The 62,483-nt window shown below is 33.6% G+C and overlaps 5 protein-coding genes across 6 annotated transcripts; 1 reads left to right on the plus strand and 4 right to left on the minus strand.

Annotated features, from left to right (window-relative positions):
• Positions 1–1,115: 1,115 nt before the first annotated feature.
• Positions 1,116–3,073, minus strand: LOC133309956 (uncharacterized). Its single transcript, XM_061510821.1, has 3 exons — positions 2,260–3,073; positions 2,070–2,145; positions 1,116–1,176 (listed from the first exon to the last, which is right to left on the minus strand). The coding sequence occupies exons 1-3, from the start codon at positions 3,071–3,073 to the stop codon at positions 1,116–1,118; spliced, it is 951 nt and encodes a 316-aa protein (XP_061366805.1).
• Positions 3,074–6,247: 3,174 nt separating this feature from the next.
• LOC133309968 (uncharacterized) lies at positions 6,248–10,510 on the plus strand. Of its 2 annotated transcripts, none has more exons than XM_061510839.1 (5): positions 6,248–6,432; positions 7,480–7,584; positions 8,793–9,048; positions 9,265–9,342; positions 9,620–10,510. In XM_061510839.1, the coding sequence occupies exons 1-5, from the start codon at positions 6,394–6,396 to the stop codon at positions 9,742–9,744; spliced, it is 603 nt and encodes a 200-aa protein (XP_061366823.1). In that variant the 5' UTR covers positions 6,248–6,393; the 3' UTR covers positions 9,745–10,510. The 2 variants fall into 2 exon arrangements, with proteins under 2 accessions (XP_061366823.1, XP_061366824.1); XM_061510840.1 differs by lacking the exon at positions 6,248–6,432 and adding an exon at positions 6,769–7,348.
• A 1,144-nt stretch (positions 10,511–11,654) lies between these two features.
• On the minus strand, positions 11,655–18,484 carry LOC133309967 (M phase phosphoprotein 10). Its single transcript, XM_061510838.1, has 13 exons — positions 17,793–18,484; positions 17,499–17,566; positions 14,722–14,824; positions 14,514–14,624; positions 14,263–14,400; positions 13,962–14,030; positions 13,815–13,856; positions 13,621–13,689; positions 13,371–13,442; positions 13,222–13,275; positions 12,994–13,135; positions 12,724–12,786; positions 11,655–12,033 (listed from the first exon to the last, which is right to left on the minus strand). Exons 1-13 carry the CDS (start codon positions 18,456–18,458, stop codon positions 12,029–12,031), a joined length of 1,602 nt encoding a protein of 533 aa, XP_061366822.1. The 5' UTR covers positions 18,459–18,484; the 3' UTR covers positions 11,655–12,028.
• A 9,592-nt stretch (positions 18,485–28,076) lies between these two features.
• Positions 28,077–30,635, minus strand: LOC133309977 (uncharacterized). The gene is made up of 8 exons (XM_061510852.1): positions 30,265–30,635; positions 29,704–29,737; positions 29,351–29,578; positions 28,938–29,027; positions 28,729–28,794; positions 28,546–28,637; positions 28,410–28,457; positions 28,077–28,194 (listed from the first exon to the last, which is right to left on the minus strand). The coding sequence occupies exons 1-8, from the start codon at positions 30,633–30,635 to the stop codon at positions 28,077–28,079; spliced, it is 1,047 nt and encodes a 348-aa protein (XP_061366836.1).
• A 17,142-nt stretch (positions 30,636–47,777) lies between these two features.
• LOC133309962 (uncharacterized) lies at positions 47,778–51,950 on the minus strand. Its single transcript, XM_061510831.1, has 6 exons — positions 51,433–51,950; positions 51,234–51,347; positions 50,048–50,128; positions 49,274–49,446; positions 48,968–49,064; positions 47,778–48,139 (listed from the first exon to the last, which is right to left on the minus strand). Exons 1-6 carry the CDS (start codon positions 51,718–51,720, stop codon positions 48,026–48,028), a joined length of 867 nt encoding a protein of 288 aa, XP_061366815.1. The 5' UTR covers positions 51,721–51,950; the 3' UTR covers positions 47,778–48,025.
• Between the last annotated feature and the right edge of the window lie 10,533 nt (positions 51,951–62,483).

Below are 62,483 nucleotides of genomic sequence, written 5' to 3' on the forward strand. Positions count from 1 at the left end.
TTTTATTAAAATCCAATCTTATAAAATCTTGATCGTAAAAATAGTCTTTTAAAAAAATCTTTAAAGTTACTACAATTCTAGATATTCTTTTAAAATCTATAAAAAAAAAAAATTTGTATCTCAAATAGTCTTTTAAAATCCTAATCCAATACACCTCTTGAAATAGTCTCAAAATCAATTATATTCCGACCATTTTATTTGTAGAGGAAAACAATGTTTACAGATTGCAAATTTGCAATGTGCAGAATTATTGGGTTAGTGTTATTTTTCGTGTTTGTTGCACGTAACTATTTATTCCTGTTTAAGTAAATGAAGTTTTTTAAGCTTTTGCATCATGGGAAAAATGAATGAAAGAGAAGTCATCAGTGGCTCGATGCGATTTGACTTTTATATTCTAATGCGATTTGGTAGAGAAAATAGTAATTTCGTTTAGAAGGGTGGTACAGATTGCATAAGCGTTGACTTTTGTATTCTAATGCGATTTGAATCTTTAATAATATGTTGACTTTTGTTGGCTTTCAGACTGTATATTATATTGGAGTTTAGGTGGCAAACTATTTGTTGAAACTTCTTAGCCTTAGGCCATGCCCCAGCAGCAGAATTTTATAGAAGAATTTAAGAAACTGATAAATTTGGTAAAGTATTAGGCAGATAAATCTACTCACTTCATGGGTCCTGATCCTAATTCCTAAGCCATAATGAATTATATTAATAATACTTCCTTGAGAGTCCTCGTGGAACCGCGCGTACATGTGATCAGACAAACACGAAACATACTCTAAAATTCTATTTCAAAATAAACTTGTCTTAAATTGAATACCCTTTTGTTTTCTACTTGGTGATCACCTCGTAGAAATCGATGAATATGAAAACGAATATAACCAATGGAAATAAACGATATGGCTAGATAACTCATAATTGTCATACACACGCTCTGTTGAATAATATTCGAACAAGACTTTCAAGGTGTTTTCATAGGAAATTAGGGAATACAAATGAAAACTCTCACTCACTCATTGACTCTCTCACTCTCATTGTATGTGCACGTTCTTCAGCAAAAAATGGCATTTACAATATGGAATACATGACCCAGTTTATGATAATATTCTCGCATACTATACCATACTTTTCAAATCTGGTAGGTTGTCATCCAAACTAGCATATACGTCAATAATCCTGCCCAAAGAGAAAAGTTACAAATAACAAGATTACACCTCAATTGTCAAATGATTTGCTAAAATGGAAAAGGAAAAAAGGAATCCAATTATCCTGATGCACAGCTAATTTGATTCATGACCAAGGGGAAGAGAATCGGAGACTCTTTTTTTTTTTGGAAATATTTTTTTTTTGAAATATTTCAATCGGTTCATTGCTTCACAACTAATCCGATTATGGGCAAGTCCAGGATTAAGGTTTTAAACCCCTCCCAAATGTGGTACTGAAGAGATTCGAACACATGCTCTCACTCCCACATGCTTAGCTCTCATGCGTCAACTGAACTACCACCATTTGGTAGAATAAGAGACTCTCTAGGAGCTTGTAAAATACTCACATCGTCTTCATAAGTTCAAAAGGAAAATATACCTTTGTTAAGGGAATAAATTGTTTTATATATTACATAAAATAAAATAAAAATTAGCATATGAGCACCAACTAATCAAATAAAAGGAAAATATATATAAATAAGTTCTAAGAACCAAGAAAATGGTCTCGGAGAAGTTCTCCCCATTATAAATGTAACAATATTCGAATTGAATTAGTCAGAATAATTAATTAATAGATATAAAAAAAAAAAATATATATATATATATATATATATATATATATATATATATATTTAGGGTGCACAAAACGAAGTCGTTTTGAGCAAAAATCAAGGTATTTTTGTAATTATAATTTATTTCAGGATTATAATAGTCTTTTTATTATAATTTTTTTATTTTTCAGCCTAAAACGACGTCGTTTTGGGATATAGATAATTTATCTACGTTCATTATAGAAATATTAAATCCATATATTTATATATAATTAGTTAGCAAGTCTAACTAAACAATGAAATAGCCATGTACCTGCAAACATTTTCACCGTCATAGGCCTTGCTCCTGTCGATAAACCAACTGTAAAATTCATAGAAAGAGTCGATCACTTGTATATTAACATTGATAGCCAAACATTAAAACCACAAAACCAATTTTTTTTTTATTTTGTGACACCAAAGAACTGATAAACCAACCCAAAAACCTTAATAAAGTGACTAACCTGAATCACAATTGGACGTTGAATTAAAGTTCCCACACATACACAATTGTCTAATCCCATCGTCACCATACCCACAAGTGCCACCAGTTGCCTCACATGCCCCACAAAACTCATCATTCCCTTGCACCGAATACCTCACACGGATCCCATATGACCATTGACCAGGCCCATCAACCCTCAGTGGTGCCACACTATAAGCACTACTATACCCTTCACACTCAAGCCTCGTGAGGTTAATCCCCTTAATAGCATCATACGGCACAGCACAACATTCAGGTGGGCCTGACCCAAAAAAGGACGAGCCCATCCGTTTGTGGCCCATCATATCCCAGGCCGGGCAGCCATAGTACTCCTCGCAGCCCATGCCAGAAACGTTTCGACACGGCAAATGCTTCCCGGGGAAACCTTGGAACAGCGGTGACCGAGGTGAGCAAGCAAGGAGCAAGAACACGTTATCCGACACAGGGTTCATGTAAGGCTCACGCCATGGCTCAACATTGAAGCCGTTACCTTTGGTTCCTAGTACAAGAGTGTCACATGTTGACATGTGAGGCTCATGAAGAGTTAGAGCCTGATAAGCATAGTCTATTTCTAGTACCTTGTAGGAACCAGAGGTTATGTGGAACATGAGAACATCGTTGATGCAATATAGGAGGTCACGGTATCCTGGGTGACCGCACCCGTATTGGAGTGAAAATGGGTAATCTATTGTTATGTTGCCACAATATGAACGGCATGAATTGGCTTGGCTGGTTCTCAAAGGGATCAAATATGCCGAGAGAATGAGATAGAGGGTGGGGAACAATGTGGGCATGGTTGAACAACTTAGTTTGAAAATGGATAACAGTGTGAGTGACTAGTGAGGCACTGCAAATGATACTTTGCTTTGTTGCTTGATGAGAATGAATGATTTTGGGTTTGCTTTATTCACATGTAGTGTTTTGTTGAGGAATCCTAGTTGAATTGTGTGTTGGTTTTCCTTTACTTTTTTGTTTGGGTGGAATTATTGATTTTTTTTATTTATTTAAATGGATGTTTTGATAGCTTTTGAAGTTCTGTTTGGCTTTGGTTTGCTTTTTTGGATTGGAGAGATGAATAAATAGATTGCTTTATAATTTTATATATATTTATTTATTTTTGGATATTATAGGTTCCTTTGACGCTTGGGTTGTGTCTAGAATTTATTGGGTACAGTTTTTACTTCGCATGGTGATAAAGGTATTTATTGTCGGGATCAGCAGAAAGGTAACTCGAGTCCCGCTCTCAAGTGAGCGGGTGGGGTACGGGGAGCCGCCTCTGCGGGGTCGGGGGGCAACGCCCCTGGACTCGTAAAGGTTAGGTACTGTTGTGGGCCTCTGATTTATTTTATTTTTTTCTGAGTAATTTCAGTTTAGACCCATGAATAGCTTTTCTAATCTATTTATATCTTGCTTGTAGACCGAGTGACTTGTAACGAGTGATGATAAGATAAATATAGTATAAACAAGCTGAACGTAGCTTAAATTGGATAAATCAAGTAAATTACTGTGTCAATTCTCTTTTTCTCTCTTCATTTGATATTTGTATATGATTGTTGATTTCCAACATAATTAAGACAAAAAATTAGGGGTGTTCATCAACCGATTCAAACCGCAAAAACCGAAAAACCGATAACCGAATAAACCGAAAACCGACAAAAAACCACAAATTTTAATTGGATTGGATCGATTTTTGGATGGATTGATGAAAACCGATCCAATCCAAACCGATCCAATATATTAATTTTCCTCTACTTACTTGGTCCTTTCCTCAATCATAGCCCAAAAATTTCTAAACCTAAGACTCATTAACTCATCAACTAATCCCAAGAAAAAATAGTCACGTCTCATCAACAAAATTTAATCCTTGTAGAGCTTCATATCTCATTGCAAAAAAAAAAATAACTATAGTATCGTCTACTGATATTTTGGTATTTCAATATTTTTTTTACAAAACCAATATATACAAAAGATGTTATTTGCACAATAATCATAAAACTAATTTTAGGATATTCAAAAAACCAAAAACCGATTCAATCCAAACCGAAAAAAATTGGATTGGATCGGATCGGATTTGAAAAAAAATTCAAACTGAATGAATGATTACATGATCAAACCGAAGGGATTGGATCGGATGAATTTTGCTTCTAAAACCGATCTAATCCAGACCACGAACACCCCTACTAAAAATAATACGATAAAAAATCAAATACATACTCTCAGTCTTACTTAGTAAGAGCTCGAATATATCAACTAACTATCAAAATTGAATATTAAGCTTCTTGACGGTGGAAATTGAAGTTGTTTAAATTGTAAAGACAGTTTTTTTTTTTTTTTTTTTTTTTGAGATATGGCAACAATCGTGAATGTTTAAGCTCATGAGTGTCAGATAGAACATTTTTCAGATTATGCGTGATTGACGATGATGCTGAGCAATGCACACTAAAGTAGTTGACTTTCAACTTCCGTATTCTCTTACGCTAAAACCAAAGCAAGCTCCCAGTTCCACTGATATATTTTCCCAATCCTCTGTTTTCTCTGCTTGCCTATCAATGATTGTACGATTCGCTCAATTTATGTTGGGCCCGTAGTCCTTCTTTCTTTTTTATCTGTGCTGGCCCACAATCCCTTTCGGCAATGTATAAACTCATTTAGCTATTTTTGGGACTTGAAAACTTAAGGCATGCTTGGTTACTGTTTTCAATTTTTGAAAAAAAACAAACAAAAATAAAGAAAGGTGCTGTAATTGTTTTCTTGCTTTGTGCTTTATTATCGATTCTAAAAATAATAAAACAAAAGCATCATCAAGGTTTTTTTAGTTGATAACAAGTTTAAATTAGGGAAATGTACATTCCCGTACAAGATCGGATAAAACCATTAACCTCGTTAAGAGTTTACCAAAGAGGAAAGAAAACCTTATAATCGAATAAGTCGTAATTAATCTAGGTGGAAGATTCCACCAGATATATCAACCATCATTGAAACATCAAGATATTTTTTAACTTTTATTTCCAAATTATATAAAAAAATTTCAACGGTAGAACTTTAAATAAGTGAATTCAATTAATAATTGTTTTATAACAAATGAAACATCATCCGATCATTCTTGTTTGTGAGTTGGAGATCATCACATGCCCACCATTTCTAGTACGCTAACGAGCACATAACTTCTTCCAAACATTTTGTTTTGTTTATTCTAAAAAGTGTTTTAATTTTTTTTTTCCAAACAAGTTTCTTTGATTTTCATTAATCTAAAACCATTGGTTACACTTGTTATATGTATCTAGTATTCCAATTCTTCAAAAAGTTTGAATTTCAAATAGCTAATACGTTTGCATTTTTTATGAATATATTATGGGGTAGGATATTGTAACAATCAATTAGGGTTACTACCAATGTTACTACTAATTAATTTTACCGTTAGATCAATTATGTTGATCCAACGGTTATATTTATTTTCATCTTTGTATGATTATGATTTTTGTGTATGATTATATTTATATTCAAATATGGTGAATCATAACCATACAAAGATGGAAATAAATATAACCGTTGGATTAACATAATTAATCTAACGATGAAATTGATTGATAGTAACATTGGTAGTAACCTTAATTACTTAATGAGTTTTATAAGAGTTATGTTGTAAGAAAAGTGATTGTGTTATGTTATAGAGATTCGTTTTGCGTGCCGAAGTTTTTTTTTTTTGCTGCGGGCCCCACAAAATATTCTGTGTGTAGGAAACTTTTTGTGGTCATGTTAAATGATAAATGATAAACCCTTACTTAATTGATTGTTATAATATTCTACCCCATATATTATACATTAATTTTGAAATATTTTGGTGGAGTATAAAATATTTTTTAAATACAAGAAAAATTAAAAAAATCAAATATTTTGTTAACCAAAAACAAAAAGGAAAATAAAAATAAAAACAACCGGAAAAAAAAAAGTGCATCGCAAGTCTCAGTCTCGAGAGTCTCACATTCACAGCGTAAAAGATTCGACGGAGGTGCAATCTTACGAGTCCACCGCCATCTACACCGAATCAGTTTAGTTGGATATTCGATTTCCCAATTTCCTTTCGTGTTTCGTGGATTTTGCTGAGCCTCCAACCATGCAAGTCCCCGATAACTCTGAATCCACCGTTCCAAAGGTACAAAATTCCTCATATATTGCTTCATTTCGTGTTTTTTTTTTTTTTTTTGGGTCGTTTTCTTTTTAACTTAACAAGTTAGTTTCATTATTTGGTCTATGGATAGCAATACGCAAAGGATTTGAATTGTGAACCCTAGAATTTTTTTGTTTATCTGATTGTAGTGCTACTTATTAATTCGATAACTGCAATGACACTATTCATTTAGCGCTTTATTGGTGGTTGACAATAACAGAAATAACTTTTACTTTGATGCACCTGTATAAAATGATGACCAAGTTTGTATTCTTATTGCAAAATCAATAAATTATCGACAATAGCAGAAATGGTTTTTACTTTGATAGCATGCCAGTGTCTGTTATTACAAAAAAAATAAATAAATAAATAAAATATGTCTAATCTGGACCTTGTATGTTGAACCTGTTAATTTTTTGCTTTTCCATTTTCTAGGTCTCACCTTAGATGTATTGTTCTGCATTTAAGTTTCTCTTTTCTTAAAAAGATAATATTAAAATTGCTCGTGTTTCTGTTAAGATTTATGAATATGGATTGATGCGAAAGAAATATACATATATTTGAGCAGGTTTGAGTCATGAGTTTCATGACCAGGTTCAAAATGTACAAGTAACTTCTGGGGGTTTGATACAGATGCTTCTCTTGCTGTTTGGAAAATATAAGTTATTCAATGATGGTTATTTAACTATATCTACTTACTGAGTCTAAAGTAACACCCCCCCCCCCCCCCAAAAAAAAAAAAATGAAACCCTGAGTTGTGAGGGTAGAGGTGAAAAGATCCTTGTACACAGCTTTACAGCCTTAACCCCTGCATTTTAACCAAAGGTTGTTTCCTCAATTTGAACATGTGCCATCACCTTTTGGTTACAAAAAAAAGAAAGCAACTTTATCACTGCTCTAGGTTTGTCTTTCCTTTCAAATCTGTTGTCGTTTTCTTTCAATTTCTGAAAACGTTGCTATCAATTGTGTGCTGGACTTCACCATGCTGAATTTATTTAATTTCATTGCTATTCTCATACTTTCCTTAATCAGGGTTCTCCAAAACTAGCTGGAATGGTTAACGGGGGCACGGCAACTGTTATTGGAGTATTTGCAGGCATGTTATATGGCGGTAGCAAGGAGGCAGCTGCTTCTGTTGTAAGTTTATGATTAAAAAGCTGCTTTAGAACAATGTGTTTCATATAGCAATCTCAAGTGTAGTATTTTCAACACTGCAAAGGTCATTAAAAATTAAAACAAGAGTACAAGCTGAGATTATTTTCTTTAAAGGATAGAACTAAATACTCTGTAATTCTGTGTGTGAGTTTGAGTTTGGGTTTGGTTAGCTTACCGTTAGATGTGGCTGTGATGAGTAAGTTCAATGCTTCCCGAGAATTGATATTCGTTGAGAAAATACTTGGGTCTTGGATAGAAGAAGGATGTACATTAAAGCGGAAGACTAGTAACCTCCCCATTACAAAATGAGTACGAAACTGTTAAAAGGTTAATTGTACTCATACCTAATATTTTATATTGCGTATCCTATGACAGAAACAAAGATAAATTACTGAGACTTTTTGCTTAATCATTATTCTGTGTTGAGAATTTTCCAGAACTAGTAACATATAAAGGTAGGTGCAAACCCACTACGTGAACACCATAAGGATGTCAAAAAGACTACCCAATCCCATCAACAGACATAAATTTCTGCTTAATCCTTGTGTAGCTTTTTAAGAGCCTAAACTAAATAAGACATGAATTGTTCTCATTTGGTTAGTTGGAAATACAGTAGATCATAAACTTTTTTTTATATATATCTGATTATCTGGTTATTGATTTTTTCGTGTTCATTTTTTGCTCCCCCTCCCTTGTTTGAAACAACACTTTTTTTTAGAAAAGGATAACTAAAGCAGTTATTTATTTATTTTAATTTCTTCTTTTATCATATGTTCAAGATCTTCTAATTATTCATGTCATCTAGTTTGTTTTTTCTGCTACTTGTGTGGACTACACATTTTACTTGTTTTCTATATGCTGTATTGAACAAATACTAATTACCTCACCCTCTCTAATGGAAGGGCATTTTTTGATAGAAATTTCCACTCCTTCCCCCATCCGCCGGTGCTATTGAGTTTGTTAGTGCTACCAAATTAACTTTACACCTGAATGCAATAAAAAACTGTCTAACCCCTCACAAATATCTGTTTAAATTGAAAAATAACTCTCATGCAAACATGTTGCTAGGGTTTATCTTTTCTTTTGCTGATTATACATTCTGTTCTTGCCAACTATGTTAATATAAACATTGCTTGTCTATATTATCTCAATACTGTGACAGTCATAAGGAATTTCTCATGTTTTGCTAGAGCAAGGATGCAGAAGTAATGTTGAAACTTGGTAGCACAGAAGACAAACGTGAGCAATATCGATTGATGAGAGATGCAATGGAGAAACGATTCCTTAGAGTTACGCGAGGCTCAATAGTTGGAGGGGTACGCCTTGGAATTTTCACTGCTGCATTTTATGGTATTCAAAATCTACTTGCAGAGAAGCGAGGTGTGCATGATGTTTTTAATGTTGTTGGAGCTGGATCAGCCACTGCTTCAGCCTTTGGTTTAATCAGTAAGAAATCATACACTGACAGTAGACTCTTTAATATTACCTGGGCTGGATGACTGAAACACTTAACTGCTCTAGTTTGATATTACAATAAGATACTTTTTTTATCTTATGAAAGGCTTCTTTAGGTTGAAAATCTTGATATAAGGTAGAAAATGGTTACATGTCACAGTTATTGTGTTGATAAATTTGATATATTGTTTCCCTTTTTTATGTTAGTGCCAGGATCACTCCATTGGCGAGCAAGGAATATGGCCCTAGGGTCAGTGCTGGGAGCAGCATTTTGCTTTCCTCTTGGTAATATTTTTATTATTTCTTGATTAGTTATCTTTGCTAATCACTAACAGGAGAAAATCCTGTTATGAGAAAAATAGTCAGTTTTATTGCCACTATTACTTTTGTAGGGACCCTTTAATTTTTTAAAAAGTCAGCTTGTGATTATCTCTCTAGTAACCAGATTCTCTCTCCTGTTTGTGAGTACAAGGAGAGGATCCAAATTTTTAATAATTTAGCTTGCTGGGCATTATGGATATGTGGCTATCTGTTGAAGTTTTTTTCATTAATTGTTTGGCAGGTTGGATCCATTTGAAGCTGGTAGAAATAGCTAATAAAGAGAATCCAGCTGCATATCATCAGAGAGAAGTAAAGAGTGGCGTTAGTGCTGCAATCGAGAGGCTTGAAGGAAATTTAAGTAAATGAAAGCTACTGGTAGTTGTGATGTCCCCCACCCCCAGCACGCCTTGTCATTTTTATTTTCTCTGAGAAGTGGGGTAATCTTGCGATGGAGAATGGGGCAAGAACTTCAAATGGCATTCCTGCCCTCTTCATTGGAAAAAAGTGCTAATTCAATAATTTAGTTGACCTAGTTGTGTTACTGAAGGTTTTTCATGTGAGGGCCATTTGTTATTCAGCTATCATGCTTTCAGTCTTGGTCTGAAAAGTAGTATACATATTTTTAGAGCGCTTCTGTTTTTGGATTTCATTAATTATAGTGGCTCACACCCAAAAATTGAAAAAAATAAAAATGTCTTCTAGTGGAGGCAGTATGATATACCTTGTGGTCCAGACAGTGTCTAAGAATCTAGGCATTCTGAGAAAGCTGTAATACAATCAATGGACGAGCAGATTGGGCGATCCACTTTACAGGTATGAAATGCAGAACTTTGCAGTGATAAGATGTTTGCTGTTGGTTAGAAGGCTGCCTAGGAGAAAACTGCATGCCATCAGATCCGTGCTGGGCCCTCTTGCTTTGTATTGTATTTCCTCTGCATTTTTTGTCATCTGGGAATTTTATTCCGTTTTTAAAATGTAATCATCTGCACCTGAATTCAAATGCCTTTTTACTGATGAAGTTCCTGTACTAATTAGGCGCGGCAAAGTTAACTGATGCTTGGTTTTTTTTTTAGTTGATAATTTTTATTATTAATTACATAAATTTCAAGATTTTTTAATACTTGATGTTTCCTGATTCCATATTCTTTCATGTAAACTATTCTGTAGTTTCATTTGAATCTACATTCAATAATTGGAAGGCAAGTTTATTTATTTTTTTATCCTTTTCTGTAATTCTTTGTACCATAACATTGTTGAGGCCTTGATTTGTGCTTAACACTAATTAAGGACTTTTAAGAAATACTTGGTTAATCTACGTGAACAAATGATTTAAACTTGATAGTGTGCTATATACATTAATTTTGTTTAATTGAATACTGATAGTTCAACCATTAATATTTTTTAATTATTATTATTACTACTACCCTAAAAAGGGGTTGGTTATATTTATTACTGAATTTTTTTATTACTCTTACTACTAAATTAATTATAGTTGATTTTTGTCAATTTGATGATTATAACTTTTAATAATTAATAATTAATAAGTGTGATTTAAAAAATTATAATTGTCATATTAACAAAAATAAATGGTGGTTAGTTTAGTAATAAGAATAATAAAAATATTCAAGAATAAGATAACCGATCCTTTTTTTTATCCATACTGGTTTAATCGGTTCAAGTCAAACCTATATTGAAGGCTTTTTTCTAATATATTTTTTTATTCTCATAATTCAAACTCAGTCTTGATTAAAGTTGTTCCTTGAATCTTGTACCCAAAAAAAAAAAAAAAACGAGAGTCAGTCGTTGTTGGTTACTAGTAATTCTTGAAGTGTTAGGTAGGTTGAACATGCGAGGTTTTTTATTATTTTAATTGTTTTTTATGTTACGGCATAGAGTTTCACTCGTTTTTATTTCAATTTAGAGATTCCTAGTTATTTTATTTTGAGACTTAGATTTATCCATTTAAGACTTGTTCATTTGAAATGTGTTGATTCAAATCGAAGGGAAACATTTTTTCTCCAGCGCAACTCAATCCGCTACTAAATAAGGAGGTCAAGTTTATTTTTATTATTTAAAAAAAAAAAAAGAGGACACTATAAAACACACCCAAATTAACCCATGCCCAGCCCTACACGACAGTGCCTTGCAAATTCAAGGGAATCAAGATTTGCCAATTTCAAAAAACTTTACAAGCGAAAGCATCAATAGCAAAATTTTCCAACAATTTTCTTATTCCTCATTGGTTTCAATGTTTAAAGATGCAACTATCTGTCATCAGCAATGTTAAGGCCAATACAACATATCAGCTTGAATAAAATTAAAGAATACAAAATTGCACATAATACATACCACGCTATAAACTTGTAAAAATGAGTAGCAGTAAAAGCAAATAAACAGTGAATTTCCTACCAGTATCTTGACATTAACCAAGAATTCAAGGAACAAGTAAAACAGCCAACTATGAAAGCATTCAAGTTACTCTCATCTGCTTCAGCTCCGGGTACGGATAGCATCGCTTTTTTATCATGGTTGACTCCAAATAATCCTCCGTTTCTATTTTACTTCTTTTTGACACCGGGGGGCCCCTTGAACTTAATGTTGTTAGTTGTGCAGCTTCTGTAAATAAATCTTACGAAATATTACATTGTTCTTAGCCTGCAAAGAACCAGGGAGATTCAAGGTGAGAAGCAACCATGTATATTTTGGAAAAATTCCTTAGACTACATCTGGCTAGACTCATTCCACGGTTGGCAGCCAGCGCTTCTCAATGTGGAGACATCATATCTATGATGCAAGTTATACCCAGACAATTGTAGAGTCTATAGGTACAACCGGTTTCACTAAATATTTTTTTTCATTCATGGTCAATCTCCAAGTAATTGAGACTGCAATCAACATCTGGTTGAATCTACCTATTCCAAGGGGTACCTAAAATCTCCACTCATAGAGAAGCATCTTCTACAGGATTTGGTGGGTGGGAACTATGAAGGAGAAATCAAAATGACCACTCAGAGAGAAGCATCTTCTACCAAAACTTTATAAAGCTGGGTTAGAGGAAAAAAGTAAAGGTCTAATATGGCCAACCCCTCTCACAATGCCAGGAAAAACTAGCAAACATGACCTTCCCCCGTGTTTTAAAATGCAACACAAAGTTCAGTAACACAGCAGGATAACTGCATTTCAGAAATTCAGAATAGAACAGCCATTGCAGTAGTTGTGGTTTTATTTTCTTGACACAATGCGGTTACTGAAAAGAAATTAACTAATGTGGCACATTAAAAAATAGAAGTGAGGTTAATGTAAAGTGTCTTATATCTAATAAGAAAGCATGTATAAAGAAATTACCATTAACTTGGCTAGGCAATGCACTCTCTCGCGCCTTCTTTCCTGTCCTTTTTACAGCCTCAGCTGTAACCATTGAAGTTTGTCAATTAATAATGAAAAGGAAATAAATAGATTGTGTCTGGTATAAAAAAAAATGCTGGGTGGCTTTCCTCCTAGAACTATAATATGCATATGGTATGAACTTCACATAAAGACATGTATGAAAGCCTTCTGCATGTCGTCTTGGGCCAGTCACCAGGCAAATAACCTCCCCGAAATAACCAATCATACCTTTAAATTTTCTTTTCTTATTAGCTCTCCTCCTTTTCCTCTCCTCCTTAGTAAGCTCTGCTTCTTCCTTAATATCACCCTTGCCATCAAAGACCTCCTCAGGAGCCAGCATAGCTGCATCTGAAACAGCCACAGGTGCAATCTACACATGGAAGGTATAATAGATTGTGAGTTACTAATGACTGGAAGAAGCAGAAATAAAATTTTGAGAAGATAATAGCTCATTACTTCTTCCATTGCAAGAGCAGGCACATTAGTTTGAATAGTCATGTCCTCTATAACCTGTCCAGTTCAATTCGGAGCAAATAAGAAGACACAAAAAATTTCAATGTCATGCAGTTGTTGATCAAGAGAAAACAAGAACGTTGATGTCATACAGGTTTTGGAGCAAAGTTAAAATGAGAAAGGGCATCCAGCTTCAGAGAGAGTCTCTTAAACAGCATGCTTGCCTGACCACAAGTAAAAGGCACAAAATTCAGTGTATAATGAAAAGTGTAAAACAATGGCTACATAGCCTGATTGAGAGCCACTGAGCCAGTCTTGTATCAAACATGAGGAACATAACAAATGAAAAGAGATTACATAGTAACAGAAGTAGAAACAGAGTAAAGCAATCAAGAGTTGCACCTCATTCTTCAGTTCATCTTTGAATGACAATGGAGCAGATGCAGGGTCTTTCTTCTGAACATATTCTTGCTGTCCACAATTAAATATTTTTTTGAGACAAATCACAAGTAAAGGACAAAATGTATGACAACACCTGGAGACTTAGTAAAGGTGAAGAAAGAAAATGGAGGTTGAAATAGTCAAGAAATACGGACCTCATAAATTTCTGCAAGACCTTGCTTACTTTTATTGTCATTCTGTATTCATCAGGGAAATGATTTGTACAAGTTAGTTACATACAAATATAACTAGACAAGACATTGAACCTCAAAATCTATTTATTTCAGTAAAACAAGGCTTACCAGCTCTTTAACCTCCCTAGGCGCTTTAGATGGCAATTTAGGAGCCCTTTGAATATCATTAAAATACCCCTATAATAATAAAAATAAATGTAAATTAGAAACAACATATGATGTGTGAACGAGTCTCATGGATTACTCAGTAGAAAGTTAGTAACTCAATAATCAGCTTAATAAACCCAACGTTTTAGAGAAATTGTACATGTCATCCATATATCAGCTTCCACCCTCGTGCAAATAGCATGGTGCATTATAGCAGAAGTTCAAACCAATGAAACCATGTCAGTTCAGCATATTAATTTACCTCAGTAATCCTTTTCTGGATCATATCCTCAATTGAAGCTGTAACCTCCTCAGTGATTACAGGAGCAGGTCTCACATTGTGCTCAAAGTCCAGATCAACTTCCAATGCACTATTCTTGGGTCTCTTTGCAGCAGTTACCTGTTATAAAATTGACAATCAATAATCTAATGACAGATTGGCAAAAAGAACCTACAAATGCAAATGCAACCAACAAAAAAGTCGGGTAAAAATATAAGGGACTATTGCATTACCTCACCCTGCATAGTCCAAGTTTTTGGCTCTATGTTAGCTTTCTCCATCTGCTCTATCTTTGAATGAATTTTTTCCAGTTGCTTTTCATGGGCAGAAGCAGTACCTTTTTTCTACATACATGAACCAAAAAAAAAAAGAATATGAAAGTTTATTTTTTAAAATAAATCTTCTTCATGGTCTTGTGTGTATAAACAAATAATGTAATACCTGTTCGTCAAATTCCATGTCATCTTCATCACCAGAATCTTCAGATTCCTGAGCTTTTCTTTTCAAGCCCTTTTCCTTTTTACCTCCAAAGAAGTCTTTATACCTGAAAGCAACAGATGGAAAAAATGAACCCAGCATACAAATATAAAGAAAAACATCTAAAGCAGTAAGAAAATTCAAGCAGTTAAATACTGTAAAGCTTTAAGAAAGCAGAAAGATCACCCCTCAAAATACATAACTCAAGAAGAAACAAAAGAGTGAATCCAAAACTAAAAGGAAAAATCTATATATAATAGCCTGCAGCAATTACTATTGACAAAAGAACCAATATGCTCTTTTGCTTATAGAAAGCTTAAGGGGGTGTTTAGTAAAGGGATTTTTTTGAGATTCCCGAAAAAGTGATATTGAGAATCCTATTTACCCACATTTGGTATAAGGTTTGTAAAAATTACCCCGGGAATCTGATTTTGCCGGGATTTTGATTTGTGTACAAATTGTCTTCCAAAATGCCATCCAAAAATACCACCAAAAGGGTGGTATTCTTGAAATCCTGGGTGTTGGAAAAATTTGATATTATTTTTGGGGCAAAAATGCCCCTCTGTTGGCACACAATTCCTGAAAGAGGAAACCATGGCAAAAGTCTCCAGGCTGACACTCATCCACCCGATAAATTGGGAGATGAAGGAAGGAGTTCGAGGAAGGAGAAGAAGCCAAAATCTGGGGCCTTTGAGTCACTAGGTCAGAGTCCGAATGTGTTTAAGGGAATCAAGCGCAAAGGGTACAAAGTGCCCCCTCCAATTCAGAGGAAGACCATGCCCTTCATCCTTTCTGGCTCTGACATTGTTGCCATGGCTCGTACCGGCTCTGGAAAAACGGCTGTGTTTCTTGTCCCAATGCTACACCGCCTCAACCAGCATCTTCCTCAGGGGGAGTTAGAGCCCTCATTTTTTTATTTTTTTATTTTTAAGGGAACCAACCTTGCTTTGATTTTTATTATTATTTTCAGACCTTCGTGTTAGTTTGTTAGTTGGCGAAGATAGTATGGAAAGTCAATTTGAGGAGTTAGCTACTTAGCTCAGAGTTGTGACATTATAATTCCAACTTGGATTGCTTTAGATCGGAGGAAACCAATTAGAACAATAGTGGGGTTAGAGTCAATGTGTTGAAGAAAAGAACGAAGGTGGGGTTATTTTTGTAAAATCACCCCACATTCCCAGTAATTTTAACAATCAACTAAACATAGAATCAGTAAATTTGAGCCAATATTCCCGATTTACCGATAATATTTTGGCCTACCAAACAGCTTTTTGGTCACATTCCCGGGAGATTCACTTTCTCAACATATTCCTGGTAATCGTGATTCACGGACATAAAAAATTTCTCCTCTACCAAACACCACATAAAAGTAAATGGAAAACAGTTAGCTTATTTGTTTTCCTTAAGTTTCCTCAAGCTGCAATTGAGACTAATTACAACAATAACAAAAAAAATTCCCCCAAGGTGGGGTCAGCTACATGGATCAAACAACACTATTGAGTTCTGTCAAAAGCCAGGTCTTCAGAGAGGCCATCTAGATCCAAGTCATTTTAAATGGTTTCACTCCAGTTTTTCTTAGTCTTTCTCTCCCTCAAACTATTAGACTGTCCTCCATCTGATCAATTATTCATAATGGGACTTCTATTGGTCCTCTTCTTATCATCATCTTAGGCATGATTAAATTAGCTTTTCCTCATAAGTTGCCACTCCCACTTTCTTTCTAATACATTCACCCCTCATCTAATTTATTCTTATATGTCCACTCATTACATTCTCATCTCTGCAACAGCAACTGGGGATGAACCTACACTGTAGATCATAGGGGCATAAGCCCCCTCAGTCCCACACATTATTTTTTTAATGTTAGTTATAATTTTATTATTCTTATATATCCCATAATTTATTCTTATAATTATGATAGAGGTCAAATTCTTTTGATGTTATACTTATAATAACATATGATTTACTGATAATAAAAATAATTTACATTACTAAGAATCAAAACTAAACTAATTACCCTATAATATTGCATTTTTTAATGTAAATATAAATAGGGTAAACTACACTCCACTGTCCTCCCCACTTTTTTGAAAAATACACACCTCCCTGTAGAGAGATGAAATGCGCTGCACTTTAGTCCATTTTAATTTAAATGAACCTCATAACGATGGTGAGCAAATATAAACAAGACTCCCAGGGGGCATTTTTCCTCTCTCTACATCCCTCAGTGTCATTGCAAGCTAATTTTGAACATTCTACTATCAAATGAAGATGAAATAAAGTTATGAACAGTCCTACTATCAGCTTTGGGAATTTACACAAAATCTTCATTTCATCATCTGAAATCCCAAAAGTCGATAGTAGGGATTTAGAACTAGTCACCGATGACACTAAGTGTCACAGAGAGAAAATAAAAATGCTCCTAACAGGCAGTTGTTCATGTTAAAATGTAGCACATATTAATCTATCAGGGGTAGCGAATGTAACCCTTAAAAATAGAGAAGAAGGAAGTGTAATTTCAGTATCTCTCAGGTGAGGAGATTGTAATTTACTATACACATTACAAATATTTACTAAAGTGAAACAATTAAAGCTTTTATTTGTGCATTTCTTTGACACATAAGTTAATTATAGAATTAGTGGTAATAACTTAGGTTGCAACTTGCAAGCTTAAAATGGATGAAGATTCAAATCTTTTTTATTCTTTTTGGGTTCTCTTGTGAGAGGACAAGAATAAACACCTTGTATTTTCCATGTCCCCTGCTTCTTCATCTACATAATCTTCCTTGCCAATCCCAAAATCACCAGCCTAGATAAATATAATTAGAATGAGTCAGAAACAAATTAATCAATAAGTAACATAAACAAATGAACAAAATAACAACTTAACATGCACCGAAACTTATCAATACTGAATTTGCAGACAGAATTAAAAGGAAAAAGAAAAACTCATAAAGGCAACAAAAATAAAGATTAATGAATCAACTAAAACACAGTGCCCTATCAAAACCAAACTAAGCAAAGAGCACTCTCACCTCATCACTTTCCTCATCATCTTCAGTGTCTTGGTCGTCGTCACTTCCCTCCTCACTTTCTCTGTCTACCTCACCATTCTCCAAATTCTCTTCCTCCTTCTGTAAGTACTTTGCCAATTCATCTATTTTCAAGAATTTATCTTCAATACCACCACCACCATCACCATTCTCCTCCTCGCTCTCGTCGTCTTCATCCTCCATTCCTTCTTCTTCTTCTTCTTCCTCTTCCTCCTCCTCCTCCTTTTCTACCCTTTCTTCGTCAAAACCGTCGCTTTCTTCATCCAATTCCTCGTCAAAACCGTCGCTTTCTTCGTCCCACTCGTCACGATTACTTGCCTCTGCCTTGTTCCCACCTTCGGAAGAAACCCTCAGCTGGGAAATCTCTTCGGGATTGTTCGCCAGCTGCTTCACCCCGCGGCGAAGAGTGGACAACAGAGGCTGCGATTGGAGGTCAATTTGCTGCCATATCTGCTCGGCGTCGAAGCCGTCAACGAGGAGATGGTCCAATGGCGATTTTTGGGAGAAGGGTCTGAGGGAGGAGAACAGGTACTGCGATGCAGCACGAGCAGTTTCAGACAGCGCCTGGTTTGGTTCGAGCCATGACGGTGGATCTGTGGCATTCAGGCACCGCAGGGCTTTGACGCCGTCGACGCTTGCGTTCGCCATTGCTGGTTGCTCAGTCTCTCTGTGAACTCTTCCAGCGATGAATGGGTTTAGGGTTTTAGTCCAGCTGGAATTTGCCAGCGACTAAACTGTGCGTTTAGACGTGCACCTCTCTTAAATAACTATACAATTAAGTAAAATTTAAGATGATGATCAAGGGAATAGCGACCCATTTGCCACATTTTAAAAAAATAATTACCTAATTGCCACGCGAACAATACATTTTTCAAAATGTACAAGTTTGCTACAGTAGATAGTGAACTTTGTTTGCTGATGTAGCTACCTAATTCGCTACTGGTAGTAACGAACTAGGTGGTCAAAATATATCCTGAGCAAAAATAGAACACGTGTCAGCTTCTCCCAAGTTCGCTATGAATGTCAGTGAACTAGGTGAAAAAAATTTATATTTCCGACGCATGTCCCTTCTTTCTTTGTGCAGTACAAGTTCTCTTTTTCTAACAACTCCATTGCCAATTTTCTCTTGCGGTGACGTCTCCAAGCAGCTTGTATAAAGCAAGTCCCCCCAAGCTCTCCACTGAATGGAATAGTACCTGAAAGCATGTTGGAGTTTCTTGCTGTGGAGGCGCTTAAACTGGCTGGTTACAAATTTGAGGTCCTCATCTCTATGTGCAAATGTTTCAACTTCAGTGAGGGTCTTAGCTGTTCGAGCGGAAGATGGAAGATTAAGACTAGAAGTTGCCATCAAGGCCCATGTTAACAATTCTTCACCACAAAAGTCACCGCAAAAGATAATGGAGTTGTCAGAACGAAGGACATGCGTTTATTACACCTAGTCACCACGAGAACTTGTACTGCACAAAGAAAGAAGGGACATGCGTCGGGAATATAAATTTTTTTCACCTAGTTCGCTGACATGCCTAGCGAACTTGGGAGAGGCTGACACGTGTCTTATTTTTGCTCAGAATATATTTTGATCACCTAGTTCGCTACTACTAGTAGCGAACTAGGTGGCCACATCAACAAACAAAGTTCGCTACTTACTATAGCGAACTTGTACGCGTGGGATTTTGGAAAATTTTACTATTCGCGTGGCAGTTAGGTAATTAAAATTTTAATTTGTGGCAAATGGGTCACTGTTCCATGATCAAGCAGCTTATACATTTAACCATTTATATACTATTATACAATAGAGAATGCATATAAGTATTTCTTCCCTATTTTGTATATATTTCCTAATTTTAAAAAATCAATTTAATTTTAATATCATTAATAACAAATTTTATATGATATTTCCTGTCTTCCTTGAACAATAATAATCAAATAATTTACTTATATATAATCTAATTAAAATTTAAAATTACATTTTTTTTTGTAAATAAGGGAAAAAGAAAATAGAACTACAGATTAACAAGCCTGAGTGATGCAATACCCATTAAATCCTTATTAACTAGGGATCTACATCCAAGAGGAGGATTATCAAAGAAAACAGTATCCCAATCTTGGGACAGGGACAAATTAGCCATCTAGTCAGCCACCATGTTGCCTTCCTGATACATATGAGATATTTTGACATTCCATTGCCTATTGACCAGGGACTGGATTCGAGAAATCAAATTGAAGCAGGGCTTATAAGGATCACAGCCATTTAACAGCAATTTCATCATGGTAGAGGAGTCACCTTCCAGCCAAACAGATCTAAACCCCTTATCCCAAGCAAGAGCAAGCCCAATAAAAGGCACCCCACAACTCAGCAGTAAGAGAATTGTCTCTTCCCAGATTCTGGGATAAGCCCACCAACCATCTGCCATTATAGTCTCTTACGGCACCACCACACCCCATTTTCCTAGTATCCCATTTGCAAGCCACATCCGAATTTACTTTTACCCAGCCAAGAGGAGGGAAATGCCAATTGATGAGAATGTCCTGTTTCCAGCTATGAGTAATTCCAACACGACCTGACATGCTGTTTGTGAGCAAGATGTTATCAGAAAAGTTTTTCTCCTTGGCAATCAGATAGACCTAAGTCTTGTTAAACTTTTAAAAATAAAGTTATTTCTCTCTTGCCATAACATCTAGCAGGTTACACCAAAGAAGATGGCCCAATTAGGCTGAGAGGAATTCACCTTCCTTTTACACATTGGAGATTAGAGTTGAAAAAATACGGTAGTTGGTTTCTATCAATCAACTTTCTCCACACGATTTGGGCCCACCCACAATCTCTAAAGATATAGAGATAGTCTTCTACAGGGGAAGAGCAACGAGGATATGGGTTCAGCACTCCCATATGTCTTTTGTTCCTCTCATCATTAGTGAACATCTTCTCACCAATAAGAAGTCACAAAAAATTCCTAATCCTCTGAGATCCTTCCCAACTCCAGGCCAAAGACCAGTTCCTATTAGCTAGGGAATTAGGAGTAGGATTCAGGCATCGATAAGCATATTTCATAAAGAAGGCCCCATCATTGGAGGTAGGGTTGGCAAAAACGAGCCAACCCGTCGGATTTGCTCGTAACCCGCCAAAAATGAGCTGGGTTAGGTTGACAAAAATGAGCTGCCAACCCGACCCGAGCCAGCTCGTGAAAAAACGAGCCAACCCGCGGGTCAAACGAGCCAGCTCGCGGGTTGAGGATTTTTTTATAAAAAATTACAAAATATAATATACAAAAATGGACAAAATCCATATATGCTGTCATAATTTTTCTTCCTTCTCGAAACCTACCTTAATCTTCTCACATCCCTTCCATTTTTATATTGTTAGGTTGTGCTGGCTCTGTTTGGTTCAAATATCTTACCCATTTGGTAGCAAGTGGTTTTGATTGTTTCTTGATGTTGATGCAAATTTGTTGTGAAAAAAATTTAAAATTAAAATATTTTGCTTTTATTTCTCATTTTGTAACCCTTTTTTTAAGTTAATGGAAGCCATATAACTGGTGCATTAATACTACAGGGTCATTTAAATAGGATGAAAATGAGATAACCCGCAAGTAATTTTCGAGCCAACCAGCGAGCCAACTCGCGAGCTATTTTTTCAAGCCAACCCACAAGCTATATTTTTGAGCCAACCCACGAGCAAACCCTAACCCTACTCGGGTTAGGTTGGGTTGAGTTTTCTGACTCGTTTTTTTTTTCGAGTCAACCCTAACCCGGCTCATTTTTTCAGGTTGGGTCGGGTCGAGCCGGGTTGGCCCGTTTTGCCAACCCTAATTGGAAGCATCCCAAATGACTCTATCCTCACCATCCTCCAACGAAGGAGAGACAGTTCCAGCTAACCAGGAAAGAGTGTCAATAGATAAAAAAATGGTTTAACAGAGACCAACTCCAAGAACCTTCTTGCAAAACATACTCATCCACTGTCTTCCACTTGACAGGTTCAGGAACAATGTTGATAGCTATATCCAACAGCTTAGGGACTTTAGGTAACATATTGTGAAGCCAAAAAAGAGTAGACCTCCCATTAGCCACTTGGATACGAGAGCTTGCTACAGTCTTGGGCCAGCATTTGGTGACCCTTATCCACAGGTTAGAAGAGTTATTTCTATGTCTGACTTTCAGAATAAGAACATTACCTAATTTGCACTTTTTGACCCACAAAGCATCCATCTCAGTTAAGAGACCATTACCCACTTTCATCATGAAGGATCGATTCACATCTCTTATTTGTTTCATATTGAGCCCCCAGACTCCAAAGGATAGTACATCTTGTCCCAACTCACAAGGTGAACTTGACGTTTCTCAGAAGACGAACCCCAAATAAAACCTCTTATACTTCGATCCATAGCATCGCAAAAAAAGAGGGGAATATTAGATGTTTGCATAGAATAAGAGGGATGCGCTGAAAGCACTGATTTTGCCATAGTAACTCTCCCACCAATGTATAGGAAAAAGGCATTCCACGAGTTAAGTTTACTATGGACCCTGTCTAAGATATGAGCAAAGGTACCTCTCTTCACTCTGTCATGGTGTAAGGGGATGCTCAAATACCTGCCCAGGTTACTAGTAAACCTAACACCCAACACTTAACTTATTTCCTTACCTCTATGGAAATGCACGTTCTTTGAAAAGAAGACCTTAGTCTTTTCATGGTTGATTGATTGCCCAAAAGCAGCACAAAACAAATCCAACACTGCCTTGATAACTCCAGCTTGCTCCATAAAAGCTTCAAAGAACAGCAGGATGTCGTCAGCAAAAAAAGGGTGGGAAATGGGAGCCTCATCTCTCCGAAGCTCAATGAGGTGCCATTTTTTTAGTCTGGAGGCAGTCTGAATCAAATGTGTCAGACATTCCACACAAAGAACAAAAATATATGGGGAGATAGGATCTCATTGTCTGATCCCACGGCTCAGTGTGAACTTTGAGGTTGTCTTCCAATTCCATAAGAGATTCATAGATGAGAAAGACACACACTGGCTAATCAAATCAGTAACAGAAGAGGGCAATCCAACTTCACACAAGATGTCTTGGATAAATCCCCAACTAAGCCAATCATAGACTTTATCCATATTACTTTTTATAGCTATCCATCATGTTTTCCCCCTGTTGGCTCTCATCGAGTGGATAATCTCCCGAGCGATGATGATATTATCTGAGCTATCTCTAAATTAATTTTTACAGCTATCCATCCCGTTTTCCCCCTTTTGGCTCTCATCGAGTGGATAATCTCCTTATCAATGATGATGTTATCTGAACTATGTCTCCTATGGACAAAACTACGCTGATTTGGGGATATTAGCCTCGACATGTGCTTCTTTAAGTTGTTTGCGATAAGCTTAGTAATGATTTTATAGACAACATTACATAAGCTTATTGGGCAAAATTGCTTAATATTTTCAGGAAACCCCAATTTTGGGATGAGGCAAATTAAGGTCTGATTCACCCTTCTCACATTGGCTAGTTTAAAAAAAAAAATTCCTTAACAAGATCGTAAATGAAAGGGCCAACAATTTCCCATCAAGATTGGAAGAAGGCAGTGTTAAGCTCATCTGGTCCAGGGGCCTTAAGCTTTCCTATGGAAAAGACAACTCTACAAATTTCATCTCACGAAGGATGTTTCCCAATCATCCTAACATCTTGATTACTAAGAGGGGGAAAATCACCGTTAATAGGTAACTTCTATCTGTGAACCACATCTTCCTAATAGAGCTTGGCGTAGTAATCAGTCGCCAGATGAAAGAGGTTCGCCTCCTCAGTGACACAGTTTCCCAGATCATCCTTCATAGTCTTAATCCTGTTATGTCTTCTTCTAGCCATCATATTCGCATGAAAGTACCTAGTATTCTTATCCCCCAACTTAATCCAATTGCAGCGTGATATTTGGAACCATTCCAGCTCTTCATGAACTAGGATTCCCTTGAGCTGATGCCAAAGAACAACCTGGCCAGACCACTACTAAATTTGATATTGAACTGGCGGTTAAGCATGGCAAACAACCGATTCTACTCCCTCTTTTTTGCTTTGAAAGACTCAACATGCCAACGAGAAGCTTCGTATCTGAAATCCTTATAGGTTAAGTTCCACTCCCTATTTGTGGGCCAACACCGCTTCACCATGAGCCCAAAATCTTCTGATGTGAGCCAAGCCAAAAGAAATTGGAAGGGTTTAGAGTGACTGGGGTTTAAACTAGCTGAACCATCAGAGAGCAGAATGGGCCTATGGTCTGAAATGAAAAAAAAGATATGAGATAATAAAAAAAAACCATTGGGCCAGGAAAGGCTCCAACCCTCAATCGCAACGGCCCGATCCAGCCTCCCTCTTTTCCAAGTGAAGTTAGGGCCTTTGAACCCAATAACATCTAAAGTGCAGACATCGAGACATTGTCTCATTTCATGCACACTGTTCTAACACACTTGAGATTCCCTTACTTTCTCATGCGCTTGAAGAATAGAATTGAAACCCCTATAGCCACCCACGGGTCCCCTTCATAAGGAGAAATTTGAGTGAGATTGTTCCAAAGAGCGCATCGCTCGTTCCTTCTGGGACTACCATACACGAAAGTAACTAAGCTAGTTTTCATGGATTCCAGAAATTTAATTCCGGTGTGGACAAATTGATGATTCGAGCAAAGGACTTCTACCGAAGCATCAATATCATCCCACAATACCTATATACCTCCAGAGAATCTCATTGCATCTTGGAGGAAAAAATGCTTGAAGACAAGCTTCTTCACCACCTCTCTAGCTCTAACACCACTAATCCTGGTTTCCAAAAGAATCATAACTTGAATCTTAAATATGTGTTTATACATTTTCTTTTTCTAACACCAGTAATCCTGGTTTCCTTATTCGTGAATTACATTTTCTTATGTATATTTCTTTTTCCTTTATATTAATAAAGAAAATGTCATTTATAATGGATTTTTTTTATAGAATTTATAATGGATTGTGGTGCTTGTATATTTCTTTCATGAATTCCTATCAATTAATGTATGTTACTTTAAAAAAATTATAATTAAGAGAATAAAAGCTTCATTATTTAAACAGTTGAACAATATATTGACTTCAAAAGCTATGCGGTGTTGCACCGTCTTATTAATAATTAATTGAGATATGTTATTCTACCTAGGGTTGGCAAACTGGGCCAACTCTGCCCAGCCCGACCCAACCCGCATTTAACCCGAAAAAAACGAGTTAGGTTAGGGTTGGCTCGAAAAAAAAACGAGTCAGAAAATCCAACCTAACCCGACTCGAGTCGGGTTAGGGTTGGCTCGCAGGTTGGCTCAAAAATATGGCTCGCGGGTTGGCTCATTTTCAGCTTATGTAAATAACCCTGTAGTATTAATGCACCAGCTATGTGGCTTCCATTAACTTAAAAAAAGGGTTACAAAATGAGAAATAAAAGCAAAATATTTTAGTTTCGAATTTTCTTCATAACAAATTTGCATCAACATCAAGAAACAATCAGAACCACTTGCTACCAAGTGGGTAAGATGTTTGAACCAAACAGAGCCAGCACAACCTAACAATATAAAAATGACAGGAATGTGAGAAGATTAGGGACTTAGGTTTAGAGAAGAAAGAAAAATGATGACAACATGTGTGGGTTTTGTCCATTTTTGTATATTATATTTTGTATTTTTTTATAAAAAAAATCTCAACCCGCGAGCTGGCTCGTTTGACCCGCGGTCTGGCTCGTTTTTTCACGAGCTGGCTCGGGTCGGGTTGGCAACTCTTTTTTGCCAACACAACTCAGCTCTTTTTTGACGGGTTGACTCATTTTTTCCAACCCTAATTCTACTACCTTTTTTATCTGCCTAATTTTGTCTACCATTCTTCCATATTATTAGATCAAAATCTCAACACTTTTATCATTTTTCTCTCCTATTAAGATTTTAATATAATAATATTAAAAAATGGTAGGCAAATGTAAATAGAATAATATATTTCTAATTAAGTGTAATGATCATGTTAGAAGATAAAAGTTTTATTATAATATTTTGTTAACTTCATATAAAATTAATTGAATTTAAAAATGATATATTATTAAATTAAAATACAAAAAATTTAAAGTAGAAACGTATTTTTAAAATTATTATCATTTATTTATTTTCATTAGGTTCATATTTTTATATGATTATTAAATTAAAATAAAGAGATAAGTTATTTTACCTATTTCTTTTTTTGCCTACTTTACTTACCATTCTAAAATATCATTAGATCAAAATCTTAACTAATTTTTATCTTTTTCTTTCCTATTAAGATTCTGATCTAACAATATTAACGAGTAATAGGCTATGATGCACGGACACTGACACGGGATACGGAACACAACACGACACGACACGCCGACACGTTAATTCTAAAAAATGATATATTTCGACACGTTGTGACACGTTTTGATATTAAATAATATTTTTAATATATATAATATAATTTATATTTAATAATTATAACAGTCCATAATAAGTCATATAACCAATCAAATATTCAAATTTCATAACATAAATATAAACAAAAATAATTTTTCGTACCTTGTTAATTTTTCATGTCAAATTTCATAACAGAAAAAATTGATTTATAAATATTTTTATTTTTATTTTTAGTCAATAAATTAAAATTAAGACTAAAAAAAAAAAAAAACCTGACCGAGCGTGTCCTAGCATTGACTGCGTGTCAGAAAAACGTGTCGGAGCGTGTCAGAGAGTTGACCAAGTGTCCCAAAATGTTGACCGCGTGTCTGACGCGTGTCCAAGCGTGTCCGTGTCAGACACGTGTCTGATACGCTATTTTAAAAAAAAAAACGACGTGTCCGGGTTTGCTAGGTAATAGGCAAAGATAAACAGAAAAATAATAAGTAGAATAATATATTCCTTAAAATAATACCAAAACTCACAACAATATCATATTTTTGTGGTTTGAGTGCTGTCCCACATTCCTGTCGGGGCAGCTTCCCTAAACCCCCATCCATAAGGGATCCCATCGATTTAATGTAAAGCAATGGCAGACACACATTGTTGCCATTGTCTGCACTTGCTGACACAAAAGTTTGAGAAATATTTTTTTTTTCAAAGGGGTGGGTGATTTAGGTCAAGTAAAAAAAAGAAAATTTAGGAAGATTGAAAAGAAAAAAGTAAACCCAACCCAACCAACCCCTATAATTAAAAGCTTACGGCTTAAATCCTACCTCATTGCTTTGTCTCTTCTTCTTTTTTTGAAACATAAACTTTATTAGCTCCAAACCTTAATAGACATCAATGGAAGAATTGCTTTTGTGATCGTTCTATTGTAACAGTTTAGTTGACTCTTGATTACTATTTTTGTATGTTAAGTTAAAATTTTCTTTTCTTTTCTTTTCTTGTTTATATTTTTTTTGTTTTTTAATATATTTAATTTTTTTTTTTAAATAAATCTTCAGGGCCACTACCCCGAACCCAAGCTCTAAGTTTGCAAATATAAAAAAAGAAATTCTGCATTGAAACCAATGACCATCCCCAACATTATCCAAGAGCATTTGTGTCCTTTTGATTAACGTTTTTGCATAATGTCTCTGTCGTAATCAACGATTTTAAAATAACTTGCGAAAGGTTGGTTTAAGAGCCCAGCTTCTAGCCACTCCAGATTGCAAGCATCAACAGAAAGTTATAACCGTGAAAAGAAGTTTCTTTGTTCTCATGTGCTGTGTCAGTCAGAGCAACATTTCCAATATACTAGCTCTTAGTTTCTTAGCTTATCAAAATAATTATGCATATTTAAGACAAATAAGCCTAGAATCAGTGATTGCAAGCATCAACACCAAGTTATAATCGTGAAAAAGATGTTTCTTTTGTTTTCATGGTCCTTGAGGGATTTCCAGTAATACTTGCTCTAACCTTATCAAAATAATGGCTCATTAGAAATAACTGCATATTTATTATTTAAGACTAAAAGATATTCTTAGAACCAGTGAATCTACTCAGATTAGTGTTTAGAAGTCATGGTTAATTACATACATTCCATCTCTTTGAATAAGTGGAGGCAAAATGTAATGGCCAAATTCTCCTTAGTTATTCAAACTGCTAATTTTCCAAAAACCAAAACAAGTTGTATACTTTGCTGTATATTTGTTCAATATATGAATAAATCCTTCTGAGTATAATCTTTTTTTTTTTTCTTACACCTTCTCTTCCCTCTGTCTACGTTAAATCTGATTTCTTCAGAAAATCGAAGCTAGTTCAGTCCTAGGCCGAAGTCATCTAACACATTGGTACGAGTCTGGATACCGAGTTGACAACACGGTGTGTTTCAGCTTCATTATCAAAGCGAAGATACCATAGCACGGAATATGCAATAATGCCATTGAAACGTAACTGGAAATCAATTACAAGCCAGAGAAAAAGGGTCAGCAAAATATCCTATCAAGAGTTTATCAGAATCAAAAATCTTGAAAGCACTAGAAATATGAATGAAATGAGAAGGATAAATTTTTTATTGGGATTGGGAGAAAAAATGAAATTTCCTAATAGAAAAATGGACAGGATTGCAGTATTTGATGCTAGAGGGGGAAAAAAAATAAACAACATACCATAGTGGAGCATATGGGGATGACAAGTCAAGAAATGGATATGCCCACCTGTTTTTCCAGGAAAAGAAACTTATATTAGAAATGATGTATGAGAGATGTTTTCACGGTGGTTTAGTGGAAAAAAGAGAGTTATTACCAGAGTTTGACTATGGCATGAATAATCCACTGGAAAATCACATATGTGACTGTCCACAGGCAAAAGTATCCTATTCGAAACCAAGGGAACCGCTGAAGAGAAAAAATAAATAAGGGTAAGAATTCGCATAAGCATATGCAATGGAAGTGGACAAATTAAATGGAATTAAATCTAGAAACTCACCAGGCAATTTAAAGCAGTATCGCCTAGCAGGAAAACAGCATTGATGGTATGCATATTGATGATTATCTGTCACATGACAATTTCACATATATAATTTAGCTTGAAGTCTCCCCTTTCTTTGGTAAGAGCAGTACCACAGGTAGACAGGTATCTATGCTAAAGTTATTAAAGAAAATTCGCAAATCTATGATGGAATAAATAGTACTTACAAAATTTATGTTGTAATCTTTCATGGTTAGAAACGGAACAATTATGAGCCAAAATACACAATCTGTAAGCATAACAGCACCTGCATTCATCTATTCACAAGTGAAGAAACAAAAATCAATGATGTGGCCAATGGCAAAGCTATGCTACCCGTCACTTTTATAAAGCATAGAACTGAATGAAAAGCAAAAATTAACAACTTTTTTTTTTTTTTTTCACATTATGCAGGAAAAGCAGAATGCAATCTCATTAATTAGTCTGCACCATGATGTAAGGTTGAAAATTTAATGAAGGGTGAAAAAGAGGACGATATACTAAAATTTGAGCTCATCACTGATATAACTTATATTTGAAGAATTTAGAGAAAGGAATCAATCGTCTTTGTAGTTCAACCAATGATGTCCGAGTAGTTTACCTGGAATATTATTTGAAAGATATAACCCCAAGTGCCAGCAGGTTGACGGATAGCATGTCCTTCTGGAGCTCCTAAACCTTTCTCATGGCTGGATGGATTAGAACTCCGTGGGAGTGAAGAAGCATCAAAATTTCCTTGCTCCGCATCTCCATCCACATGGTCAACCTTATCACCACTCGCTTTCTTATGATGATGGTAACATCCATGCATGGAGAGCAAAGATCCCAGCTACAACATCAAGCACACAATTACAAAAGAGTATAGCAGAGGCCAGAGATTACGCACTAGATTATAGACATGAGTAACATAACTAACGAAAAATTATATATTAGGCCCTTTATGGTAGTACTTACCCCAAAATAAATGGTGATTGAAGTAAAAGTCCACCTGTTTCAGAGCAACAAAAACAAAACAAAACAAAAATCAATAATTAAATGCTAAAAGAGAAACCCTTGATGTGGTTAATCAATACAGTAAGAGGTGAAATAGGCTTCTTGCTATAAATGGTAGCAGCTTCAATTAACATCATGAATCAAGTAAAAAGCATTTGTTTTCTTAGACACCCAAATCACTGATCACAAGGATATGATAAAGGCTTCATTCCTAGAGAAGAGAATGACTAATTGCACTGGTAAAAATCCCTTCATCTAGTAAAATCGATAGCTTTCTTATGGTTTGAGATTAATTAACTCCGTTTACAGTTAAATTTTCTTTCAAATGTGTGTTTCTACCACAGACTTCTGTTTTCACTTTTCAGGTTCCATACCAATAATGTAGGATGATGATGGTTTAAAAGAAAACAGAACTATACAGACACATATGTATACAGACCCTATCCATATAATGTGCATTAAATATTAATTCATTTCATTCCAAATTCTGAGATAAAATTCAAAAGGAAAGGAAAAACTTACTGAGTGTAAAAGTAGAAAATGCTTCCTCCGTCCTCAATAACAGTGACTATGAGAAGCACCAAAAGAACAATAAATGCAAAAACTCTAAAACTGAGCAACCAAGCTGGGTGAATCCCTTTTAAGCAAGGCTTCCAAGTTTCATCCTCATACAAAGTTGACGATGTTTCCTTCTGAATTTCCATGTTATCATTTTTTGATGGTTTTCGAAAGACTTCGTACTTCCATATAATCAATGATGAAAAGATAGCTGAAAGCAGGATCCAGATAGCACAAAGCAAAACCCTCCAGTTTATCCAGTAACTTTGTGTGGTTGTATCCGCAGTCATGATTGGTTGCCACGTGCCTTTGGGAGTGCCTGTTACAAAACTCATGGCGTTACTTCTGATTCTTTTTCAGATTTCTCACAGTAAAATGGTAAGGTACTTGGGGATGATGCTGTTATGCTTTTCTCCTTCCCAAATTTCTTACGTGGAAGAAAAAAAAAGAATGAGGAAAATGTCAACAAACAAATGCTATTGAAGAATGAACAAATCGAATGTTTCTTAATGTTCTTCCTCAGAAGCCGAGAACCCAAAAGACAAGTTTGAAACTTTGAAATGGGTTTAATCAAGTGCACGGTTTTATGCTCTGCCTACTACTACTAAGAACCGAGGAAGGAAGGAAAACATAGGGACAGGAAGTTAAGTAAACATGGGTATCTAATGCATTTCAAAATGAGAACAATTTCAAAAAACTTGGGCAAGGAGGAACCAAAAAGTTGAACTCTTGATCCTATTTTGACCACATTAATTAATCGTTTAATTATCAGATAATGTAGAGATTCTAAACTTTGGGTGTATTTTTGCACAGAAAGATACAACCGACAATTTTAATTGTGTGTCTAATAAGGAAAAAGAGGCAGCTAAGTAATAAAAAGCAAAGAAAAGGTTGAAACTTGCAAGGGAAAGCAATACAGTGTGGAGGTGAGAGAAGAGGAGATGCTTTGCTTCTTTGCTTTGTATGTAGAAAAAGAAAACTATTTAAAGGTTGTAGAGAGGGAGAATGGGAAAAAAGAAAAGGATGGTGTGCTTTGAGCACAAGCTTCTTCTCTTGCTTTTCTTGTTATCCAACCAAAATCTGATTGCGTTCTTGATCTCCACATTCCCATGCAAATTTTAAATTAGTCCCAATCCAAAAGACATGCATGTTTATGTGAACCTTTCTCGGGTAAACAATCTTATTACACTTGTTTTTTAATGACAGAGGAAAGGGACCAGAGACAAGGTACAATTGTATTTGGCTTTTGTATTGGAATGCTTGGAGGGGAGATGCTTCATGTTTTCCAAGAATGGTTTTGCCTCGCGTGAGTCATGACTTGCTCATAAAGAAATAAAGTGCTAACTAACAGAAAAGGAAATGACAGAGCAAAAAAGAAAGTGAGATAAAAATAAAAATAGATGCTTTAGGCTTAATGAGATGACACGGTGCATATGGGTAGGAGCGTAAGGAAACTATTGTAAATTTTCGTGACTAAATCTTTCTAATTTTCCTACATGAATAGTGAAAATATTTTCGGAAAATAGGGTTTGATACCAATGATTTGGAACATGATTACTATGATTCATCAAACGGAGGATGTGTATTTGGGGAAGTCGATTCTCTCAAAAGTGGTAATGTAATCATGTTATTTGATTACAACAATTTATTTAAAAATTATATATTTTTCTCTTTCTTATCTAGTGATTGTGAACAAATAACATGACTACATAATTACTTTTTTACATGAGATGATCCATTCCCGTATTTGGGAGACCCATGTATTTATTGAGCACATATTTGGAGTCATCAAAGGCTGATTTGGAGAATGAATAAGGTTGTTATTGCATGTAGGGGAGCACCCATCACGGAATGGTTTTCAGTTAAAGCATAAAGAATTAAAGACTCATGTCATGCAACTTTCCTTTGTCACATTGAGTGGGGCCCGCGGTTGAGACCACCCTGACTTGGAGCTGGTAGGTGGCCACAAGTGGAGAGTTCTCGCAATTGACAACTGGAAGATGGCATTTAGGTAATTCTGCTTGGAATTTTGGTTTTGAACTGTCTCAAACACACTTCTCCCATGCATAGAATACGGTTAAGAGGGAAAGGGAGAAGAAAACTGAACCCAATATTTATTGGGTGCATATTTTCTTATGTTGTAGGATAGTAGGAGAGAAAAAAAGTAGAGATAAGTTAAATGTGGGTCCCACATTTTAAATTAAAAAAGAAAAGAAAAATTAATTGGCACAGAAAACGAATTTGTGTAGGAAAAAATTCTTATCTCATGTAGATGGAGATAATGATTTCCCATACTTATTTTACATATTTCTGAAAAAAATGGGAGAAATAATGGAATTAGGTTTTTTCTTTTTCTTTTAAACCTTTTTAAAATAAGGGTATAGAGGAAAATAATGCTTTTCTAAATTGAATAGAACGGCAATAACTTCAAAAAAAAAATTAATTTCCTTATTTTAAAACGTTTCAAATAAAGAAGAATAATACTCCACTTTATAAGACAACATAGCATTTTATATTATCATAAAAATACATCAAGTTCATTAAAAGAGTAAATTGCAGCTCTTATCCTTCACCTTATGTTTCTATATGAATTAAATCACAGAATGTATAAAAATAAAAATAAAAATCATAGAGTTTGAAATTGATTAAAAAAAGGCATTCTTTTAACTCCGCACTTTATAACTTGAAATTTCACTTTTTAAGAGCATTATTTGAGAAAGTTCACGGGAATTCTGAAAAAAGAAGAACAAAAAAGAAAAATAAGTTAAAAATTATATATTTTTGTTATAATTAAGGAAAAATCATTTCATGTGATTTTTTTCCTCTTGATTTTTAATATGTATCTTACGTACAAGTGTTAGATTGTTCAAATGACCTTAATACCCTAACATACACACCGAATACATAACAAATTATATTAGACTCTGAATATACCATAATGCCTGTTACTTGCAGATCAAATAATAATGTACATGTTAATCAACAATAATTAAAAAAAGGGTATATTGTACTTCTTTCTTTCCAGAGAGATGTTATATTGTATGCTTTTTATTTTTTACAATAAAATAAGGATAATATTTTTCTTTTGTTATTAGAGAAAAATTTTGTTTTTGTAAAGACAAAAATTAAGTGGGATCCACATTTAAAAAAAAGGAGGGAGAAATTTTTTATGTAAGTACAGGAGGGAAATAATTTCTCCTGCAACAGAAGAAATTCATTCCCCGTAAAATAAAGAATAATATAATGTGAGCATTAAAAAAAAAAAAGTCTAAAACGGTCAAATTGTTCTGGGAAGAGACAAACATACCTTTCATGTTGAGCTAGAATGAAATGAAAGCACTGAGCAAATGAGCATTAGCATTTAGCAGGAAGAGGAAAGTGAGTTTATATATATAAATGAACCGAATGGAATTGAACTTCTAAAGGTAAGATGATATTCTCATGACTTCCATGAGAAGATTGTGAATGTACAACCTTCTCATCAAGTTCTTATTTTTAACAAGGGTAAAGTATTTTTTGGGTTCTCAACAAATATTTTGGGTTCCAATTTAATTCCTTAAAAAAAATTTACTTGTGATCCTTATAAAATTTAAAATAGACCTATGTTAATTCTTTTGAGGGACTAATATGGATCTTCTTTGAATTTTAGAATGATCATGATTTTGACTAATTGGATCTATTTTGAATTTCGAAAGAATTACAAATCAACTGTTTTTTAAGGGATTAAAATGGGTATAGTAAATTTTGTTGAGAATTCAAAAAATACTTTCATCTTTTGGAGTGTGAAAATCATTAAATCTTTTAAGAAATGAATGTCACTCTTTTTTTTTTTTTTTTTTGAAATGAAAAAGCTTTATTATAATTTTTTTTACCCCCGATTTTTTGTTTTTAAGAAAAAAAAATCATTTTTTTTGGAATATATATATATATATATATATATATATATATATATATATATATATATATATAAGGTTTCAAGTTTCTGCAACCGCGGTATATACAGCAATTAAATTTGGAGAATCATAACTATACAAAGATTGGTGATCGCATTAAATGTGAGAAATTATAACCAATTAACGGTTTATCATGTATATATATATATATATATATATATATATATATATATATATATATATATATATGTATGTTTGATTTTTCTGCAGCCGCTTTACGTGTAGTAGTAACAAATTTTCCATATATATAGGTTAAAGCATTTAATGTGAGAAATTATAACCATACAAAATGTGAAAGTATTAAAGGTAGAGAATTATAACCATACACTTGGTATTACTGCACGTACAACAACTTTAGATATGATTTTATCATATATATATATATATATATATATATATATATATATATATATTAATTTCCAATAATAATAATCGTTGATTGACGAAAATCAACGATTAAGATTTGGTATCAAATTTCAAAATTTGACATCGGTGTCAAAGGATACTGCCCCTGTATATATATATATATATATATATATATATATATATATATATATATATATATATATATATATATATATATATATATATAGGTAGGTTACACTTACAACCTTTTTTTTTACATATATATATATATATATATATATATATATATATATATATATATATATATATATATATATATATATATATATATATATATATAACCTCTTACAACCATATCTTTACACCGTTGATTTCTGCCAATCAACGATTATGATTTTCGCAAATTAAACTCATTAATAAATTATTAATTCACAATATAACCGTTGATTGGCGGAAATCAACGGTGTTAGGATATAGTTGTAAGAGGTTGTAAAAAAAAAGGTTGTAACTATAACCTTCCTATATATATATATATCAGAAAAATATTTCTGCAGTTACTGCAGATAAGTTATCTGCATTTATTTCCAAAACGACGTTATTTTGGGATTGAAATATTAAAAAATTATAATTATAAAGACTATAATAACCCTGTAATAAATTAAAATTACAAAAACACCATGGTTTTCGCCCCAAAACAATATCGTATTGGGGTTACTGCAGATAACTTATCTGCAGTAACTGCAGAAAAAAGAAATCCTATATATATATATATAGGAAAAATATTTCTGCAGTTAATGCAGATAAGTTATCTGCATTCATTCCTAAAACGACGTTATTTTGGTATTGAAATCTTAAAAAATTATAAATATAAAGACTATTATAACCTTTAAATAAATTAAAATTACAAAATATCATGATTTCCGTCCCAAAACGACGTCGTATTGGACTTACTCAGATAACTTATCTGCAGTAACTGCAGAAAAAGCGAACCCTATATATATATATATATATATATATATATTTTTTTTTTTTGGTGGAAAGAAAAAATATCATTCTGGCTGCGAAAATAATTATCTCATGTCGCATGAGATAATTATCTCATGCAACAGAGACAAAATAGTTGGATCCAATGGATCTCTAGTGGCTGTAAATCTCAATTGATTCCATACTTACAAATCAGATGAATTGGTGACATTTAATAACACCTTTCGGCTGTGCATAACAATAATAATAATAATAATAATAATAATTTTGGGCAAGTGTAGATTTCAAATATATCTTTTAAAAACAACATGATTAGAGTAATAGGGTCGGTTCCTGGAGTTAAAAAGGGAAAAATAAATTCACAATTTAACTTTCCTAGTTATTATATGGTTAATTATCAATCAAATAAGTGATTGGCATTGTACTCTTTTGTGATTTTTCGATAGTAAGTGAGAATAAATCTGAATTTGATTATGATTGTTTTTTCCTCTTTCACATTAGTTTTGATAAAATACATATAATATATAAATAAAGATTTCCTTCAATTATGCTATACGTACAATCGCCTATACAATCACTCGCGTTTACGGTATTATAATTACATGTAATTATTTTCATAATTAAGTTAATTATATTCAATAGTCATTCCTATAATTATGTTTCATCAATCAAACTAAAAGAAGAAAGAATTACTTAAAACATCAATAATAAGTGCCTAGAACCAATGGTGAAGCAAATCAATTAAAACCAATAAAATCTGTATAACAAGCAGAAAGAACAAAACCAATTCTAGGATTTCGAACAAAAATGTTCAGGTAGTTTGAAGGTTTCAATTGATTTAGTGATTTCTTTTTGGGGTTTGCATTTATCATTTAACATGACACAAAAAAGTTTCCTACACACACAACATTTTGTGGGGCCCACACTTTTTGAAGCAAAAAAAAAAAAACTACGGCAGGCAAAACGAATCTCTATAACATTACACAATCACTTTTCCTACAACATAACTCTTATAAAACCCTTTCTTTTTTCATGTAAATGTTCAGATTTTTTTTTCTCTTATCATTAAAATTGATAAATCTCAAGTAATGAATCATGCATATGATTATAAAATACCTAACAATAATAAATGAAAATTATAATTGTGTGTACCTTGTTGGTCCATCACAAAGCCAAAGAAAAGTCGGAGAAAACGAGAGAACTAGAGAACTAGATGCTAGGATTTTCTTCTCAACCGCCTATTCTTAAAATGACAGTCTTCTTGCGAAGGAAGAATGATAGCTCATGAGACTTAACCCCAATATAAATAGGCTACAAAGGGGACTTAGTCAAATAAAAAGAGTTTGTATCCACTGGGTCCACACATCATTGAAATCAGTGTCAAATTAAAGCCTTCACTGCTGTCCAACTAGGTCGAATACCAACAGATGTCATAAGCCCAACTAAACATGATCACAATGGGCTAATCAAAACAATATATTTGGAATATCCATTAACCCAATTAATTTTAAAACATAGAATTAATTAATTAATATTGCCCACATAAAGAAAAAAATTTAGCATTCCCCCACTTGGGCTATATTAATTAAAGAATTTAATATTACTTTGAAAATCATTTTATTTTGAAAATGACTCTATCGGGTTAATAACTAAAAATCATTTTACGTGCCCACGATTTTGAAAAATAATATTCCAATTCCAGTATAACCCTATCATAGGAACATGGCGATCAATATATCGAAAATATCATAGCATATGACCTTCCACACTTACATACAATGAGTATTACATCTTCATGAATCATGAGCCTAGTAGTGTAGCAAGAATTAGTACCAAAATATGATCAACAGTGTAACACACTAATTCTTATCGGTCCTCAATGTAATTTCTCAACAACACAAAATTACATTAGCGCAATTTACAAGCAATATGAAATTACACTTCTTGATGCAATTTCTCAACAACATGAAATTGCTCTGCTTAAGCAAGCCTTTATGTCACATTACAACATCAGATCTCAACAGTTACAACTAATTATCTTTAAACTTCACAACATGTTTAAAGACAATTATGTCTCTCAGTCGACAAAAAGAAAATAATAACAAAATAACGATGATCATCAATCATAAAACTTCAACAGTTCTTATTAAAAGACATCAGTCTGCGTGCAGAATAACTAAAAGCAAAATGAATAAACATGACTCCTACTAATTAGGGGAATGAAAAGAATCTAAGATACCCATGTTCATCACATGTACCTTGAACAATACGGGTCACAATCCATTTGTCAATGGATCTATCAACATGAACTCGGTTATGATATTTTCAATAGCAATGTCACCCTTTTTAACCAAGTCCTTGATGGTGTAATATTTGATTTCCATGTGTTTTGATGCATTGTTAACCTTGTCATTCTTGGAATAGAACAAAGCTGCAGTATTATCACAACAGATCACCATAGGTTTGGATATAAAATTCACTATCCGCAAATCATAGATCAAATTTCTCAGTCATTCTGCCTGAATAGAAGCACCATAACATGCCACAAACTAAGCATACATAGTAAAACTCGTGATGAGAGTTTGCTTTGTGCTTTTCCATAAGATAGCACCACCAACTAACATAAAAATGTATTCATAAGTTGATTATCTATCATCTGAGCAACCAGCAAAATCAGCATCTGAATAACCAATCACTGTGAGATCTTTTACTCTTCTATACACAAGCTTGAAATACTTTGAGCGTTGTAGATATCTCATTACTTTCTTGGCTACAACCCAGTGATCATAACCTACATTTGACAAATATCTCCCGAGAGTATTTATAGTAAAAGCAATATCAGGTATGGTACATACTTGTGCATATGTAAGGCTTCTAACTGTGCTATCATAAGGAATATTTTTATTTTGGGCACAAACATAGGGAATATTTTTCAACGCTTCCTTTTCAACATCATTTTTAGGACATTGCTCCTTGCGTAAATTGTCTCCCTTTACAACTGGAGCTTCACCAGGTCTGTAAGATTGCATATTAAGTTTTTTTAGCACTCGATCAATATAACTTTTTTGTGATAACCCCAATTTTTTTTTTGGATTTTTCACGATGAATCTCATTTCCCAAAACAAAAGAAGCATCATAGAGGTCTTTCATCTCAAAATTACTAGAGAGAAATGCTTTCGTCTCATTCAACAAATCGACATCGTTACTTACAAGCAAAATGCCATCTACATTTACTTTCATGTAGATACACTGGTTAAATTTATTATCCTCAAAACAATGAGATCTCACAACCTTGTCAAATTTTAAGTACCACTGACGTGACGCTTGTTTGAGACTATAGATAGATCACTGAAGTTTACATACCATATGCTCCTTGCTAGCTTCTTTTAAACCTTTAGGCTGCTGCATATACACTTCCTCTTCAAGGATTCCATTGAGAAAAAATATTTTTATATACATTTGGTGAAGTTCTAGATCCTAATGAGCCACCAAGGTCATAATAATCCTGAAGAAATCTTTAGTAGACACTGGAGAAAAAGTTTATGTGAAATCAATGCCCTCTCTTTATGTAGTCTTTCACAAATAATCTCCATTTGAATCTTTCTATTTGGCCTTTATTATCTTTCTTTGTTTTGAATACTCATTTACAGCCAATAGGTCTATGCCCATTAGGTAAATCAACAAGTTCCCATACCTGATATGAAGATAAGGAATTCATTTCATCTTTCATTGCTTTTAATCATTCATCAACTTGGTCATTTTCAAGAGCCTCTTTATAGGTCACAAGATCAGTAATCTCCTTAACCACACAAATCATTTTCACCAAGATAGACAATGAAATCATCAGTGATAGTAGGCCTTCTTTCCCTTTGTGATCTTCTTAAGGGTACAATAGGAACCTGTTTAGGTATTTGAGTAGTTTTAAGTTCTAATAGGAGCAGGTTCATTAACAACAAGAACGTCCATTCTTAAAGTTTCCCAAGTCAAAATATCATTCGAAGAAGGCATAAGAATAAATATAGTTTTAGATGATTCTGCACTTTCATAAGAGTGAGGATAAGTCATATCAGCAACATCAAACTCTAAAATTTTTGCAACTTGTGATTCAACAATTCTGGTGCCACAGGAAGGAATATAATATTTATACCCTTTAGAGTAATGATTAGGGTATCCAATAAAATAACATATGGTGGTTTTTGGTCGGGTCTGCTTTTGAAAAGGATCATAAATCTTCCTTTTTACTGGACAACCCCAATCTCGAAGATGATTTAAACTGGGCTTTCTACCTATCCACAACTCAAAAGGTATCTTTGGCACTGACTTACTAGAAACATGATTTAGAATATATGCTTTTGTTTCAATCACTTTACCCCACTAAAACTTAAGTAGATTTGTTCTGCTCATATACTCCTTTTCATCTCCATAAGGGTGCGATTGTGTCTTTCAACTACACCATTCTATTTAGGACTACCAGGCATCGTATATTGAGCAATAATACCAAAATCTTGCAAGTATTTAGCAAAAGGCCCCATGTATTATCCAATTTCAGTATACCTACCATAGTACTCACCACCACGATTAGATCTAATAATTTTAATTACTTTTCCCAATTGTTTTTCAACTTCTGTGCGAAACACCAAAAACACATCAATCGAACCAGTCTTCTCTTTTATGAAAAACACATAACCATAGCAAGAGAAATCATCAACGAAGGTGATGAAATATTTTTGACATATAAAATGGTAGCATATAGCCAACTAATATCTGTGTGAATAATCTCTAGAAATTCTTGACTATGAGTAGCTCCTTTCTTCTTAGTCTTGGTTAATTTTCCTTTCACACAATCAACATAAATCTCAACATCGTCTAATTCATATAAGCATCATATTTCATATTAGTCAGCTCGTTCACCAGGTTCCCATCCTCAACTTTGTTCAAATTTTAAATCTCTCACGAACAACATCAAGAAAAGCATTAGCATTCAAATCCTCAGGCAAAACGCTAAGCAGATGCTCAACATTGACCTCTTCATAGCAACCAACATCTTTTTCTTGTTTCAGTTCAAGGAATTCTATCTCTTTTCTGTTTTTCACACTTTGAGGAAAATATTTTTCCAAAAAGGCATCTTTAAAGATTGTCAAAGTAATCTCTGTTCCTCGGCTTTAGAAGTATCTTTTGATATTTGTCCACCAATGCTCTGCTTCTCCAATCAACAAATATGTGGCAAAGTTTACACGATAAGTATTAGGACAATCTATTACCAGGAATATTTTCTCAAGTTCTTTCACCCATTCTATAGCTGCCTCAGGGTCATAATCTCCACGAAAAGTGAAAGGTTTATGCTTACGAAATTCAGTGAGTCCTTTATAATCAGCGTTAAGTCTTCCATGAGCATTTGTAGTTCTAGATCCACTCTCACTTTCAGCGTTATGGTTTTTGGTTGCACAGTCCTCCCGCAGCTCTTGAATAATTTGCTGATTAGTTATAGTCTGTTCTCTAAGGGCTTCTGCCACCCGAGTAAACGCATCAATTACTGGGTTAACTTCTAATTTAGAAGTTGAAGATATTTGTCTTGTATCTGCCATAGATCTACATATATTGTTTCATGGTAGTAAGTTGATTAGGCTCATTACTAAGTAATTCAAAATATGCATAATTTAGGACAAAATACAAGCAAATATAATAATTTAGGTCTTTTATTTACCTGAACCGCTCTTTGATACCATAAAATGTAACATCCTTTAAAATTAACTCTTATAAGGAATATTACATGATTTCTTTAAATTTATGTTTTCTTTTTATGTATAAACAGTAAGAAATAAAATGGAGAGGTGTTAATGCTATTAATAAATATAAATTGATTTCTTAAACTTTACTTTTAATGATAAGAACAATTAAAAAGAACTATATAAATATCTACCAACGTCACTTTATACATAACATTAAGTCAGGTACATACTGAAATTATTTACATTCTACTATATATTACATCACTTTAACTTATATTTTACATCTTGGCATAACATAATTACACAATACAAAAGTCTTATCCTAATCTAGTCTATAGGTGTAGGTCTCAACACTTTCAACATAGAATATTGCATCAGCTCCTTGATTTCCTACTATAATATAGAATTCCATGCGATCATCGTAAGAGTAAACATTGATACTCCATCCTTCACCTGACAAGCTTAGGCTAGGCATTATGATTCTCTAGAAATGTTAGCACAAAACAAAAACGTAGGTGAGATAAATCTCAGTAATATTGAGGTTTCCTAACTATAACCAGTTCCAGTCGTAATAACAGAAAATACCATTCTCTCAGATAGTTTCATAAAATGAAATAGTATAATAAATAATGCATTGTGTAATGTTTAACTAAAGCTAAATAATTTCCCAACTTTGTGGTTCTCTACATATGAAAGATTTATTGTGGAGGAGCTCAAACCACGATAAGACGTCCCTTATCCTAAAATCGTCTGAACCCAAATTCTGTGGATCAGTTCATAGCAGTCTTCATTAGTTAAAATTACACATTCTCTTCGTATTTATTTGGTACCAAACAATTCGTCAACATGATAATTAGTTGTTGAAAAGAAATAAAATTTAAAAGAAAATTGTAAGAACCCGCATCGCTAAATAATTAATTAAATAAGATTATCGATGCCGGAGCATGGATTGACAAATATTATGTATAAAGATGGTAAGATAAATATTTAGAAAGTTGAATAATTCTTAAAGTCGCTTTTCAGACGAAAAGTGCAGATACCAGTTCTGCTTCGTGGTATAAATGTGTACCGATGAAGTATCCCAAAAAATTATAACAAAAATATAAATGTTCCTAGAAAAATATCTAGGTCTGGGATATCAAATTTGGAGTAAGAATAATGAGAGTTGATGTCAGAACTAATACCGACTACGTATAAAATGCGTACCGGCAAAGTGCTGCGAAAATTATAATAAAAATATGATAATTCTTAGAAAAATGGCTAGGTTCAGAATATGAAGTTTGAGATTAAAATAATTAGCGGAGCTATTAGAACTAATACTGATGGATTAAGTTAATGCACCTTTAAATATGAGGGCACATTAACCTAGGTTAGAAATGTGCACCCTCCTACGTGACACTCAGAAGCTGAACCTTTCTCTCCACCTTGCCACCACATTCTTCTTCAAGAAAAATTCCCAAGTGACCACCTTTCTCTATACTTTCTTCACCAAAACACCATAGATGAGTGTGAGCAAGCTTTGTGAGGGAGGAATGCAACTTATTTATGAGTTGTACCTACTGTGTGGTGAGGGGTTGAGGGCTGACTTCACTAGTTAGTGGTGTTGTAGCCATTTCCTTGGCATTTGAAGCTTCAAGAAGCTATTTTGTGTAGTAAAGGACCAAGCTTGAGGATTATTTTCGTAGCCTAGTTGTAGCAGAACTATAGGGTGGTGTAAAGTTCTCTAAGATCACCTATTTTCTCTGTTTTGGAAGCTTGGTATACATTTCCAACCTTTGTTCATGAAATTCTATGTTAAAGATTAAGTCTTGGCATGTAAAATGATATGATTAAGTAACTAGCAATGAACACTGGTCTAATGGTGTCTAAAAATGCATGCTTGAACGATTAAAAATGGAGTCTTGAAAGGATATCTTCGTGAAATGCAAGAACTGCATTTTGTCGCGAGATATCCGGATATGGGGATTTTGATATCCGGATATTCATATCCGGATATGTCCCCGTGGAATATCCAGATATTATGAGAATTTCGTGTTGTGATTTGTTCTGTCCAAACAGAAGCGTGGATTATGAACCTCTGGAATAATTAAACTAAGTCATAACCTAAGATATTAAAGACTTATGGCTTTGAGAGAAACCTATGGTCATTAAACAAAAAAGAAAACATTGTCTTAATGTAATGAACTTCTAGATTATGAATATTGATAATATTTCTGGTTTAAATAGACTGTGGTATAAACAGACCATATGAGTATAAAATTAACGAGGAGTGGTTTTTTTTTATTTGTTTTTGTTTGTATACATATTTATAACCGTTAATTGTATGTATCTTTTGCAGTAATTTGTCAATTAATTTGGAATAAAATAATATTTTTTTTGTCAAATAAAAGAATAAGGAGGGAATAACAAACCTCTCGATAACTAACTAGTAAATAATGACTCCATTATAAGTAAATTGTAATTATTAATATTAGGGGTTTGAATTATACCTCTAAAAATACTCCATAAAAGAAGGCGAAGAAAAAACTATTACAATAGTTACTCTACCAAAATGAGCACCGGCCATTCAGATCATAAGATTCATAGCTTTCCACAGTCATCTAGAGGTTCTAATCTGACTGGTTTTTATTCCTGCTTACTATTTAAAAAAAAATTATACTCATAATGTCTTAGTAAAATTTATTTATCTGCTTCATGTCCCAAAAAGACATGTTTTTGCTCCATTGGACATTAGTAACTATTTATAAGAATTTATAATTCAAAGGTCAGTTGCTTTCAATTTTGTTTTTATCCTCAAAAGTAGAAAACATATATGGAAACTATTAAATTAGTTAACCGTTCAACTAATTTAGGGGATGCTTTGGTACATTAAAAAAATAATTTAATATTTCTAGGAGATAAATTTATCTCTAATACACACATAAAAGTAAGTATTTGAGATTCTTGTAAGTCCAAGACTCCAAGTGAAGAGAAAAGAGAGAAAAAGACCCCATATGAGCCAAGTCAAGAGAAAAGAGAAAATATTGACCTCAAACAATTTTATGTATGTAAAAAATAAACAATAAACCCTTAAAAAAAACATAGTAAGGAAGAAAGAAAACAAAAAGAAAACAACTATTAAGTACTAAATGTCAAGACCATCCAGCATCATGAGCTGTTACAGATAAGGGAGAGTCACATTCCAGGTCTTGAAGGCATTAACATTTCAAGCTCTCTTCTTCGCCAAAAGATCAGCACAAGATTTACATATGTTATTTTACTATACTAAAGAAAAAAAGGGAATATGTAACTAGCTGATGAGAATTTATTACATATTCTTAAAATAACTTATGGTTGAGAATTTCCTAGAACATGTACTTAGGGGTGTTAAAAAGAGTCAAGGGTTGGTAATTGATATTTATTACACTTATTTGTTACTCGATTAATGATTTTTGGATTTTTTTTAGCGTAATAATGACCATTTTGGTTAAATTAGATGTTGGGCTTTAAATTAGGTTTAGTTCAATTTTCGTACTAAAATTCCAAATTTATACTGCTTTGGTATTTTGAGCATAACTTTTGCTCTAGTTATTTGATTAATCCCGTTTCAAGGCCATGTTTGTCTTCGACCAAAAACAGATGGCATCAATTCCAATTCTGCAGGATTATCCGCTTATACTGTGCAGGGTAGTAAAGTGTAAGCAATGAATTTTTTAATTGCTTTTGATGAAAATGTGGGGTGGGTGCGTGTGCTTATTACAAGCTTTTGGGTCTATTGATTAGTTCCACACATGCAGTAGAACCCTATTTATGAACCCCACACTTTCTAAACCAATATTTGACTTGAACAAAAAAAGGGTGGCTGAATTGAATAACATTAATCCGGTGTGTACCTGATAAATATAACTTTCTGTGAATCAAACAATATCCTAATCTAATGGAACAACCCGAGCACAAAGTCTTTTATGTGGATTTGTCCCATTTTGTAGATAACTCAAAGATCTACAAATGTCATGAAGACATGGAAGCCAAATTCGGACAAGAAGATAGTCAAAGTTGGGGCTGAAGTCAGAAGCGAGTTGCAGGAATTTTAGGTAATTAATTGAGCTTAAATTTGTAATTAGGAACCCATTGTCTATGAGGCCCAAATCCATTATTTATCTTTTGTTTCCTTTTATTCTGGGTCAGTTTTGTAGAGCCTATATAAAGGCATGATTAGGAAACCTTGTCAGTAACTTTTCATTATCGTTAAATTGTCTTATGTTTTATAGTTTTATGATGTAATATAATTTTTGTTTTCCTTTCTCTGCTCTTCGTGTTCTTCTTTATTTTCTTAATTTTAATTATGGTTTTCTACTTAGCCATGCTGTGCTAAGCGTTCCTTAATCAATCCAAGGGTTTAGGATTCCATCTTTGAGTCATGAGGACCTATGCCTCCTTTTGCAACAATTTTGTTTCTCTTCTCTTAACTCAGATTGAACATCGTGTGATTGCGGGTGTTGAATCTAAGGTCTACGAATGCATCTTAGGGAAGAGATTAAATGTTAGATTTAACATTTAGGTTGATTAATCCAATGATCTTAAGTCAAGCGCGTTGATATTTCGCGATTGCGTGAGTTAACGTGCCATATTGACCAAACTCTAGGCGATCATGTAGAGAGGAATTCCTAAATGAATGCAGAGATTCCGGTTTGTTTAGGATCAACTTTGATATTTGGTAATTCTTTGTCCAATAATGGATACTTTGGAATTCTAATTCTTGGGTTGATTGTCTTTAATTTGATAAGTTTCCATTTTTACAATCTTGATTTATTTTCTGTCTTTTAAATCGCATAAAACCCCTTTTATTTACTATTTTTAATTGAGCGATTTAGTCCCTTTGCAAGTTCCTTGAGAGACGATTCAGGTTGTGCCCTTTACTACAAATCTTATAACCTCTTAATTTGCGTGGGTTTGACGGCTCACATCAGGGGCCTTTCAGGGGTTTTGATTGTTGGATCCAGACTTAGACTTGTATAAAAGCTTATTTAATAAAAAAAAGCTCAAGCTCCAATTCAAAAGCCGATTTTAAAGCCCGTCAGACTGGCCTACTAACTCTATTTTTTATTTTTTATACTAACCTAATTTTCATTCCCCATCGTTACGCCCAGGCCACTCAAACCATCAAGCAACCATTCTCCGTCATTCTCTTCGACGAAGCCATCTCCAAGCATTTCACCATCATTTCCCTTTCGATTTCTGCAATCTCCGAGCATTTCACTTTTATCTCTTGTTGAAGGTCTCTCTTCGTCTCTCGGTGGTTCCCAACAGTTGAAGGTCTCGAATTTCACCGTTGAAGGTCATCATTCTCTTCACACGACCTCTATCTTCCACCATCCGACGGAGCCTAAGGCCACCGACGGAGTCAACATCAACATTCGTTGCTCCGATGAATCATCATTTAGTGCTAGTGGAAGGGTCATTGACGCTTATTGGGCAAGTTTGGCTAAAAATACGGTTCAAACATTAATTTGCGGTGCAGATTAGTTACGTAATAAGTATGACATAAAGAAAAAACATAAGGTATTAATTTACTTAATTTAAATTGTTTTATATCTTATGATATTATAATTGAATGTCAAAAATAATCTGACTTTTTTTTAATATAAGAGGAGGCAACATTACAATATGTTAAAATGTTGATATGAGTATATTAAATTATTTATGCATAATTTGTAATCTTTTGTTCTTTTGAATATGCAGAACTTTGCACTACTTTAGTTTATTGATTAAGCAGACTTTTTGAATGATTTTGTTTTATATTATGCTGTTTGGATATACATTGAATTTATAAATCTTTGTGAAATTATTAGTGCTATTGATCGTATATTCTGTTTATATAAATTTTTGTTGTTTTATTTTTTTTAACATACTAAGTCAGACTTTTATTTTTTATAAATAAGCCAAGTTACAAGACGATAATTATATTCATAACATGTTACAGGCTAGGTCAGTCTGACATATTTAAACATAGACTTAACATTTCAAGACTAAAGCTCAGCCTGACTCAGCTCATTAACACCCCTACAATCTCACACCCCTACAATCTAGTGAGAGGAACATACTATAATTCCTTATAAATGACATATTGATCTCCAATTTAACACAACTTGATATATGGATCCATCCCCCATCTTCCCTACATAACCAATATGTTATGGCCCAAATAAAAAATAAACAAAATTGATCAAGCCAGATTTACATGTTGATATCATTATCATTTAGACTTTTTCCAAATTCCAAACCCCTACAACAGGAGCTGGCAAAGTGCCTCGGAATACTTGAGTTGTGTTAATGCAAGAGCGTCACAATTGGGCCAATGCGAGCCCAACGCAAAAGCAGCATCTACTTCAGCTTCATGGTTGCTCCAAGTTAATTACATCATCAATTGATTAAATTATCTATTTTCTCCTGGGTTGGTAACAGAACACAATTTGAGCTCTATAATCCATATATCTAAATATTGATTTCTTTCTTGAGTTTTCTACACATCAATTCAATAAAATACATATGTACGCTGATCATTTATATATTCCCAACAATGGGATATTTTACACTTAATAATGCAAAGAAGACTGTTTTTAAGTTGCTCTGAATGGCTGTGAGAATGATAATCCTTTACATATTCCAGATGCTAATCCGACACGATCTGAAAATGTGAGCTACTGTTCGATCTCAAATGGTATGATTGTCTTCGTCTCCAAGTAGAGAGAGAGAAAACGGGGCAATGGCCACGTTGAATGATCTTGAGCCTGCTCTATCAACATGTATCATCTCAAAGTCACCTTCCTGCATATTATGATACAAATGCCAGGTCTTATGTCCAATATGATTGAGACACAATTGGAAATCCTTGAAAGTAGATATCATTCTCAAATCAAACAAGCAGTTACAATCAATGAATGAATCTAAATCATTGAGGGTATTTATTACAATTATCCACCAGTTTCTAATTTGATGAAGAAACTGGGAGTGTTGCATGGTTAAAATGCTAGTAATTCTGTGGTAATCCTAAAAGTATTCATGAAATAATGAAAAATAGGACGCAACCAATCATATCAATCATATTGAAAGCATGTAGAACATGGGCTTCAATAAGGATTTTAGTTATTTATTTATTTATTTGGTCTATGGTTATGGTCATTATGCAAATAATCATGGTTGTTTGGTTTGAAATCATGTCAGCATGGAACCTACTCAAACTTAATGTCACATATGTTTATTTCCAAAGGAGATCTACTACGGGTTTTTATAGATAAGAGCTTTTACAGAAATTCAGCTGTGTCATGTTGCCAGTTTAAGTATACAATTCATATGATTGAAGCAAATTGATCAATATTCTTAAGAGAATATATAAATAAAGGGAAGGAGGATATCCTGTGCTTTTAGCCTTCTCCCTAGTTATAGTTCTGTTTTATTGCATGATACCCATACCATCCGAATCTCTAATACATCTATTTGATAGAAAGGTAACAGTAACATTATTATCAATTACCAAATACCAGGATACGACCAACAATATTATAAGGGTATCACCTTAAGAAACTCAAACCAACTCTTATTACACAAGGAAATTGCAAAAAAAAAAAAAAAATTAACAAAGAAAAACATTCTTACCATTCTACCGTTTGGTGTGCTTAATGGACATGCTGAAGAGTATTCAAAACTAGTCCTGGGAGGAATTGCTGGCTGTTCACCAACAACCCCAATCCCCCTGTCATACGAAAATAAAGTACAGAAGTTATGTTGAAACTTGAATCCCCGTGGATTTAAAACAACAACAATAGTCTTTTTTCATTAGACGGGGATCAAACAACGCCAATATCTTCTATAAGTTAAGTGCCCCATGTGTTTAAAAGGAAAAAGAAAACCACCTTAGAAGGATAACACAAAAGTATAATAAAGAGAAGAATAATAACTCACCAGACATTTTCCGTTCTCCCATTAGCGTCAGTTACAATCCAATGCCTTCTAAGAAGTTGAACAGGCCGGTCTGAGTTATTGGTAATTCTTATTCTGTATGCAAAAAAGTATAAGCCCCTTGAAGGCTGACTTCTGCCCTCTATATATACACTCCTAACTTGAACCCTGATTCCCTGAATAAGTTGGAAATTAAATTATAAGATTTCAGATTTTATTCGTGTACAAGTACGTGATATCTCAGATGAATTAGGGATTCCTATTTTTTTTTTTTTGAAAACTTCAAAGGAAAATAAATAATTTTTAAGTAGACTAACAGTTTCTACCAGAGAAGAAAACAAAAGTGGAACATTTTTGTAAGAGGGGTGCTCTAAAACTCGGGGCAAATTATCCAGGACAAATGCCTCAACCGACACAAAGTCTGATTGACTTTCCAACAGAGATACTCAACATTTCCATTTCTGGAGACATGGCATTGAACTAATTATTCTACCAAAGAAATCAACTTTAAAACACAGTTTAAAAAAGGAAAGTTACTTTCTTGGTTAATTGTATTTCTCTTGAGATAGCTTATATCAAGAAAGAACTACCTAGGAGACAGGTGTTTGGTACGCGGTATTCTTCAGGATTTTCGAAAAACTGAATTTTTCTAAATTTTTAATTTTCGAATATTATCGTAAACTGAATGTAAAAATCATATTCTGAAAATCAATGATTCTCAGATAAAAAAAATTTCTCCTCTAACAAATAGTATTTTACTGCAAGTAATGGTCATACCAATGTTGTAGCGTCACTGGAACATTTTAAAAGAGAGTGTGGGGCAATTTTTTTCAGCTCATCACGATAACTAGCTGCATCCTGGGAAGAAGAAAAAGGGAACAAAGGGTGTCAAGATATAAGATTTATAAGATAATCACATTTCAGAACACAAAACATGGAAATATAGGTCATGTTTTGCCAATTCGAGATGAAAGATATAAGGTGTGCTGATCTGATAGGGTGACAAAAATAATGAATTTGGAGTTATCAAAATTTAATGGTTGAGCATAGTCCAACAAATTTTGAAAGCAGTGTAAATTTGCCATCTGTCGCCGTCAGAAGAACGAGTAAGCACTCAAGCTCTCGTCAGCGAGACCTTTTCAAGCCTTCGACATCATCGATTCAAAAAACGACACCCAAGGATCCCACACAAAATAGTTTGGCTATCATAATTAATAAGTCAAAGTTAGTTAATGATGCGGCAACCCATCATTAGTGAGAGTATAAAAAAAATTACACTAATAATCTACCACACGAGTCATAGCTATCCTTATTGTCCCTCATTTGTCACATTAGTCATAACCTATGATGTACCATACACCTCAATCTTTTTTTCAACCTATTGAAAACGTATTATATCGTATCGACGTATTGAAGTTCCGTATCGAGAACGTATCAAAAATACCGTGTCAGCTTCATAGGTCATAACTCATAGTTATCCTTACCCTTATTGTCCCTGATTTTAATTCCATTAAATAATACAGAGCAAGATAAATGTATTACTCCCAAGAGCCAATAAATTAGGATTTTTTTTTTTAATAAATCACATGTATCCTCTATACAAGCAATTGTGTTCCGAGCTTATATAAGATTAAAGCTTTAAACCTCGTCCAAAAATAATATTATGAAAGATTAAATATATGCTCTCACCCCAACTGCCAAGTTATTACACCTCAAATGAACTACCATAGTTTGTTTCAATAAGTTTTGGTTTTGTTTCTGGCTTTGGAATAAATCTTTAGCGTCAAAGATTCAGTACATCTCACAAATGAGCATTACGTGTCAGCCAAAATTCTCTCTCCTTTGCTAAATTTTCTCTCTCTCCTCTGATATGTAATACTCTTATTTGTGGGATGCACTGAATCTAAGTGCAACAGTAGCACCGAAGATTTATTCCTGGCTTTGAGCCTCTAACAGAAAATACCTGGAACCTCTCGTCAGCAATTGCTTCGTTCATTAGTCTCCTTAGACGCAAAACAGGCTCCTCTTCTTCAAATAACTTTAGCGAGTCTCGAATTCTAGCTGCTTCCTTGTAATCCTATACAATAGAACCATATATAATAATAAAGACGACGATGATGATGTTTTTCAAATTTCAAATTGTAAAAGTAAGAGTGACTAACCTCGGATTTGGCAGCTACCTCCATTTGCTGCTTCAAGAGTGCGTAGGTTTGGGTCCGAGAGAGAAACGAGCTCGTGCTTGAGGTTTTACTCACGCTCCCACTCTCTCCCTCCGAAGCACACGCTACGATCCCACTCCTCCTCCTCCAACTCCTCACCCTCACCTCCGGACTTAGCAACCTCAAATCCACAAAACTCCTCGTACTTAACGATAACGATTGCATTTTCCGTTGCTTTGCTCTCCTCTTCCAATAAATCCTATCGCAGTAGCACCTTAACCATGCTCCCATCCATCAACAAAAAAGTAACATTATTACAAACATAATTTCTCAACTGTATCTATCTATATATATTATTAAACTTTTTAAGAAATTGTAAATTAAACTAGTCCTTGTGTTGAGGGTATAATGGAGGAGAATAGGCAAATATGCAAAATGTTCCAGCTCGCTGGTTATGGATTGAATTGTATCTGAACCACTATCAGTATTTTGTTGTCTATGGAAATGAGAAGATCAAAGATACACGTGGCGATTTCAAGCTTGCATAATATATTTTTGTGGATGGGGAATATAAAAAGGGATATGTGAATGTTTGATAATCTGAATTCTCAGACGTGGCGCAATCTCTGCCTTGTATCCAGAGTTTGGGCTACCGTGTGTGTGTTTGTGTTGGGTCGAGGTTACACAAATACGTGTTGGGTCGAGTTCACGCAATTACAAATACGAATATATTTAAAATCAACACAACACGCATAAGAATTATATTAAATTTTTTAAGGTGAATACAATTTGTTTATTTTACATGTGGTTTGACACACAATACAATATAATTTTTATCAAAACGAATATAATATGAATTTAAAAAAGGATTTACCCGAACATATATTGGATTTTATTAATCTCATGTTAAAGAAGATAAGTTATCTCATATCATAGAGATAAATTTGTGGGCTCCACCACCTGAAAAATAAAAAAGAAAAAGGTGGCACAGTTATCGAAGGATGTGTAGGAGAGAAATTTATCACATATGATATAAGAGTAATTTTTTCCATATATATTAGGGTAGTAAATTATCATAGTAATTGTGAAAAAAAATAAAAATAAAATCAAAGCAATGACAATAAGTAAATCTCCCCCTCAAATAAAGCTCCCTCTATTTAAAGGAGTTAACGACATATTATAATCGGAACAAATTGCAAATATATTTGTTATTTGCTTCCTTACATGCTTTCTCTTGTTCGTCCCTTTTTGGCATCAATCAAGGCAAGAGAGCAGAATAAAGGTTCGTTTGGATGACCTTTTTTTTCTTCAAAAGTTGCTTTTTTTCAAGAAATAAAAGCACTTTTTGTTTTTAGTTCGTTTGGATGTCTGCTTTTAAAAAAAAGGAGAAGTCACAAAAAAAGTCAAAAACCTACTTTTTTCATAAGCTAAAAATTTTAACTTTTCAAAAAAGCAGAAGTTAAAAGCCAAATATTTTTTTCAAAAACTAAATATTTTTATAAAAATATAAATAACTTTAACTTTTGTAAAAAATACTTTTAAAATAAAAAAGTAGTAAAAGTTACTTTTAAAAAAAGTTGAACCAAACGACCTCTAAAACCAACAATACAGAAAAGTGGATCAGATGATCAAATATTCAGACAAGTGCTATTTAACAAAGCTTGGGGCCTTGCCACTTTTGTGCACCAAAAAAAAAAAAAAAACAAAGCTAGGCCAAAACACAGCTATCATTTAAAAATGCAGTTCAAATAGAAATTAAACAACCACGTAGTTAAGGTACTAGAATTGATCTAATGATAAGGGGTTTAAATAATTTGTATAATGTTATAAGTTCAATTCTCAATACTACATTGTAAACAAACAAACAGTTCATGATAGAAAATTAAAAAACATACAAAATACTAAAAAGGGAATACTTCATGTTACAAGTCCCACATTGGTTGCTTATATAAATAATGTGAGATTTATAAGACTTTGGACATTCTCACTCTTTGAGAAAGAGTTAGCTTTTATGTTTATAACCTCAAGGTTCATAACAATTGATACTTTACTTGAGAGTTAAGATCACGAAAAAGGTTACCTATAGGTTGGATTAAGGTGTCATACCTCCCAAAAAGGTATTGTATTGAATACTGAGTCGCCAAAAGAAAAACGCCGTCGTGGACGTGTCGACCATAACCCCTTAGAGGTGGAACAACTTGATACAATTTTATGTCCTATCCCAATCTCAATGTCGTGCGCCCACCTCCAACGGAGTTTTCAAAAATAATTTTGTGTGCATAATGGTATCTACAAATGTAAGAGATAGAATCCTAGCAGTATTGAAAGATAATCTCAACGGAGTTTTACGTCATACCTCCCAAAAATGTATTGTATTGAATACTGAGTCGCCAAAAGAAAAATGCCGTCGTGGACGTGTCGGCCCTGACCCCTTAGAGGTGGAACAACCTGATACGATTTCATGTCCTATCCCAATCTCAATGTCGTGCGCCCACCTCCAACGGAGTTTTCAAAAATAATTTTGCGTGCATAATGGTATCTACTAATGTAAGAGATAGAATCCTAGCAGTATTGAAAGATAATCTCAACGGAATTTTACGGCCTAAGCGCTTATTTCCTTTTGAATTTCATATCGTTTTTTATTTTGTTTATTTCCTTTGTTTTCTTTATTTCCTTTTGTTTAGTTAATTTCCTTTTTGTTTGTTGTATCGTTTATTTCCCTTAATTAGTTTATTTCCTTTTGTTTGGGAAATTTATTAGGTTGTAATTTATTATAGGGCTAAACTAATCTCATGTTGAAGAAGGTAACTTCTCTTATACACAGCCTTAAATCAAAGTGGGTCCCATATTATTAAACCACTCCCCCTTAAAACCATCTAGCGAGTGTGGGGTGGAGGAAATCCTTATACGCTGTCTTACCCTTGCATAATTGCAAAAAGGCTATTTCCTGAATTCGAACCCATGACCTTTCAGTCATGAATGAACAGTTCTACCACTGCTCTAGTTCGTTCCCTTGGGTCCCATATTATTATTTTTATTTTTTAGTGGGACCCTAATTAATTTTGACTCACAACATGAGATATACTCTCTCATATAACATGAAATTAGTTTAACCCTTTGTTATATAAAGGAATGGATTATCAGAAAAGGGCACATAATCTTTATGCCACAATTCTCTTCTCAATCCCCTCTTGAGTCTTCTCCTTTTCTCTAAAAATTTTCTTCTCCCTTTAAATTCCTCTTATATATATATATATATGGCTTATCTTTTCTCTAGCTGCTTGAGATAATCTTATCTCCGCCTACTAAATCATAACCGTATAAAGATGGATCAATGGTGATAAGGAAGAGAGAAAAAAAGGGAATCATAACCATTCAAAGGTGAATCAATTAATATAAGAAAATAAATAAATAAAACGACGTAGTTTTAAGATAGCCGGAGATAAACTTATCTCAAGCTGCTTGAGAAATGTTTTTCTCATATATATATATATATATATATATATATATATATAGGGGAGGGATCTTTTGACTTTAGAGTAAGACTTACAACTCTTACTCCTTATCTCAACCGTTGATTTTCGTCCATCTAACTGTTATTATTTATTTAAAATAAATAAATAATTAATATTTATAGATAATCGTTAGATGGACGGAAATCAATGGTTGAGACACTACAAGAAAATGTGTGTTTTGCAATAGATAATTCGCGTCGGTCAAGGGCCCACCGTCGTTGAATAACTAACAACAACGGTTACTACGACGTCCTACTGACCCGTAATTGAATATCACAATTCCACGACGACTTTCAGAGGCGGTTATAAAACGACGCAGAATATCTATATTCAACGACGGTTGGAACTAGGGGTGTTCATCAACCGATCCAAACCGATTCAAACCGCGGTAACCGAACCGAAAAACCGATAACCGAAAAATCGAAAACCGATTAAAAACCGCAAATTTTAATTGGATTGGATCAGTTTTTGGATGGGTTGATAAAAACCGATCCAATCCAAACCGATCCAATATATTAATTCCTCTCTACCTACTTTGGTCTTTACCTAATCATAGCCTAAAAATTTCTAAACCCATTAACCCATCAACTAAACCCAAGAAAAAATCTAGTCACATCTCATCAACAAAATTTTATCTTTGTAGAGCTTCATATTTCATTGCAAAAAAAAAACTATATTATAGTTTATTAATGCTTTTGTATTTCAAAAAAAATAAATTTACAAAGCCAATATATAAAAAAGATGTTATTTGCACAATAATCATGAAATAAATTTTAAGATTTTCAAAAAACCGAAAATCGATCCAATCCAAACCGAAAAAAATTGAATTGGTTCGGATCGAATTTGAAAAAAAAATCAAAACCGAAGGAATTGGATCGGATGATTTTTGCTTCCAAAACTGATCCAATCCAGACCGCAAACACCCCTAGTTGGAACCGACTCAGAAAGACGACGGTTACTAACCGACGCAGAATGCTATATTAAAGGCGGTTATGAACCGTCGCAAAATATAAATTCCATGATGGTAGGTGTTTTTTTATGAACAACAGCACTTAGAGAGATTTGAACACAGTATACATTGGAGGAATTCAATGGCAACAACCACTATGCCATTGAATTTATTGTAATATTTTATTACTATTATTAATATATTTATTACATACCTAGACATAAATTTAAATCAACCTTTTCAACTGAGTCAATGACGGGTCTAGTCTTCATAATATTGGTTCAACCATAATTTTTTGGCTTTAATGTCTCATGTTGAATTTATCTCCTTTACACATATAAAATTGTGTTGGGCCCATCTTTTCATTTTATTTTTTCTTTTCACATGATCAGCCTCATATACTTTTATATGCGTAGGAGATAATTTTATCTGTTACAATATGAGAAACACTGAACCCTAATTTTGTTGAGTATCTCCCCCTCCAAAATCTCCTTGCTATAATTTGGACATAAAGCACTGAAATTAAATATTGGTTGTATAATTTCTATAGTAATTGCCCTAATTAATATATGGTCGGGGCAATTAGAATGATGAAAACTTAATTGCCCCGAGCAAAATCTAGAATGTCAATGATATATATAATATAAGGAGTAGTAAGTATTGATCATGGATATCAATTTTGAGAGTTTGTTCATGTCATTGCATTTGTACAAGACATGCTAATTAGAGATGTTCATCAACCAATTCAAATCGTGGTGACCGAACCGAAAAATCGATAATCGAATAAATCGAAAATCGAAAAATCGCAAATTTTAATTGGATTATATCGGTTTTCGGATGGGTTGATGAAAACCGATCCAATTCAAACCGATACAATATATTAATTCCCCTCTACCTACTTGGTCATTTTTCCAATCATAGCTCAAAAATTTCTAAATGCAAGACCTATTAACCCATCAACTAAATCCAAGAAAAAATCTAGTCACATCTCATCAACAAAATTTCATCTGTGTAGAACTTGATATCTCATTGTCCAAAAAAAAATTATATTATCGTTACTGATGTTTTTGTATTTAAAAAAAGAAGTCTACAAAGCCAATATATACAAAAGATGTTATTTGCACAATAATCATGAAAGTAATCTTAGGATTTTCAAAAAACCAAAAAATAAATTCAATCCAAACCGCAAAAATTGGATGGATTTAATCGCATCGAATTTGCACAATAAGATGATTTTTGCTTCTAAAACCGATCTAATCCAGATCGCGAACACCCCTAATGCTAATTGACGATTATTCATATAATAGAAAAATTACAAGAGAGGTGGACAAAGTGAAGGATAACTACACATGTATAGTGGCAAGAAGGAGGTCATGATCAGTTAGAACACAATAAGTATATACATATATATATATAAGTTTTTATTTATTTATTTTTCTCAACTAATAAAAATTTGTTTATATATATATATATATATGCATCCATGACTTATGCAATCATACTCCAAAATAATGTTCATTACTACAATTGTGTTGTAAGTGTGGGTGTGCATTGCCCATGTGTGTGTATGGGTGTGCGCGTGCGCTTGTGTGTGTGGGTGTAGGTGTGCATATGCTTCTGTGTATATAGGTGGGTGTGCGCGCATGTGGGTGCATTCGTGTTTGGGTGCGCGTGTGTGTACTCGTGGGTGCAATATGGGTGTGTATGTTGTTTCTGGCTCATACTACATAATCAGACGATGATTTTTTTTGATAGGGCGCAGAGAAAGCGAACGGGAGTCTTGCTTCCCAATGAGCAGGCGGGGTTCGGGGTAGCCAACCTACGAGGGTGTGGGGGCAGCGACCCCGTGACCAGATAAAAATAAAATGATAGGAAATATAGTAATTATTAATTAATAAAAATTTTAATTATAAAAAAACTGAAATGTTTTTAAAAAATAAGGGATAACTTCATTTTTACTAGTTACATAGTTTCTCATTTGACTCACTGTAGTGTTAAACTTGTCATTTAGATACATTGTGATTACGAAAATATATCATTTAACCCCTTTGTTGTTTCAAAGTATCATGTATACCCATGGTGGTTATAAAAATGTATGATTTAGATCCATGTGTGTATTTATATACATAGAAAATTCATTTATTTAAATTTATCACTTTTGATTCACAATAAAAATAAATAACTTTTTAAAAAATTTATTGTAAGTTATTCTAAATTTAATTCATTAGATGATAAGCATTTGAATCCTGTGGTCTTATACGTTTATCATGAAAATAAATTTAGATCAATTTTTTTTATATGATATCGTTATAATATAATAAAAAATAAATTTAAAATAAATAATTTATCTAGCTAATACTCTTTAATTTATCTGAATTTAAAATAAATTAAATTTAAAATTTTGCCTTTATAACCTTCGGAATTCATACTTTAAATAATAGTATTATTCGTCTTGATACATATTCATAATATTTTATAAAATATTTTTAAAATTTGTATAGTAATACAAATAAAAATATTATAATAATTGAACAAAAATTATATTTATAATATATAATTTAATGTTTTTAATTTTAAATATATTTTATGGATAAACAAAAAAAATTAAGATTTATTTCTAAAATAATATCAAAATAAATAATAAAATATTTTGTAATTTAATATTTTAATATTTTATTTTATTAAAATTTTAGTGGATTATATCATAATTATATTTAAAAAATTAGAAATAAATAAATATTTTTATATCTATAAGACTATTAGAGGTCTAATTGATATATTGTAATTGTAACCACAATAGGTGTGAATGAAAATTTTAGATCACATGGAGTTAAATGATAGACTTATTTAATCACAATAGATATGATTGATAAGTTTAAAACAAAGGAGCTTATATGATATGCCATGAAACCATAAGGGGGTGAAAATAAATTTATTTCTTAAAACAATGGTGTAGAAATAAAGTTTAACATGAAAACTGATTTATTATAAAAATAAAATTATTAAATGAATATTTTTTTTTGTAAGGATTGAAACTCATGGCCACATATGTATCCATTTTTTATTGGACTTCCATAATATCGACTTGCTACCATCCAAGTATATTAAATATTTAAATATATATCTTAAAATTAATTCAACTGAAATTAAATAATTATGTGCACTATTTTCGGCTGACCATGAAGTAACAGGACTCATTTGGTTCGGCTTTTTGACCCTTATAACCCTTTATTAATAATTAATTATCAAATTGACCTTCATTATAAACTATTTCAAAAATTTAACCTCTCCAAAAAACATAACACAAATCTGCCCATATTTGACCGTTGACCACCAAGCCTACCCGGGTACATATATTTTGAAATTTTTTACCTACCCGGGTAGGGAGGGGTGTACCCGGGTATAGTTCTTGACATCTGGAAAATTGCTTGAATTATTTACCCGGGTAGGGAGGGGTGTACCCGGGTAAATCTCGAACAGAAACCCCAAAACCGTTCGAATATTATCTCAACTATTTCAAATATTTATGGCATCTCAATGTGTTGTTATGCACCACAATAATTGATCCCCATTAATTGCGCCCCAATAAATACGCTCCATCGTTGCTTGATTTCTGGAAATTATTGTGAAGTTATTTATTTTTGAATTAGTATTTATTTTCTTCCTAATCTGTTACAATTTTGTTTCCCTTTTTTAATGTTGATTTCTTTCCTAATTAATGTGTAACTGATTTATAGGGATTGTACCATTCATCTTAGCAAAAAAGTTGATCTGATGTAAAGCCTTTATTCTCCGTTTAGCATCAATATTTGTTTACTAATAAAACAAGAGAAATATATTTGTCAACTATTTTACCCCTTTAGCATCATAGCTAGGAAGTTGGATGGTTAGGCTATTCTACCTCTTTAGTAGATTTTTGTGTCAACATCACTTAATTTAATCAAATAAGCAGTGAAGAATGACCATTTAGTTAGAATCCCCAAGGAAACGAAAGAGCATGATGATCATTGTGGACCAGCTTTAGAGCCCATATCAACCTAACAAATAATGTAATGTTTACATCTGGAGAACAACCCTTTGTTGTAAATGTTACTTAATGCTTTTTCAAACTGAACCACTAATTTCAATGTCTATGCCAGGCAATATAAAAGTTTCCTTTATTATTATCAATCTTACAATAAGTCTCTCTTCTTATTTCATTCGCTTCGTATCTTTTGTTGACTTGGTTCCTTATGCAATCAAAGAGAGAAATCGCGACATAGAAACTTGATTGAAGAAGAGGTTAAAAAAAAACAGAGACAATAGTGTGGTATATAAAATGCATTAGACAGTAAGAAATAAAGGTTAACCTCATAACTTTTAGAAAGAGTAGCATGACCTTTGAACAAGGTGTTGAGCATCGTCCAAAGGGAATTCCAAGAGAACAGTAGGCTTCTTTTTTGCAATACAAAATGGATTGAGAAACAGAGGTAACATCACATAACTATAAAAATGAAAATGTGAAATGTCATAACTGATAAATACTTTTTTGGCATAATGCAGAAAATTTCTCAAAAAAATATTGCAAATAGGGCTAAACAGTCTATCCCACATACTTTAAGGACCAAATCAATTGCTAGGAAGAGAGCTGAGATGGTACAATTCTAATTTACTATAATTCATGTGTTATATGTCATCGTTCTTCTTATAATCACATGATTATTGCTACTTTTCTTCTTTTCATTTTTAGGAGATCGCATTAGGTCATCCTATATCAAGAGCTGAAATGTATGCTGAATCTCATAAAAAGAAGGACAGTACACTTGTGAACCAAGAGGCTATACAAAAAAATGTAAGTACAATATATTTTTTTACTTGGATTATAATTTGTGGTGTGTTAGTAAGTAATTAAATTAGCAATGCCTTCTTTTTTGTAGGATCTCTTTTTTGTAGGATCTATTATTAGCTGCTCAAAATGATGGAAATATGACTCCAGAAGAAGCATATATACATGTTTTTGGGAAGGAGCACCCAGGACGTGTACGAGGAATGTTATTTGGTGTTTGTCCTTCCCAAGTTCTTGGTTCTACTTCTGTGGGTTCTAGCTCAACAGCCACACAAAATGAAATTAAGGAGTTAAAATCCCAAATTCAATCATTGACGGAAATAGTGGTATACTTGGTCCGAACCTTTGGAGTGGATATCTTTTTCGTTTATGTAAAATGATACTTCTTTAAGTATTACATATCAAATTATTTATTAAAATATATCAGTACCTTCTTATCACTTTTCGTTTATCCACTACCTGTTCCCTCCAACCCTTTTCCCTTTACCCGCCCTAATTATTGTTCCTTTTTCACATAACCCTTTCACTATAGACATCCCTAATCTCTCACTTGCCTTTTCACACTATCATCGTTTCATCACAGGCACAATGTTTACTCCCCTTATTTTCCGTTCGAAACCCGCAAACCCAAATTTGAAAGGCTTGACAGAGACCCTCTTTTGATCGAAAATCTGACAAAGAGCCTCTTTTGTTGTTTCATCATAGGTTGATTGATTAATCATGAAAGTGGTAGCTTTGTGTTAATAGGATGATTGATCCTATGCTATGCAGATTTGAGGGTAGCATTTGTTCTTTTACTTTCATCCATTTAAAAGGAGAAACAATGGAGATTTGAGGGTAACCTGCAGCTTCTTGGTATCAAAAGTTTCTATCTCTTTCAAAAGTTCATTCCATCAACCAGTGTTGTTGTCTTCTGCTTCTTTCCTTTTGTAGGTAAAAATAATATTGAGTAGGTAAAAACACCCCTTGTCCACTTGAGATTTGTCATTCTCAGACATTACCTCATTAAACATCTAGTATAACAAAATATTGCAGGTTTTCTTCTTTGCCTCAATAGTGTATCCTATATACTCTTCTTCAGGGTTCCCTTATTCTTTTTCTTGCTGCAGCCTATGCTCCAAGAGCTTGCCTCAATAGCCTATCCTATATTCTCTTCTTCTTATGAGAATGATTCGAGATCATCAGGCTGACTTCCTTCGCCTGATTAATGAACATGTGAAAGGTGAGATATCATCTTTAGCTGTTCTTTGCAAAAAAAAATTCTTTTATTTTGTGTTTAGATGGGGATGTGTAGTTTTTTTACCTATCTATTTATGTACCTGGCTTAATTTTTGTTGTTAATATGCTCTTGGGAACATATTCGGGCAGCTGGCTTCAGGATGCCACAATCAGTAACATATGGGAGGAGCGCCAAGCAATTGAACGTGTAAGTTTGACCTCTTGCCTATATAAAGCATTTTGAATGATAGAGTTATATTGATTATATTCATATTTTGTTTCAACCTTTGCAGACTATTTTTCAACGCTTGAAGGTGAGCAAACCTATAGTTGCTGGCTGGTTTATTTGAGCTGAAAGATACTTCAACCTTTGAAGTATGTTTTTCTTTTTTCATCTTGTGGTGTTATTTATTTAGTTTTTTCGTTATTTGTTCTGTGATAATTCAAATATAGTTTATAGAAAGAAAGGACTTTTCTTTTCTTTTATTTTCTTAACCTTTTTTCTGTGTTTTGTTTATAGACTTAATCAACTATTCTGATTAAGCTT

The sequence above is a fragment of the Gastrolobium bilobum genome, unplaced genomic scaffold (genome assembly GCF_033153095.1).
Source record: "Gastrolobium bilobum isolate Gb01-03AN ecotype WA unplaced genomic scaffold, APGP_CSIRO_Gbil_v1 utg12850, whole genome shotgun sequence".
Taxonomy (NCBI): domain Eukaryota; kingdom Viridiplantae; phylum Streptophyta; class Magnoliopsida; order Fabales; family Fabaceae; genus Gastrolobium; species Gastrolobium bilobum.

Bases quoted from the DNA above. Each gene is read 5' to 3' on its own strand.
- LOC133309956 (XM_061510821.1), bottom strand. From the start codon at position 3,073: ATGCCCACATTGTTCCCCACCCTCTATCTCATTCTCTCGGCATATTTG. The intron at 2,146-2,259 runs GTTAGTCACTTT...TTAATATACAAG, and splicing joins AACGTCCAATTGTGATTCAG to TGATCGACTCTTTCTATGAA. The intron at 1,177-2,069 runs GTACATGGCTAT...CTCTTTGGGCAG, and splicing joins GACGGTGAAAATGTTTGCAG to GATTATTGACGTATATGCTA.
- LOC133309968 (XM_061510839.1), top strand. From the start codon at position 6,394: ATGCAAGTCCCCGATAACTCTGAATCCACCGTTCCAAAG. The intron at 6,433-7,479 runs GTACAAAATTCC...TTCCTTAATCAG, and splicing joins CTGAATCCACCGTTCCAAAG to GGTTCTCCAAAACTAGCTGG. The intron at 9,049-9,264 runs GTAAGAAATCAT...TTTTTATGTTAG, and splicing joins TTCAGCCTTTGGTTTAATCA to TGCCAGGATCACTCCATTGG.
- LOC133309967 (XM_061510838.1), bottom strand. From the start codon at position 18,458: ATGGCGAACGCAAGCGTCGACGGCGTCAAAGCCCTGCGGTGCCTGAAT. The intron at 13,276-13,370 runs GTATGACATCAA...TGAACTGGACAG, and splicing joins TTAACTTTGCTCCAAAACCT to GTTATAGAGGACATGACTAT. The intron at 12,787-12,993 runs GTATGATTGGTT...CAATGGTTACAG, and splicing joins TAAGAAAAGAAAATTTAAAG to CTGAGGCTGTAAAAAGGACA.
- LOC133309977 (XM_061510852.1), bottom strand. From the start codon at position 30,635: ATGAGTTTTGTAACAGGCACTCCCAAAGGCACGTGGCAACCAATCATG. The intron at 28,638-28,728 runs GTGAGTTTCTAG...TTTTCTCTTCAG, and splicing joins ATACTGCTTTAAATTGCCTG to CGGTTCCCTTGGTTTCGAAT. The intron at 28,195-28,409 runs GTATGTTGTTTA...ATTGATTTCCAG, and splicing joins TCCCCATATGCTCCACTATG to TTACGTTTCAATGGCATTAT.
- LOC133309962 (XM_061510831.1), bottom strand. From the start codon at position 51,720: ATGGGAGCATGGTTAAGGTGCTACTGCGATAGGATTTATTGGAAGAGG. The intron at 49,065-49,273 runs GTGAGTTATTAT...TTCGTATGACAG, and splicing joins GGGAGAACGGAAAATGTCTG to GGGGATTGGGGTTGTTGGTG. The intron at 48,140-48,967 runs GTAAGAATGTTT...CATAATATGCAG, and splicing joins GCACACCAAACGGTAGAATG to GAAGGTGACTTTGAGATGAT.